At 30.0% G+C, this 72,089-nt stretch overlaps 1 non-coding gene across 1 annotated transcript; it reads right to left on the bottom strand.

Annotated features, from left to right (window-relative positions):
* Positions 1-48,068: 48,068 nt before the first annotated feature.
* On the bottom strand, positions 48,069-48,175 carry LOC139903314 (small nucleolar RNA R71). The gene has a single exon (XR_011778141.1). It is a non-coding gene; the product is annotated as a small nucleolar RNA R71 (small nucleolar RNA).
* Between the last annotated feature and the right edge of the window lie 23,914 nt (positions 48,176-72,089).

Raw genomic sequence — 72,089 nt, 5'->3', positions numbered from 1 at the left:
ATAACCCATTGTTAAAATACTTAATGAGATACTTACTTATCATAATACCATGTTAAATATATATATATATATATATATATATATATATATATATATATATATATATATATATATATATATATATATATATATATATGTCCATATATATATATCATCATGTCGTTTTTACAAGTTTTAACGTTCGTGAATCGTCGGACAAACTTGGTGGTCAAACGTTTACATAAAATCCGTTTCAATTAATCAAGTCTTAACAAGTTTGATTTTTTTAACATGTTGGAAACATTTATATATATGTAAATATCAATTTCAAATATATACATATATTTATATACATATCTTATTTACAAATAGTGGTTCGTGAATCGTCCGAAAAAGTCGAAGGTTACTTGAACACAGTTCCAAATTTTTGAATTTCAACTTAACAGACTTTGCTTATCATGTCGAGATCATATAAAGATTAAGTTTAAATTTGGTCAGAAATTTCCGGGTCGTCACAGTACCTACCCATTAAAGAAATTTCGTCCCGAAATTTGGTTAAGGAAAGTTTGATAATGGAAGTAAAATTATTCTTGTATCAAGAACTATAACTTGAATTCTTATCATGAATTCGATCGTTCATATAATCATTATCAAGGAAATAGATTAATGGAGTATTTTGAATACCTTGAATGAGTCGAGTTCCGTTTATGAATAACACGAGTTCAATAAATATAGAGTTTTTCATCTTTGCGAAAATATGAATAGAACAATTCGATTACGCGAAGAGTATGAATGAAGCTATCATAAAAGATGGAATTGAGGAAATAAAGTTTCGTCTTGATTTTTGACGTATTCACAGTTGATTTTCGGATTTCAAGGAATGTAAAGAAAATCTTCGAAATCTATAAAAGATTTGATTTTTCAGGATTTAAGGAAATTAGGATCCTATTTAATTAAATGCGGTAATCTGCCTCGATTGCTCTGTCTGTTATATCCACTATAAATTGACCTCTTCCGACTCATTATTATCACCATCCCTACTTTCTTCATCAATTCATACATCCAAAAGATTGTGAAAAATGCTCAATCCAGTTCTGGTTCTTGACTTAATATTGACGTTCGCCACCATTATCCTTCTTTTCCAGCTCCCTCCGGAGGAATCTGTTTATTTCTATTATGCTCTAGGGATTGCTGTATTTATCATTCTCCCGTGTCTTTATATTGCTATACGCATTGATATACACAGTTTGTAATTTCTGATTTGTTATCGGGCTTTATATTTTTTCCTTTATATTTCGGAGCTCCATGCTTTTGTTTTCTCTTCTCAACTTTAAGTAAAGCGATCAAGACGTCACGATTTTGTAGGTACGAAATTTGGAATGAACATACCTAATGTTTTAAGAAGAAAGCAATTATAATAGCACGATTTAATTTGGTAAATTACCGGTATCACGGAAAAGATAGAACTATCAAGAAAATATGTTCTTGATATTTTTAGAGGTTAAATAGAATGAAAGAATCGTGTAACATGGCACATGATGATGATATAATCTGTGAATCATCATGTTCCATTAGAAACTCAGCATGACTTACTGTAATATAACCACGTTGATCAGGCATCGTTATATTATACTAACTCATGCTTCGATTCCCAACACTACTTCAAAAACATTCATAATATAAACTCGAAGTTTATAGAAATTTAGAAACTAAAACAGTTTCCTTTAAGATGTAACACAGATAGCACGAAGAGATAAGTGTTTTCGGACAAGAATATTTATGAAAATATCCTCAGAAATATCGAGGTATTTATGATGATATTTTTGGAATTTCTAAGATCGAAGGTTGATGAGGAAAATTCTTTCGCAAGTATATAGAATAAGTAAGGAGCAAGATATTCGCTAAAGATTTCATCGGATACAGAATCATCTGGATTCTTTATGTATAAGTTTAGTCCTTGTGATTTGTTCACCGTCTCCTTCATAGTTTTGCTTAATCCGCTTTCTAGTATCAATTTTCTGTTGAGCGTTTCCAACACTCTATTCTTTATCGTCAAACTTTTGACTGTTAAGGTCGTTTACAGTTTTTGCTGCTTCTTCAGCATTTTCAAAACTCAAAGAACTAATTCGCATGTTGGGGTGCTTTTCAGAATTCCAGAATTGGAGTACGTAAGTCCAGGAGATAGACGTCATATGTAAGTATATAACAGTTGACGTAGAAACATTACGAAATTCGAAATAATGATTGATGCTTCCCGGTATATGGTATGACAGTTATCGTTACAAGACGTTGATGAGTATATGATGGATTTCAATGAATAATGATAGTGATATTTCGGAGGGATTTAAGTTGCAAAGTAACGGAGTCGCTGGTACGTTTACTGCTAATATGGTGGAACATAAACGGTTCCCTGGTAACAATGATAGAAAGGCAATCGTATATATATCAAGGTTTAATTAAGATTTCTCCAAATGAAACGTCGAAGTTGTCTTGCTGAAGGTGTGACAAAACTTGATACTTGAAAAGGAATTGCAAAGTTATTTTCAGTAATAATAATGCCGAAGGATTTATCACGGATTCGTGTTAAAGTCTTACTTAGGTTTAGAGAGCTTTCCAGGTGTATGACTATAAGTATAACTCCTTCTTTCTATCGATAATGTGTGGTTGGTTCATCTTCTCGAATGATCAGTAGTTGGGGGTATTTTCAAGAATCATAAAGGGTTTGAACGCAGGTTGTAATCGTCAATATACATATGATGTTCAAGATGAAATCATTCAGGATTTTGAATGAATATATTTATGAGTTTTATGAATAAGAGTGATGTTCTAGCACAGTTTTGAATTTAAATTATGGTTTTGAAAGATGTAAGGATCTAAGAGTGATGCTATCTGTTATATCTTGACTTGGATTCTGATCTGTCAAAATCAGAATATGTAATTGAATCTGAATGAAAATGGTTGTTCTGATTTCTATGGAAGAATATATATCGTTGTGAAAGTAGGGAGTATAGATAATGAATATCGAATAATTAAAGAGTGTACAGTGTAACATATTAATTGTGAACTTAAATATTTCTCGGTGGAAGATATTGGTGTTCGTAAATTTTTGTGAATTTCGCAAGGTACGAATCATATTTTCTAAAAAGTTTCAGGTACATCTGAAATGAAAGTGTAAAATCAAACCTAATTGAATAATACATTTGGTTTATTAGGGGACAGAATTCTTTGAGGTGATGCAGAGATTTAGGTTGTTAACGAAGGATGTATATCATGGCATTTTAGTAATGTGAATTAATTGAGTAGTATTTACCCTTCAAAATTCACACGTATCAGATTAGTATGAAAAGATATAATATGGTTTCAAAATTCATATATATATAAAATATATACATAAACTCTTTGGAAATAATGAGTTAATATTTCATAACTCGATAGTATAATATTCTTATTTGTGATTGATGTGTTGATATCTGCGGTGGTTATGGAACTTGTGGAGCTTGTGGTACTGCCGGTGTTGCTGATGATGGTGAGACTGCTGGTGATACATGTGCTGTTGATGGGGGTACTGGTGATGCCGGTGGTGTTGCTAGTGCTTGTAAGTTGTGCACCATATTCTCCAGATTGATTACTCGATCGCGAAGTTCGTTGACTTCTTCTATTACTCCGGGATGATGGGCGGTCGGAATGAGCGGATGAATAAGGTTTAGAATAGTAGATATGACGTAATCATTACGAGCTATTCTGGAAATGAGGGTGAAGACGATGTTCCGGACAGGTTCGCCGGTAAGTGCTTCAGGTTCTTCGCCAAGAGGGAAATTTGGTGGATGGAAGGGATCGCCTTCTTCTTGTCTCTACTGATTAAGTCGACTACGTACCTATCCCCAATTCATCCAGAATTTGTGATGGCTGATTGGTTGCTCCATTCCGGTTACACTGCTTTCGGAGCTCAGGTAGAAATCTATATCGGAATAGCTGTCGGAATCTGAGGAACTTGAACTAGTTGCAGGATTCATCGTACACGGTTAGATAAAGGATTTTTGGTATTAAATGATTTTCGGATATCGGATGATATTCTATTTGCATAGAATACCTATATAGAGTACAAAGGATTCCGCAAATTACGGAGGAATTTTCGGAAACTGTCAGACAAAGTTTACAGTAACAGATACGCTAAGATATGAATTTTGTCTATACACTAATCATGCAATCAATGCAGTAAGATGTGTCTAGACTAAGAATTTTAAGCAGGTAATTTCCGACAAGAGATGATAAGCAAAACTTTTGACATGCTGACACGGTCAAAGTCCAGACTCATTAATGCATCATAACAACTTATCAGTTAGACACACTAATGCAAGACCTGGTTCGCTAAGACCAACGCTCTGATACCAACTGAAATGGCCCGTCCAAATCCATATGGACGAATACAATAACATTTGGTCCCATTGCGAGGTATTGACCTCTATATGATACGTTTTACAGACATTGCATTCATTTTTAAAAGACAACTTTCATTACAACGATAGTTGACAAATATGCATACCATTTCACAATATAATCAGACTATAAATGACTTAATCTGTCATTTACTTTAATATAATCTTGTTGAACTCAACGACTCGAATGCAACGTCTTTTGAAATATGTCATGAATGAGTCCAAGTAATATCTTTAAATTGGGCAAATGCACAGCGGAAGATTTCTTTCATACCTGAGAATAAACATGCTTAAAAGTGTCAACCAAAAGGTTGGTGAGTTCATTAGTTTATCATAAATATTCATTTCTAACAATTTAATAGACCACAAGATTTTCGTTTTCATTTTCATTTCCATAATCATTATACAGGCATTTCGCAATCTGCATAAAGATAAAATCATTCATATGGTGAACACTTGGTAACCGAACTAACAGGATGCATATAGAATATCCCCCGCATACAGGCATTTCGCAATCTGCATGCTATATACCGGCCGTCGCAATCAGTATATATCAATCGAAGTACTAAAGCATTCGTACCCCGAATGAGACTTGTCAAGGTTCATAGATCTATCTTTAGGATTCGCGTCAATTAGGGGCCATTTTCCTAATTCTTAGGCTACCAAGCTAAAAAGGGGCGATATTCGGTGTTCATAATCCAACCATAGAATATAGTTTCAAGTACTTGTGTCTATTTTGTAAAACAGTTATAAAAACAGTGCATGTATTCTCAGCCCAAAAATATATATAAAAAGGGAGTAATGAAACTCACTTTAACAAATTTTCAATTCGTCGAAAATTATGACTTAGCCATAGATCGATTCACGAACCTATAACAAATATATACATATATATCAAAGTATGATAAATATATTCAAATCATATTTTTATTTACGTGTTGATGATTTAAGTTGTCAAGTTAGCAGTCCAACGTTAGTAGTCTAATGTTAGCAGTCCAACGTTAGTAGTCCATATATATAGTTCAATACATCACCCTGGAATAATCAAGACGTATTGTAAATATAATGTTCAATCACAACCCATTGTACAACTATTGTCTTTGAAGTTATCTCGACGTGTTGTGTACATGTGTCTTACGATTTATCTGACGTATTGTAAATATATTGTCTAAGACTCAATCACAACCCATTGTACAACTATTGTCTTTGAAGTTATCTCGACGTGTTGTGTACATGTGTCTTACGATTTATCTGGCGTATTGTATATATATTGTCTAAGGCTCAATCACAACCCATTGTACAACTATTGTCTTTGAAGTTATCTCGACGTATTGTGTACATGTGTCTTACGATTTATCTGACGTATTGTATATATATATTGTCTAAGGTTTAATCACGACCCACTGTACAAACTGTTGTCTTTGAAGTTATCTCGACGTATTGTGTACATGTGTCTTACGATTAACCAAGACTAGTATAGTACAAGAAAATATGTATAAATACATGTATAATACGAGAAAAGTTAGCTAGGACATGGTTAGTATAGATTTTTGCAAAATAATCCCGTAGCTATTTTGGTGATTTCTAACCAATCTTGTTTTGCCCATATCTTCTTCGTTATAAATCGGTTTTGAGTGATTCAAATTGCTATGGTTTCGTAACGAACTTTAGTATTTAGAACTAAACTAAAAATGTAGTGGTTTATAGTCGAAGTTACAGGTTACAAGTCCATATTTGAAAGAGGTAGTCATTTCCGTCGAAAGAACGACATCTTGATGACCATTTTGAAAAACATACTTCTACCTTGAGTTTAACCATAATTTTTGGATATTTTATCACGTTTATTTGAAATATTATTTTCCCAAAATACAAATCTTTAAATCAAAGTCTAAGATAGTTTTTTTTTTAATTATCCAACCCGAAACAGCCCCCGGTTTTACTACGACGGCGTATGTCCGGTTTTACGGTGTTCTTCGTGTTTCCAAGTTTTAACTCATTAAATTAGCATATCATATAGATATAAAATATGTGTTAAGTTATTTTTAAAAGTTAAGTTAGAAGGATTAACTTTGTTTGCGAACAAGTTTAGAATTAACTAAACTATGTTCTAGTGATTACAAGTTATTTTCTTCAAATAAGATGATTATATAAGTATGAATCGAACGATGTTATGAACATCATTACTACCTCAAGTTTAGTAGGTAAACCTACTGGAAGTGACAAGAAATGATCTAGCTTCAAAGGATCTTGGATGGCTTGAAAGTTCTTGAAGTAGAATCATGACACGAAAACAAGTTCAAGTAAGATTATCACTCGAATTAAGATAGTTATAGTTATAGGAATTGAATAAAAGTTTGTATATGAGTATTACCTTGATTTAGAATGATATATTACTGTAAACAACAAGGATTTCTTGAGGTTGGATGATCACTTTACAAGATTGGAAGTGAGCTAGTAAACTTGGAAGTATTCTTGATTTTATGAAACTAGAACTTGTAGAATTTATGAAGAACACTTAGAACTTGAAGATGAAACTTGAGAGAGATCAATTAGATGAAGAAAATTGAAGAATGAAAGTGTTTGTAGGTGTTTTTGGTCGTTGGTATATGGATTAGATATAAAGGATGTGTAATTTTGTTTTTATGTAAATAATTCATGAATGATTTATACTATTTTTGTAATTTTGTGTAATCATTCATGCTAGTTGCCAAAAGATGGTTCCCACATGTTTAATGACTCACATGGGCTGCTAAGGAGCTGATGATTGAGTGTATATACCAATAGTATATAAATCTAGAAGCTGTGTATTGTACGAGTACGAATACGGGTGCATACGAGTAAAATTGTTGATGAAAATGAACGAGAATGTAATTGTCAGAATTTTTATTAAGTATAAGTATTTTGATATATGTTCTTAAGGCTTTCAAAAGTGTATTAATACATATTAATACAATACATATATATACATTTTAATTAAGTCGTTATTTCGTCGTTAATCGTTACTTGTATATATTGTTTCGAAACCCTTAAGTTAGTAGTCTCGTTTTATGTATATAGTTCATTGTTAATACACTTAATGATATACTTAATTATCATTATATCATGTTAAACATAATGTATTAATATATCTTAATACAATACATATGTATTTATTTTAATTAAGACATTATTACGTCGATAACCGTTACATATATATCTTATTTCAAATTCCTAAATTTAGTAGTCTCATTTTATGTATATAACCCATTGTTAAAATACTTAATGAGATACTTACTTATCATAATACCATGTTAAAAAAAAATATATATATATATATATATATATATATATATATATATATATATATATATATATATATATATATATATATATATATGTCTATATATATATCATCATGTCGTTTTTACAAGTTTTAACGTTCGTGAATCATCGGACAAACTGGGTGGTCAAACGTTTACATAAAATCCGTTTCAATTAATCAAGTCTTAACAAGTTTGATTTTTTTAACATGTTGGAAACATTTATATATATGTAAATATCAATTTCAAATATATACATATATTTATATACATATCTTATTTACAAATAGTGGTTCGTGAATCGTCCGAAAAAGTCGAAGGTTACTTGAACACAGTTCCAAATTTTTGAATTTCAACTTAACAGACTTTGCTTATCATGTCGAGATCATATAAATATTAAGTTTAAATTTGGTCAGAAATTTCTGGGTCGTCACATGTACTATGGTGGTGATGGCCGATAGTAGTGGTTGTCGTTGAGATTGTATGCATATATCTCTATCTGCCCTATGTATGTGTATATATATATATATATATATATATATATATATATATATATATATATATATATATATATATATATATATATATATATATATATATATATATATATATAAAGATGGATGATTATGATATAATAATAATATAAAGTAATAATAATATAATAATAATTCTAATATGAAATTAAACGTGTGAAACATTCAGCAGCCATAGATTTGTTTTCTTTCTACCGACAAAATTTCAGGGAGTGGTATATCGTGCTCTGTCGCTAAATAGTAACAGATAAAAGTTTTCAGAAAAATTCCTTCTTTTTAAATTGAATACATTTATTTATTCTGGTCATTAACTGTGTAAAACCAAATCAAAAAGATTCGTTCGTTATTTATTTTCAGTTCCAAGTAATATGTATGGAGTATTAAAACTCAATTCAACAAAGTAAAAATATTTTTAATAAGCCTACATTTTACAGAACTTAATTATGAACCAACGTTAATTTTTATATTCTCATAAGTTCGAATTTAAACTTATTTAAATAACAATTGAATGACTAGCATGTTAATATCATCTAACAATTAAATTCAAAATACATTATATTTATATAAATATGTTTTTAATAATAGTTTTAATTATATCTTAATGTTATTTTTTCATATTAACTAAATCATAGAATAGTTTATTAATAAATTTGAAATTAATATATATACTTATTTATATATAATTATTTATATATACATATCTATTTATATATACATATCTATTTACAAATAATTGTTAGTGAATCGTCGAGAATAGTCAAAGGTTAATTGAACAGTTCAAAAATTTTGACACTCAGGATAACAGGCCTTGCTTATCGTGTCAGAAATATTAAATTAATTAGAGATTTGAGTTAAAAATATGTCAAAATTTTCCGGATCGTCACAGTACCTACCCGTTAAAGAAATTTCGTCCCGAAATTTGACAGGGGTCGTCATAGTTGAAAACAAGAATATTTTTACGACGAATACGAGTTGAAAAATAGAGTTTTATCACCGTTGAGTAATATGGATAAAACAATTCAATTACGCGAAGAGTATGAGTGAAGCTATCATAAAAGAGTGAAATGAGGAAATTGAAGGTTTGTCTTAACTTTTGACGTATTCATGGTTGATTTTTGAAATTCAAGGAATTTAAGGAAAATCTTCGTAATCTATATAAGATTTGATTCTTCAGTGATTAAGGAAATCAGGATCCTATTTAATTAAATGCGATCATCTACTTCGATTGCTATGTCTGATATTTCCACTATAAATTTACCTCTTTCGTTCCATTATTTTCACCACTCCTATACTTTCTTCTTTAATTCTTACTTCCAAAAGATTGTGGAAATGCTCTATCCAGTTCTGATCCATGATATTTTCTTGGCTATCGCATCTGTCATTCTTCTTTTTCATCTGCCACCGGAGGAATCTGTTTACTTCTAGTATTACCTTGGGGTTATAGTGTTTTTAATTCTCCCGTGTCTTTATATTGCTATACGCATTGATATACACGGTTTGTAATTTCTATGTTGTTGTCGTGCTTATATTTTCCCTTATATTTTGGATCTCCATGCTTTTATTTTCTTCCCGACTTTAAGTAAAGCGATCAAGACGTCTCGGATTTGTAGTTTAAATCTTTGAATTTCGAATGAGCATGACTAATGTTCTAAGCAGGAAAGAAATTGTAATAGCACGATTTAATTAGCAAACTGGTGGAATCACGGAAAAGATAGAACTATCAAGAAAAATACTTTCTTGATATTTTTAGAGATTAAGTAGAATGAAAGAGTTATGTAACATGGCACATGATGAGGGTATGGTCTATGAATCATTCCCATCATCACGTTCCATTAGAAATTCAGCATGATTCACTGTAATATAACCACATTGGCCAGACGTCATTATATTATACTAATTCATGCTTTCTATTCCCAACACTACTCCAAAAACATTCATAATTTAAACTCAAATTTTACAGAAATTTAGAAACTAAAACATTTTCTTTTATGATGTAACACAGATAGCGTGAAGAGACAAATAATTTCTGACAAGAACAGTTATGAAGATATCTTCAAAAATATTGAGGATATTTATACTGAAAGATACGATGATATCTTAGAATTTTAAAATATCTAAAATCAAATGATGATGAAGAAAATTTTTTCGCAAGGATTTAAAATAAGTACGGAGCAAGGTATTTGCTATAGACTTCATCAGATACTGAATCATCTGGATTCTTTACATACAGGTTTAGTCCTTGTGATTTGTCCACAGCCTCCTACATGGTTTGCTCAATCCGTTTTTCGGTACCAAATTTTCTTTTGAGGTTTTCCAACATACCATTCTTTATTATCAAACTTTTAGCCATTAAGACCATCTATAGCTTTTACTGCTTCATCAGCATTCTCATATCTGAATCATTGGTTATCAATCTGAAGTGTTTTCAAGAATTTTGAAGGGTTTGAACGCAGATTGTAATCGTTAATATACATATGATGTTTAAGATGAAATCACGTGGCAAATTTGAAGAAATGTTTAGCTGAGAAGGATGTAACTTAATAACGATATTATAACTCAATATATGTTTTAATTAATATTTCATACTTTTAATACTTTTTAATTGTCCAATGTTAGTAGTCCAAATATAGTCCAATAGTCCAATAGTCTAATATATAATCTTAGAATTTAATCAAGACTTATTGTATACGTATTATGCAAGACTCAATCACGACTCATTGCACATGTATTGTCTTAGAATTAACCCAGACGTATTGTGTACATGTGTCTTACAATTTATCTGACGTATTGCATAACTATTGTCTTAATTAATCAAGATTATATTATATTGTCTCAAAATTAACCAAGTCTAGTATATTACAAGGAAATAGTCATGACATGTATAAATACCTGTAGGATATAGGAAAAGTTAGCTAGGATTTGGTTAGTATAGATTTTTAACAAAATTTTACGTAGCTAATTAATTTATTTCTAACCAATTTTATTTTGTCCATAATTTCTTCATTATGCCACCTGTCACATCTTGACTTGGATCCTGATCTGTCAAAATCATAATATGTAATTGAATTTGAATGAAAATGGTTGTTCTTTGGTGAACGGATACATATATCTGTGGATGTAAGTAGGATAGTGTGATGACCCGGAAATTTTCGACCAAATTTAAACTTTATCTTTATATGATTTCGACAAGATAAGCAAAGTCTATAATATTGATTCTCAAAATTTTGAACTATTATTATATATTCAGTTAACCTTTGACTATTGACCGATGATTCACGAACATCTATTTGTAAATACATATATATATAAATATATATATATATATACATATATATATACAATAAGTTGGAATATTAATTATTAGAATTAATTATAAATAACATGCAACGTGAATTTAAAAACGTGTTTATGTATATTAAAAAAAGAAGATATATATATATATATATATATATATATATATATATATATATATATATATATATATATATATATATATATATATATATAATTTCAAGTTATTTAGTAAACGATAGTAACATTCGTTTATTGATTCGATTGATATTTAGATAAGTTAATGAAAACATTTAAGATGTACAAGTAAAACACTAATTTGCTACAGTGTTTTCGAATTGCTACAGTGCCCGAAAAGCTACAGTGTTTTCGAATTGCTACAGTGCCCGAAAAGCTACAGTGTTTTCGAAAACCACTATTTGCTACAGTAAAACACTATTTCCAAATGAAAATATATGTATATTTTACAATGTTATAAAACATAATATTAACTTAGTTATAAAACGTCTTGATTTAAAAATACTATTAATTATATTGTAGTAAATAACGAGAATACGATTTAAAGAAGCAAATGACCAAAATATTAAAATGTATAAGTTACATTTCAAATAAGATAATTTATTGGCAAATAAGTCTAATTATTGATAAAGGTACACATCGCGAGATGTAAAGTACAAGTTTTCTAAGTGTACGAAAGGACGTTCGAGAAACCAGAACTAGGACATAAGTGGAGCGTGAACGTACAAGTCATCGGAACTAAAATTACAAATTAACTATATACGAGAATATAATATATTATATATATAATTATATAATTTAAATATATAAATATATATAAATAATTAATAAAAACGTCGGCAGAATGAAAACAAAAGATGTTTGTGCGTGACAGTTGGCCATGCGATCGCATGGCACTTACCCACAAAACCCATGCGATCGCATGGGGTGGGATTTCAGCAAATGTGTATAAATTGAATTCGTTTTTGCTCGAACACACACCCTCTCATCTCTCTGCTCTCTCTATATATTACTGTTATTATTATTATTATTATTATTATTATTATTATTATTATTATTATTATTATTATTATTATTATTAAGATTAATATTATTATTAATCTTATAGTTAGGAGTATTATTTTTAGTATTATTATACATAAAATATTATGACGAAGTCATGAGCATGTTATTTCAAAACGGGTTTTTCGAATGGGTTATAGCTATGGAATTTATGGGTTATGGCTAAGGAGGTTATGGGTATGCTAATATTGACGAGGCTATAACGATGAGATTAGGATGGTAAAATTCCCGTCACTTTTAAAATTATTATTATTATCATCATTATTACCTTGTTGTTATTATTATTATTATTATTATCATTATGATTATGATTATGCGATTGTGATAATTGATGACTTAAAGCTATTAAATGATATGAATATAAATAATAGACATAGTTATTATGATTTAGTTAAAAATAAGGTTAAGGTTATGATTTAGATAAAATAATATTATAATTATTTTTATCATTTTAACATTTTTATTATTAAAATTATCATTTTGATAGAATTAATACTTTTATAAAATATTATTAATATTATCCTTATTATAATAATTATTAGTGAATATTATTATTAAGACAATTTATATCAAAATTCTTATTATTATTAAAAAGTATCGTTATTATTAAGAATTATCATTTTGATTAGAAAGTATCATTTTTAAGAATGTTAATTTTTAAAATTATCATTTTTATTAAAATTATCATTATTATTAATATTATTAGTATTAATAATATCATCGTTATTATTATCATGATTATTATCATTAATAAGTAGGATTATTATTATTTTTAATCATTTTTATTATTATTAAAATGATTATTATTATTACAAAATAATACAAATTTTTATTTCATTAAATAACTATTAGTTATATAAAACTATACTTAATACATATAACATAAATACTTTTAATGAAACATACAATTTATTAAAATTTCACCATTAAATAATATAATTGTTCGATTACAATTATAGGTTTTAATATATATATAATGATATAGGTTCGTGAATCCGAGGCCAACCTTGCACTTGTTCACTGCCGTCATATGCGTAATTACTACGAGATACAGTATCGTGAGTTTCATTACTCCCTTTTTACATATATTTTTGGGCTGAGAATACATGCGCTGTTTTATAAACTGTTTTACGAAATGGACACAAGTACATACTTAATTCTACACTGAGTTTAAACCAAAAATCCCTTAGCTTTGGTAACTAGTAACTGCCGGTTATAAGAACTGGTGGGCGCGAGTAGTTGTATATGGATCCATAGGGCTTGACATTCCCGTCCGTTCCAGGTATAGAGACCCTAGCCTGAACTATAAAGCGGACGTATGCTATTGAGTTTAGTACACGTTGGTTTGCGTGTATTGTACATGTTGGTTGCATGTATATTAAAACAGGGGTACTTATTATATATATGTTAAGTTTAGTTACCAAGGTGCTCAATTTCATAGAATATTTTGATAAACGTTTTGGATGAAACAACTGAAAATCTTGTGGTCCACCTTTATATATGAATTATGCGAAATATTAAAACTTATGAACTCACCAACCTTTTGGTTGACACTTTTAAGCATGTTTATTCTCAGGTATGAAAGAATCTTCCGCTGCGCATTTGCCCAATTTAAAGATATTACTTGGAGTCATTCATGGCATATTTCAAAAGACGTTGCATTCGAGTCGTTGAGTTCAACAAGATTATTATAAAATAAATGACAGACTAAGTCATTTATAGTTTGGATATATTGTGAAATGGTATGCATATTGTCAACTATCGTTGTAATGAATGTTGTCTTTTAAAAACGAATGCAATGTTTACAAAACGTATCATGTAGAGGTCAATACCTCGCAATGAAAACGATGAATGATGTACTGCGTCTAAAGGGATTTGGATGGGTCATCACAGATAGTTAATGACTGTTGAATCAGAATCGAAGAATGTACAGTGTAACATATTAATGTGAAATTTAAATATTTCTCGGGTATTACCTACCCGTTAAAATATTTTCACAATTAACAATTTGTACAAAGGAATTTCTATTACAATCATTATAAAGATATACATACATATATATCTTCTTCGGATGTAATTATGGATTTAATAATATTAATCTCATTTGATTTACGGTTAGCACTAGAATAAATAATCTCTGAAACTTTAGAGATTACATAATCGCCGCGGGATATCTCTCTAATGAAGTTATGAATCAATACTTCATCGTTTATTGTTGTTGGTACTCCTTGGTATCTATGGTGCGTATGATGTTGAGGCTCGTGATGCGGATATTGCTGTTGGTGGTACTAGTGCTGTTGGTGCTAGTGTTGGTGGTACTGTTGGTGCTGGTGATGCTGCTAATGCTTGTAAATTGTGCATCATATTCTTCAAAGCCACTACTCGAGCACGAAGCTCGTTACTTCTTCCATTACTCCGGGATGATTAGCGGTTGGAACAAGAGGATGAAAAAGCTTTAGAATTTGAGAGATTATATAGTCGTGGCGAGATATCCTGTAAATGAGGGTAAAAATGGTGTTTCGGACTGGTTCGCCAGTAAGTGCTTCAGGTTCTTCGCCAAGAGTGCAGGTTGGTGGGTGGAAGGGATCACCTTCTTCTTGTCTCCAATGATTAAGTCAACTACGAACCCATCCCCAATTCATCCATAATTGAATATGACTAATTGGTTGATCCATTCCGGTTACACTGCCTTCGGAGCTCAAATGGATATCCATATCGGAATAGCTGTCAGAATCCGAGGAAATTGAACTAGTTGCAGGATCCATCTTGTACAATCAGGGAAATGATTTTTGATATGAAGTGGATTATAGGACTTAGATTGGTATTCTTCAATACATAATTTACATATGTATATATAATACCAAAATCTCATAAGTTACGGAGGAATTTTCGGAAGATGTCAGGCAGAGTTTACTGTAATAGATATGCTAAGATATGAATTTGTCTATACAGTATCTATGCAATAAATGCAGTAAGACGTGTCAAGACTAAGAATGATAAGCAGCTAATTTCCGACAAGGAATGATAAGCAAAACTTTTAACATGCAGACAAGGTCAAAGTCCAGACTCACTAATGCATCCTAACAATATCCGGTTAGACACACTAATGCAATTTTTAGTTCGCTACTGACCAACGCTCTGATACCAACTATGACGACCCGCCCAAATCCATATGGACGAAGTCATCAACATTTGGTCCTATTGCGAGGTACTGACCTCTATATGATACATTTTACAAACATTGCATTCTTTTAAAAGACACATCGTATATAAAACCAAGGTTTTTGACAACTGATGACTTCTACGTATAAACAATCATCATAAATAATATTTTACAACCTAACAACTGTGATGATTTCCAAATCTGATACTCGATGATAAATTTGAATGCAACGTCTTTTGAAATATGCCATGAACGACTCCATGTATTATCTTTAAACTGAGCAAATGCACAACGGAAGATTCCTTTAATACCTGAGAATAAACATGCTTAAAAGTGTCAACCAAAAGGTTGGTGAGTTCATAGGTTTATCATAAACAATGATTTCAATAATTTTAATAGACCACAAGATTTCATTTTCATAAACATCATGCAGGAACACTCATCTACAAAAGTCATTCATACTATTGAACACCTGGTAACCGACAATAACAAAATACATATAGAATATCCCCAAGCATACAAGAATATCTTATCTGTATAAAAATCGAAGTACTAAAGCATCCATAACCTGGATGGGGTTGTTAGGCCCAATAGATCTATCTTTAGGATTCGCTTCAATTAGTGGCCAGTTCACTAATTCTTAGGTTACCAAGCAAAAGTGGTGATATTCGGTATAATAATTCAGTCGTAGAATGTTTTTAAGTATAACAACCCGTCCAAATCCATATGGATGAATACATCAATATTTGGTCCCATTGCGAGGTACCGACCTCTATATGATACGTTTTACAAACATTGCATTCTTTTAAAAGACAAACTCATTTCAAAATATAACCTTTCGATAAAAATGATATATGATTCCCATAATATGAATGCCAAATCTGTCATAACAGTCTTTTTGAACTCAAACGACTTGAATGCAACGTCTTTAGAAATATGCATGAATGACTCCATGTAACATCTTTAAAATGAACAATTGTACAGCGGAAGATTTCTTTCATACCTGAGAATAAACATGTTTAAAAGTGTCAACCAAAAGGTTGGTGAGTTCATAAGTTTATCATAAACAATAAAATTCAGTAATTTTAATAGACCACAAAGTTTAAATGCTTGGCACAAATGGGTCCGTATCCTATAACTACCTGTAAGTTACCATGTGATCTTTAAATACAGTACACTTATCACATGTACGAAATCATTTTTCATAAATGCTTAGCAGAGGCGGGACGTACCTTTTTCTCCACTGTAGGTTGCCTCGCGAATTTTAATAACCATACACATATCTCGTGTACAAAAACATATATGCAGGAATACACATATGCAAAAGCATTCTCTCTATAACATTGCCTGGTAACCGACCTTAACATAAAGCGCATATAGAATATCCCCAAAATAAACAGAACTCGTCTGTAATACAGTTAATCTCATCTGTATATATATAAATCTCGAAGTAGTAAAGCATTCCATTTTTCCAGAATGGGGGGTGTTAGTGCCCGTAGATCTACCTTTAGGATTCGCGTCAATTAGGGTGTCGTTCCCTAATTCTTAGGTTACCAAGCTATAATAAGCAGGGGTGATATTCGGTATAACAATTTCATTCGAGGAATGTTTTTCTTGTGTCTATCGCGTCAAACATTTATAAAAGTATTTCATGTATTCTCGGCCCAAAAATACATATTGCAAAAGTATTAAAAAAAAGGGAGCATATGAAACTCACGATACGATATTTTGTAGTAAAATATGCAAACGACGGAACTGGATAATGCAGGGTTGGCCTCGGATTCACGAACCTATATCAGTTTTATATATCAAATAATATTATAAACATGTAATGGCAATAAATCAAATATTAATTATACAATATATATATATATATATATATATATATATATATATATATATATATATATATATATATATATATATATATATATATATATATATATATATATATATATTAATTTTTATAGTTATAAAATATTTATAGAAGTCTTATACTTGTAATATATTTATTAATATCATTTATTAAATTTTTAAAGACAAGTTTTAATATTAATACTTATTAATGTATTTTAACTATTATATTTCATAATATATCTTTTATTATAATATATTAATATTATGACTACGTTATAATTATTATATATTAATGTTTTATATAATATATATATATATATATATATATATATATATATTTATTTATTTTGATATTCATGATAATTTTAATAATAATAATAATGATAATATTAAAAAATGATTACAAATAATAATACTAATAATGTTAATACTAATAATAATAAATTTAAAAATAATGATAATACTAATAATAATATTATTTCTAATAATGATAATAATAATAATAATAATAATAATAATAATAATAATAATAATAATAATAATAATAATAATAATAATAATAATAATAATAATAATAATAATAATATGTTTATAATAACCATACTTAAATCATAATTATATTCATACTTATAATTATAACTATAAGTATATTCCTTATTATTATCATTAAGCTCATGATCGAGATCGTGATCAAAATCATATTATCTTTATAACCTTATTTATGTCCGTAAACATATCTATACTTATTATTTTCATTCTTTAGCCACCTTCATAATTATTACTCTCATAGTGTATATAATTTTACTTAAATCAAAAACACAACAAGTTTATATCATTTTATTATTCTCCTTATTATTTCTGTATTAATATAATAATAATAATAATAAAAATAATAATAAAAATAATAATAATAATAATAATAATAATAGTAATAATAATAATTGATATAAATAGAAATTATACCATCATGTATCATTATCATTATCATGGTTCGTATATCGTCATCATCATCATCGAGCTCGCATCATCATCATCAATATCTATCATGATTATCATCATCTATCATTAATCTCATTCCACCACAATATCATCATGATCATCATATTACTTATATCATCATCATCATAGCCTAGTTGTCATTATCATCTTCCTAATACATCCTCATCATCTTGATCTAACCTCATCATCATATCGTTATCAACTTATCATCATAAATTATTATCACATAATCATATTTCGGTTATCATTGAATTATTATGATATCAACCACCATCTTTTATCATCATAAATTATCATTCACTTTATCACCATTGTGATGGCCTGTCCAAATCCATTTGGACGAACACTTCAACATCTGGTTCCATTGCGAGGTACTGACCTCTATATGATATGTTTTACAAACATTGCATTCGTTTAAAAGACAAACTCATTTCAAAATATAACCTTTTGATACAAATGATATATGAATCCCATAATATGAATGACTAATCTGTTATTGAGTTAATAAATGTCTTTTTGAACTCGAATGACTTGAATGCAACATCTTTTGAAATATGCTATGAATGACTCCAAGTAATGTCTTTAAAATGAGCAAATGCACAGCGGAAGATTTCTTTCATACCTGAGAATAAACATGCTAAAAGTGTCAACCAAAAGGTTGGTGAGTTCACAGGTTTATCGTAACAATCATTTCAATAATTTTTAATAGACCACAAGATTTCATTTTCATAAACAACATACAGGCATTTCGTAATCTGCATAAAAATATCATTCATATGATGAACGTCTGGTAACCGACATTAACAAGATGCATATAAAATATCCCTCATCATAACAGGAACTCTCATCTGTATGATATAAAGTCGAAGTACTAAAGCATCCGTAACCCGGATGGGACTTGTTAGGTCCAATAGATCTATCTTTAGGATTCGTGTCAATTAGGGGCCATTTCCCTAATTCTTAGGCTACCAAGCTAAACAGAGGTGATATTCGGTATTCGTAATCCAATCGTAGAATATTTTTAAGTACTTATGTCTATTTCGTCAAACATTTATAAAAGCATTTCATGTATTCTCAGTCCCAAAAATATATATTGCAAAAGCATTTAAAAAGGGATCAAATGAACTCACGATACGATATTTTGTAGTAAAAATATGCATACGACTGAACTGAATAATTGCAGGGTTGGCCTCGGATTCACAAACCCATATCAATTGTATAAATTAAAACATATAATGATAATTAACCAGTTTATATATTAATATTATTAATATACTTCTTATATTAATAATTTATTTCTTAATTAACTATATACATTTTATATATTTTAAATAAATACTTAATATATGTATATATATCATATTTAAAGAATATGATATGTCATTTATTATAAATATCATATATCGATGTTTAGAAATATCATATAATGTATTCAAACTTAATATATATTTATTTTCAATATTTGAAATAAGTACTTAATATTAATTTAAAAAGGTAAATTATCAATGTTAATATATTAAATTAAAATTTTTTTGTATTAGTAATAGCAATCATAAAAATAATGATATTAGTATTACTATTAATAACTTTAATAATAATTGTAGTGATAATATTGTTACTAAAAATAATAGTGATAATGATAATTCTAATAATAATAATGATAGTTTTTAATGATAACAAAATGATAATTTTAGTAAAATGTTACTTTAAATGATAAAACTAATTTTTAAATAAAATGATAGATTTAAAATAATGATACTTTTAGTAATAATGATAACAATAAAAATACTGTTAATAATAATAACTATAAAAATAACACTTTTACTACTAATGATAATAATGATAATAAGTTTAATAATAACAATACTAATAAACATATTAATAATAATAATGATAATAATAATAATAATACTTATTTTAATAATAATAATAATAATACTATAAAATGATACTAATACTAATATTAATGAAAAAAAAAATAAATTATATTATTTTCATAATAATAATAATAATAATAATAATCATAATAATAATAATAATAATAATAATAATGATAATAATGATAATAATAATAATAATAATAATAATAATAATAATAATAATAATAATAATAATAATAATAATAATAATTGATCATTAATACTTATATTAGTAATAATAATAATAATAATAATTATTATTATTATTATTATATTACTAATAATAATAACAATAATAATAATAATAATAATAATAATTAATAATAATAATAATAATAATAATAATAATAATAATAATAATAATAATAATAATAATAATAATAATAATAATAATAATAATAATAATAATAATAATAATAATGAAAACTACCTTTAAAAGCTTTTCTAAAAAAAATTACCACGAACCGGGCTCGAACCTGCGACCTCACGCTAACCCGAAAACTCCTTAGACCATGGCTCCATCCATGCTTTTTCTGATTTATACCCCAAACAAATAAATATAAACTATATCTATTTGTCATCTTCTTCATTAAATTAGTCGACCAGGGATGGAGTCGATCACTCAATATAACGAGTTAAAGTTTTAATTAAGATTTGAAAATTTAAATTAGAAATGATTTGTATTTGATACATTTGTTCAACATACAACAAACAACAACAAAAAAAATAAAAGACCTGCTGTATCGCGAATAAAAAATGACAACTCAATATTTAATTTTGATCTCTAGATGTTATTAGACTATGATTCTTCATGAAAAAGGTTCTAAATCATACCTATAAACTTTTTGAAACCGCAATTGATCCAAAAACTTCAACACGATTACGAATTTCTTGATGAATAATATTGTTGACTTTTTGAAAATTAACTTTGACTCCAAAATTTGGATTCGTTATGAGGAATTGGAACTTCAACTTTTGCAGATAGTTTGAATATAAGATTCCAAACACAACTGCATTTATACATTTTGCAATTTGTTTCGAATTCGAGATTTAGCTAAAAAGTTCAAGAACAGGGGATAAATAGTTTCAGCTTTTTAATTTTCTACTTTAATTCAATAAATTGAATTAGTTGTAATTGATATTTGATAATGATGATAGAAAATCAAATATTTCTTGTCTGATAACATAAGTCAAGTGATTGTTATATATACAATTTTGATCGACAGGCATTGTTCAATTAGGCAGAGAAAAATAAAAAAAAATAAAAAGCAGATGGAGACCTACAACTGAATTTGTTTGATTGCTGAATTGATTTTGACATGTAATCCATTTAGAGACAAGAAACAACAATTAACTATAGATTGATAGATACTTGAAACTGAATCCGATCCCTTTTTCTGATTTTTATAAATTATATAATTAATATTAATATTAATAAATATATTAGTAATAATAATACTAATTAAAAATTATTATATTAATAATAATAATATTATTATTATTGATAAGATACTAATAATAATAAATTTAAATTTAAAAATAATGATAATAATAATAATATGATGATACTAAAAATAACAAAAATGATAATTTTAATAAGTTTAATAATAATTAATAATAATAATAATAATAAATGATAATAATAATATTATTAGTGATACTAATAATACTAATTATAATAATATTGATATTATTAATGATAATAATAATATTAATAATAATAACAATATAACAATTTATACATCTCAAATTTCATATCTATATGTTATATATTTAAAATAATATTATTAGTAACACTAACATTGATATTAATAGTAATAGTAATAATGAAAGTAACTATAACAACTATATTTTTAACCTGTAATCAAACTTATTATATTAATATTACATATTATTAATTATGTAATATATATCATAGAATATATTTAATATTTAATATTCATACATTACAATATATATTGAAATCATATATATCTTCATATTAATTATAACTTATTTATTTTATATTTTATTTTTACAGATTTAACTCAAATGATTAGATTGTGTTTTATTATTTCAAATTATTATATATACTTATATATATATATATATATATATATATATATATATATATATATAAATATATATATATATATATATATATATATATATATATATATATATATATATATATATATATATATAGATATATACATACTTATTTACAACCATTTGTTATTGAATCGTCGGAATTAGTCAAATGGTAAATGAATATATTAGAACAGTTCAAAAATTTTGAGACTCAACATTACAGACTTTGCTTATCGTGTCGAAATCATATAAAGATTAAGTTTAAATTTGGTTGGAAATTTCCAGGTCGTCACAGTACCTACCCGTTAAAGAAATTTCATCCCGAAATTTGACAGAGGTCATCATAGCTAACAATAAAGATGTTTTCATGACGAATATGAGTTAAAAAAATAGAGTTTTATCACCATTGAATAATATGGATAAAACAATTCGATTACTCGAAGCGTACGAGTGAAGATATCACAAAAGATTGTAATAAAGAAATAGAGATTCGTCTTAACTTTTGTAGTAGTCACGGTTGAATTCCGGAATTCAAGGGATTTAAAAGAAAATCTTCGTGATCTATATAAGATTTAATTCATCGGTAATTAAGGAAATTAGGATCTCTTTAATTAAATGCGATCATCTGCTTCGATTGCTCTGTCTGATATTTCGCTATAAATTAACCTCTTCCGTTCCATTATTTTTCACCATTTCTATTTTCTTCCCCAATTCATATTTCTAAAAGATTTTGAAAATGCTAAATCCAATTCTGATCCTTGATATTTTCCTGATTATCGTATCTGTCATTCTTCTTTTTCATCTGCCACCGGAGGAATATGTTTACTTCTACTATTACCTTGGGGTTATAGTATTTTTAATCCTCCCATGTCTTTATATTGCAATTCACATTGATATACACGGTCTATAATTTCTGTGTTATTATTGGGCTTTATATTTTCCCATATATTTTGGAGCTCTATACTTTTGTTTTCTCTTTCCGACCTTAAGTAAAGCGATCAAGATGTCTCGGTTCATAGGTATGAAGTTCGAAAGAACATAACTAAAATTCTAAGCAAAAAGGAAAGGTAATAGCACGATTTGATTTGTTAAATTACCATAATCACGGAGGATAGAACTATCAAGAATATATTTTCTTGATATGTTCAGAGGTTAACTAGAATGAAAGAGTTTTGTAACATGGCACATGATGAGGGTATAAGATCTGTGAATCATCACGTTCCATTAGAAATTCAGCATGACTTACTGTAATATATAACCACGTTGGTCAGGCGTCATTATATTATTCTAACTCATGCTTTCCATTCCCAACACGACTCCAGGAATTCATTCATAATTTAAACTCGAATTTTTACAGAAAGATAGAAACTAAAACAGTTTCCTTTATGATGTATCACAGATAGCACGAAGAGATAGATAATTTCGGACAAGAATATTTATGAAGATATCCTCAGAAATATCTAGGATATTTATGATGATATCTTAGAATTTTAAAATATCTAGGATTAGAAGATGATGAAGAAATTTGTCCGCAATGATTTAGAATAAGTAAGGAGTAAGGTATTCACTAAAGATTTCATCATATACAGAATCATCTGGATTCTGTAAGTACAGGTTTAGTCCTTGTGATTTGTTCACAGTCTCCTTCATAGTTTTGCTTAATCCGCTTTCCAGTATCAAATATTCTATCGAGCGTTTCCAACACTCCATTCTTTATCATCAACTTTTGGCCATTAAGACCATCTACAACTTTTGCTGCTTCATCAGCATTTAATGTTACCATAACTGAATCATTGGTTATCAATCCGAGGTGTTTCAAGAATTCTGAAGGGTTTGAACGCAGATTATAATCGTCAAGATAAAAGTGATATTTAAGATGAAATCAAGTGGCAAACTTGAAGAAATGTTTAGTTTCATATGTTATAATCAATATTTTAATACCTTTTAATTGTCCAATGTTAGTAGTCCACTGTTAGTAGTCCAAATATAGTCCAATAGTTCAATATATAATCTTGGATTTAATCAAGACGTATTGTATACGTATTGCCTAAGACTAAATCGTGACCCATTGTACAACTATTGTCTTAGAATTAATCTAAATATATTGTGTACATGTGTCTTACAATTTATCCGACGTATTGTATAAGTATTGTCTTAACTTATCAAGATTATATTATATTGTCTCAGGTTTAACCAAGACTAGTATATTACAAGGGAATAGTCATAACGGATATAGGAACAGTTAACTAGGATATTGTTAGCGTGGATTCTTAGAAAAATTTCACATACATAATTAGTTTATTTCTAACAAGTTTTATTGTGTCCATTATATCTTCATTATGCCACCTGTTGGATTCTGATCTGTCAAAATCCGAATATGAAATTGAATTTGAATGAAAATGGTTATTCTTCGATGAACGGATATGTATGTCTCTGGATGTAGGTAGGATAGTAGATGACTGTTGAATCCGAATTGTGGAATGTACAGTGCAATATATTAATGTGAAATCTAAATGTTCCTCAGGTATTACCTACCCGTTAAAATATTCTCATCATTAATAGTTTGTACAAAAGAATTTTTAATTAAAATCTTTATGAAAATATATTTACATATATATTTTCTTCCGATGTAATCATGGATTTAATGAGTCAATATGATATTAATCTCATCAGATTTACGGTTAGAACTAGAACACATAATCTCTAAAACTTTAGAGATTACATAATCGCCATGTAGAACGAAAATATATGATGTAGAACGATACGAAGAACAATGATAATCGATGTAGAATGATAATTATGCTCGAGGTATAGATTGTGATGTTAAGGCGTGTGATGTTGGTGGTACAGGTGCTATTGGTGCAGATGTTGGTGGTACTGTTAGTGCCGGTGATGCTGCTGGTGTTTGTAAGTTTTGCACCATATTCTCCAAAGCTATTATTCGGGCACGAAGCTTGTTGAGTTCTTCTATTACTCCAGGATGACTTGCGGTTGGAATGAGCAGATGAATATAGTCTAGAATATGAAATATTAGATAATCGTGGTGAGATACCCTGGAAATGAGAGTGAAGATGGTGTTTTGAGCTGGTTCGCCGGTAAGTGCTTCAGGTTCATCGCCCAGAGGTGAATTTGGTTGGTGAAAAGGATCACCTTCTTCTTGTCTCCATTGATTAAGTCGACTGCGAACCCATCCCCAATTTATCCAGAACTGATGATGGCTGATTGGTGGATACATTCCGGTTATACTGCTTTCGGAGCTCGTGTGGAGATCCATATCGGAATAGCTGTCGGAATCCGAGGAACTTGAACTGGTTGCAGCATTCATCTTACACGGTTAGATAAAGGATTTTTTGATATGAAATGATTTTCGGATATTGGATGATATTCTAATTATATAGAATACCTGTATATAGTACAGAAGATCCCGTAGATTACAGAGGAACTTTCGAAAGCTGTCAGACAGAGTATACTGTAATAGATATGCTAAGATATGAATTCATCTATACACTATCTATGCAATAAATGCAATAGGACGTATCTAGACTTAAGAATGATAATCAGGTTATTTTCGACAAAAGTGATAAGTAAAACTTTTGACATGCAGACAGGGTCGAAGTCCAGACTCACTAATGCATCTTAACAACTATCAGTTAGACACATTAATGCAAATTCTGGTTCGCTAAGACCTACGCTCTGATACTAACTGTGATGGCCCGTCCTAATCCATCTGGATGAACACTTCAACATCTGGTTCCATTGCGAGGTACTGACCTCTATATGATACGTTTTACAAATATTGCATTCGTTTAAAAGACAAACTCATTTCAAAATATAACCTTTTGATACAGATGATATATGAATCCCATAATATGAATGACTAATCTGTTATTGACTTAATAAACGTCTTTTTGAACTCGAATGACTTGAATGCAACGTCTTTTGAAATATGCCATGAATGACTCCAAGTAATGTCTTTAAAATGAGCAAATGCACAGCGGAAAATTTCTTTCATACCTGAGAATAAACATGTTAAAAGTGTCAACCAAAAGGTTGGTGAGTTCACAGGTTTCTCATAACAATCATTTCAATAATTTTTAATAGACCACAAGATTTCATTTTCATAAACAACATACAGGCATTTCGCAATCTACATAAAAATATCATTCATATGATGAACGCCTGGTAACAGACATTAATAAGATGCATATAGAATATCCCCCATCATAACAGGAATTCTCATATGTATGATATAAAGTCGAAGTACTAAAGCATCCGTAACCTGGATGGGACTTGTTAGGTCCAATAGATCTATCTTTAGGATTCGCGTCAATTAGAGGTCATTTCCCTAATTCTTAGGCTACCAAGCTAAAAAGAGGTGATATTCGGTATTCGTAATCCAATCGTAGAATGTTTTTAAGTACTTGTGTCTATTAAGTCAAACATTTATAAAAGCATTTCATGTATTCTCAGTCCCAAAAATATATATTGCAAAAGCATTTAAAAAGGGATCAAATGAACTCACGATACGATATTTTGTAGTAAAAATATGCATACGACTGAACTGAATAATTGCAGGGTTGGCCTCGGATTCACGAACCTATATCAATTATATATATTAAAATATATAATGACAATTAACCAGTTTATATATTAATATTATTAATATACTTCTTATATTAATAATTTATTTCTTAATTAACTATATTCATTTTATATATTTTAAATAAATACTTAATATATGTATATATCATATTTAAAGTATATGATATGTCATTTATTATAAATATCATATATTGATGTTTAGAAATATCATATCATGTATTAAAACTTAAAATATATTTATTTTCAATATTTAAAATAAGTACTTAATATTAATTTAAAAAGGTAAATTATCAATGTTAATATATTAAATTAAAATATTTTTGTATTAGTAATAACAATCAATAAAATAATGATATTAGTATTACTATTAATAACTTTAATAATAATTGTAGTGATAATATTGTTACTAAAAATGATAGTGATAATGATAATTCTAATAATAATAATGATAGTTTTTAATGATAACAAAATGATAATTTTACTAAAATGTTACTTTAAATGATAATACTAATTTTTAAATAAAATGATAGATTTAAAATAATGATACTTTTAGTAATAATGATAACAATAATAATACTGATAATAATAATAATGACTATAAAAATAACACTTTTACTACTAATGATAATAATGATAATAAGTTTAATAATAACAATACTAATAATCATATTAATAATAATAATGATAAAATTAATAATAATACTTATTTTATTAATAATAATAATAATACTATAAAATGAAACTAATACTAATATTAATGAAAATAATAATAAATTGTATTATTTTCATAATAATAATAATAATAATAATAATAATAATAATAATAATCATAATCATAATAATAATAATAATAATAATAATAGATCATTAATACTTATATTAGTAATAATAATAATAATAATAATAATAATTATATTACTAATAATAATAACAATAATAATAATAATAATAATAATTTTAATAATGAAAACTACCTTTAAAAGCTTTTCTAAAAAAATTGCCACGAACCGGGCTCGAACCCGCGATCTCACGCTAACCCGAAAACTCCATATACCATGGCTCCATCCATGCTTTTTCTGATTTATACCCCAAACAAATAAATATAAACTATATCTATTTGTCATCTTCTTCATCAAATTAGTCGACCAGGGATGGAGTTTATCACTCAATATAACGAGTTAAAGTTTGAATTAAGATTTGAAAATTTAAATTAGAAATGATCTATATTTGATACATTTGTTCAACAGACAACAAACAACAACAAAAAAAATAAAAGACCTGCTGTATCGTGAAAAAAAAAATGATAACTCAATATTTAATTTTGATCTCTAGATGTTTTTAGACTATGGTTTCTTCATGAAAAAGGTTCTAAATCATACCTATAAACTTTCTGAATCCTCAATTGATCCAAAAACTTCAACACGATTATGAAGTTCTTGATGAACAATATTGTTGACTTTTTGAAAATTAACTTTGACTCCAAAATTTGGATTCGTTATGAGGAATTGGAACTTCAACTTTTGCAGATAGTTTGAATATAAGATTCTAAACACAACTGCATTTATACATTTTGCAATTTGTTTCAAATTCGAGATTTAGCTAAAAAGTTCAAGAACAGGTGATAAATGGTTTCATCTTTTTAATTTTCTGCTTTAATTCAACAAATTGAATTAGTTGTAATTGATATTTGATAATGGTGATAGAAAATTAAATAATTCTTGTCTGATAACATAAGTCATGTGATTGTTATATATACAATTTTGATCGACAGGCATTGTTCAATTAGGCAGAGAAAAAAAAGCAGATGGAGACCTACAACTGAATTTGTTTGATTGTTGAATTGATTTTGACATGTAATCCGTTTAGAGACAAGAAACAACAATTAACTACAGATTGATAGATACTTGAAACTGAATCCGATCCCTTTTTCTAATTTTTATAAATTATATAATTAATATTAATATTAATAAATATATTAGTAATAATAATACTATTTAATAATTATTATATTAATAATATTAATATTATTATTGATAAGATGCTAATAATAATAAATTTAAAAATAATGATAATAATAATAATAATATGATGATACTAAAAATAACAAAAATGATAATTTTAATAAGTTTAATAATAATTAATAATAATGATAATAATAAAAAAATGATAATAATAATAATATTATTAGTGATACTAATAATACTAATTATAATAATATTGGTATTATTAATGATAATAATAATAATATTAATAATAATAACAATATAACAATTTATACATCTGAAATTTCATATCTATATGTTATATATTTAAAATAATAATATTAATAATACTAACATTGATATTAATATTAATAGTAATAATGAAAGTAACTATAACAACTGTATTTTTAACCTGTAATCAAACTTATTATATTAATATTACAAATTATTAATTATGTATATATATCATAGCATATATTGAATATTTAATATTCATACATTATAATATATATTGAAATCATATATATATTCATTTTAATTACAACTTATTTATTTTATATTTTATTTTTACAGATTTAACTCAAATGATTAGATTGTGTTTTATTATTTCAAATTATTATATATACTTATATATATATATATATATATATATATATATATATATATATATATATATATATATATATATATATATATATACAACCATTTGTTCGTAAATCGTCGGAATTAGTCAAAAGGTAAAAGAATATATTAGAACATTTCAAAATTTTTGAGACTCAACATTACAGACTTTGCTTATCGTATCAAAATCATATAAAGATTAAGTTTAAATTTGGTCAGAAATTTTCGGGTCGTCACAACCATCATCATAATCTTAATCATATTATCATCTTTATCATAATCGCGTACATCATCATCAAATTCGCTATCACCTACCGTTATTATTATCAAATTATCTCATCATCATCGTAATCATCATCACGACTTAATCATCATGATTATCATGATCATCACTCGCGTATCATAAATATTATGTGGGCTACGGTTAGCAACATCCAACAGTAGCGGCAACAGAAAGTAAAATAAAGGTTTTGATGGTGTGATTGTCAACTGAAAAGTAGTTTGCAGGAACGAGGATAACGAGTAGTAGTGTGGCAGTAAAAAAATCGACAAGTAGGGATGTTTTTGGGTCATCAAAAGAGATAACAATATTAGCCCAAATTTCAGATTTTTGGCCTGTTAGTTGTCGGACGAAAAAAGAATATAGTACATAGCAATTACAGAAAGAGCCCACGAATCAATAAATTCTCGGTTGGGCTTCAAACGGCCTATTAATGGACACTACTAATTGTCCAAGAATTTAGAAGTCCAATATGCAGTCCACAAGAATAATAGCAATAACCCCAGTTCGAAAAGCAAAACTAGGAAGCTGTCATCATCATATAACGTCTCACCCATCATCCATTGTATTCATCATAAAAAAAACAAAGCATCATTTTATGTGACCCATTTTGGTCGGCTATAAAGATCCACTTTGTTCCCCATGCCTTTTTGAACGCTACAAACATATATTCTATATATCCAAGTTGGCAAACTTTATTGTGAAAATATTCTCTTCCATTTCTTTTCATTAATTTGCACGACAGAAGAAAAAAAAAATATAGTTAATTAGCAGCAGGTACATAAAAATAGCTGTAGCAGAATTTTAATTAGTGTTGCAGGTGTTTGGTTTCGTTTGGCTCGTACAGCAACAGAATAGCAAATAACAGTGAGCAGATGTTTGTGTCTTGTTGATTACAAAATAGAAAAACTTGAGTATTAGCAGCAGATTGTGGTGTGTTTCGAAGCAGAAAAAATAGATAGCAGGTGCCTTGTATGCCTGAAACAGTAACTTAAACAAGATCTTACAGCGGCAGTAGCAGTTGTTTTGGTGGCCAGAATTAGCGACAGCAGCAGTAATAATTCGAAAACAAAAATGGCAGGTGGCGGTTCAAGAACTAAACAGAATAAAATATAGTCGATGGTGAGGTGGTCGATGGCGGTTCAAGGTAGAGAGGTGAGTGGCGGTTGTATTGAAGAAGAGGGAGTTATGTTAATAGGTGTGGGGTGGTTATGTGGTAAGCATATGTATATATATATATATATATATATATATATATATATATATATATATATATATATATATATATATATATATATATATATAATAGAAGATAGATAATATATAATAGAAGATAGATAGATATTGAATCAAATGGAAACTGTACTATAATTAAAATAATAATAATTAGACTTCTTTAATAATGCAGATTGCAAAAGACACAGAATTATCATGGTGTGCTATCAAGGAAACAGTAACTTAATTGATTATTTCAAATTCACGGATATGATTAAGAAGACAGGAAATATCGATTGAAAGTGATGCATAACAGATTAACTATGCGAAATTATTTATTTTTACATATTATATTTAATATTAATAATTACTAAATGTATTAATAATAATAATAATATTGTTAATATTAATAATAATAATTATAATTATCATAATAATAATAATATTAATAACAATGATAATAATAATAATTATTAATAATAATTATTAATAATAGTGTTAATAATGATGTTAATAATAATAATAATAATAATAATAATAATAATAATAATAATAATAATAATAATAATAATAATAATAATAATAATAATAATATTACTATAACAAATTAATATTAATATATAATTTATTTACATAAAATGAAGTATTATAAATTTATATATTTTGGTCTTAATCCTTGTAAAACTATTTATAAAAAGTTTGTCACTCACTTATTTGTATTCCCAAATAAGATATACAGAGTATTAAAATCTAAACTATCAGAGTAATACTTTTTAAATAAACTTATAATTTACGTAATCTTTTTTTACAGACCAATGATTACAATCATTATATTCGAAACCATTTATTCAATATAACATATATAAATATGTTTCAATAATATTTCTTATTATGACGATAAATATATATATATATTCACATTGAATATTAATAAGTTTATAAAATTGTTCGTGTAATTATACTTGATATACTTTATATATAACAAGTTTTATTATATCATATAATATTTTACATAATTAGTTTTAACAACTAAATCACATAATATTTTATTAATGTATTTCAAGTGATCATATACTATTTTAAATTATATTTCAATTTATTATTTATATATATATATATATATATTTATAATATATACATACTTATTTCCAAGCAATTGTTAGTGAATCGTCGAAAATGGTCGAGGGTTAAATGAATTTATGAAAACAGTTCAAAAATTTTGAGACTCAACGTTACAGACTTTGCTTATGGTGTCGGGAATATGAAATCATTTATAAATTTAAGTTAAAAATAAGTCAAAATTTTCTGGGTCATTACAGTACCTACTCGTTAAAGAAATTTCGTCCTAAAATTTAGCTGGTGATAGTTGGAATTGAAAACAAGAATATTTTAGTACCAGATATGAACTCAGATTCTTAATAGAAAGATTTTAGTCGTCTAAGAATGTTTCATCGAAGAAGAAAATGATAAGATTAGAGATTTTTTTCGAGATTAATACGCAGATAGTTTTATGAATGCCCTTCTCGGGTTGAGTTCGGTTTCATGATGATTACGAGTCAAGTAACATGGTTCATGATGATAGTAATGTTGATCAAGCATTATCATCATCACAATCCATTAAAACTTCCGCATGACTTACTATAATATAACCACATTGATCAGACGTCATTATATTACATTAACTCATCTTTTCATTCCAATATTACTTCAGGATATCAATAGATTTAAAACTTTCGGGTTTCACTGAGATTTAGAGTCAAAGCAGTTTTCGATCCGGTGTACTAAGGATAAAACGAAGGTAAAGGTAATTACGAATGTGAATGATATAAGGATATCTTTAGAATGTTGAGGATATTTGCAATACAGGAAGATATAACGATATCATAGAATTATTGAAGATACTAATAATGAGGAAAGAAGATTTTGATCTTTTTCCGAGCTTTTCCAACGTACCATTCTTTTATTATCAAACTTCTATCTTCTAAGACCTTCAATCGTTTATACTGCTTCATCAGTATTCTCAAAGCTAATTAATTCAAAGCACTAGCTCGTAGTTCGGAGTATTTTAAAATTTAATCCAGTTATATTTATATAATATTTTCAATTACGTGTGGTGATTTAAGTTGTCCAGTTAGTAGTCCAATGTTAGTAGTCTAATATTTTCCAATAGTCCAACAGTCCAATAGTTCAATAGTTCAATAGTCCAATATATAATCTTAGAATTAATTAAGACGTATTGTATACGTATTGTGCAAGACTCAATCACGACCCATTGTACGTGTAATGTCTTAGAATTAACCCAGACGTATTGTATACATGTGAATTATGATTTATCTGACGTATTTCATAACTATTATCTTAACTAATCAAGATTATATTATATTGTCTCAGGTTTAACCAAGACTAGTATATTACAAGAAAATAGTCATAACGGATATAGGAACAGTTAGCTAGGATATGGTTAGCGTAGATTCTTAACAAAATTTTTACGTAGCTAATCAGTTTGTTTCTAATCAATTTTATTTTGTCCATAATTACAAATCGATTTTAGTGATTACCAGTTATATACTTCGAATAAGATTGCTATTGTAGAACTATCGTGGACTTCGATCGGCACGAACAAGATTTCCTGGTTTGCATGAATAGATGTATCTTCTAAAAAGTTTCGGGTACTTCAAAATGGAAATGTAAAAATCATGAAGTATTATAATAGTAACCTTGAAAGATTTATAACATGACGAAGGTAGAGATTGAAGATAACGATTGTTAAATCGTTGATGAAAGATGTATAGGATAGCATATGTGAATTTAATATGATAAAAGCCTTTTAAAGCTTCTTTTATCTTTCTCGGGTATTACCTACCCGTTAAAAATTCACACGTCACAGTTAATATGAAAAGAATTTTATTATGATTTTGAATTATCACTAACCTCTATGTATTCGTTCTTCGAGACGGAATATTCTTGGCAAAGAGTGTGAAAACGGTGTTGCGAACAGGTTCGCCGGTAAGTGCATCAAGTTCTCCGATGTCGGGAGATAAATTTGGTTCGCGGTAGGGTTCTCCCTCTTCGTTTCTCCAGTGAGTGAGTATGTCTCGAATCCATCCCCATTTCCTCCAAAAAGAAGTGTGTTAACTAGTTGAGGTATTTCGGTCACACTACCATTAGAGTCTTAAGAATCGCTTTCGGAACTAAAGGAACTCGAACTTTATGCAGGATCCATATTACACGGTCAGATAAAGGATTTTTGATATGAAATGATTTTCAGATATCGGATGATATTCTAATTACATAGAATACCTATTTATAGTACAAAAGATGTTGTAGATTACGGAGGGAATTACGGAAAGCACCAAATAAGATCCACTGTAACAGATATGATAGGATATGATTCATCTATACACCGTGTATGCATTAAATGCAAAAACACGTGTCAAGACTTAAGATGATAAACATGAAATTTTTCCGACAAAAATGATAAGCAAAACTTTTGACATGCAGACATGGTCGAAGTCCAGACTCACTAATGCATCTTAACAACTATCAGTTAAACACACTAATACAAGACCTGGTTCGTTAAGACCAACGCTCTGATACCAACTATAACGACCCGTCCAAATCCATATGGACGAATACATCAATATTTGGTCTCATTGCGAGGTACTGACCTCTGTATGACACATTTTACAAACATTGCATTCTTTTAAAAGACAAACTCATTTCAAAATATAACCTTTCGATACAAATGATATATGATTCCCATAATATGAATGTCTAATCTGTCATAACAGTCTTTTTAAACTCAAACAACTTGAATGCAACGTCTTTAGAAATATGCATGAACGACTCCATGTAACATCTTTAAAATGAGCAAATGCACAGCGGAAGATTTCTTTCATACCTGAGAATAAACATGTTTAAAAGTGTCAATCAAAAGGTTGGTGAGTTCATAAGTTTATCATAAACAATAAAATTCAGTAATTTTGATAGACCACAAGGTTTAAATGCTTGGCACAAATGGGTCCGTATCCTATACCCACCTGTAAGTTACCATGCAATATTTAAATACAGTACACCTATCTCGTGTACAAAATCATTTTTCATAAATGCTTAGCAGAGGAGGGACGTACCATTTTCTCCCCCGTAGGTTGCCTTGCGAATTTTAATAACCATACACATATCTCGTGTACAAAAACATATATGCAGGAACACACATCTGCAAAATCATTCTCTCTATAACATTGCCTGGTAACCGACCTTAACATAAAGTGCATATAGAATATCCCCAAAATAAACAGAACTCGTCTGTAATACAGTTAATCTCATATGTATATATATAAACCTCGAAGTACTAAAGCATTCCATTTTTCTAGAATGGGGGTGTTAGTGCCCGTAGATCTACCTTTAGGATTCGCGTCAATTAGGGTGTCGTTCCTTAATTCTTAGGTTACCAAGCTATAATAAGCAGGGGTGATATTCAGTATAACAATTTCATTCGAGGAATGTTTTACTTGTGTCTATTGCATCAAACATTTATAAAAGTATTTCATGTATTCTCAACCCAAAAATATATATTGCAAAAGTATTAAAAAAAAGGGAGCATATGAAACTCACGATACGATATTTTGTAGTAAAATATGCATACGACGGAATTGGACAATGCAGGATTGGCCTCGGATTCACGAACCTATATCAGTTTTATATATCAAATAATATTATAAACATGTAATGGCAATAAATCAAATATTAATTATACAATATATATATATATATATATATATATATATATATATATATATATATATATATATATATATATATATATATTAATTTTTATAGTTATAAAATAGTTATAGAATTCTTATACATGTTATATATTTATTAATATCATTTATTAAATTTTTAAAGACAAGTTTTAATATTAATACTTATTAATGTATTTTAACTATTATATTTCATAATATATCATTTATTATAATATATTTTTTTTTTTTGAAAAGCAAGAAAACTTATATTAATCATCGCGAATAGTACATGGTTGGAAATACAACCTTAAACAACACGAAATGCTCGAAAAAGAAAAGGTAATTACAATGCCAAACGCTAATATTAATATTATTATAATATATTAATATTATGACTACGTTATAATTATTATATATTACTGTTTTATATAATATATAATGTATTAAATTTATATATATATATATATATATATATATATATATATATATATATATATATATATATATATATATTTTTGATATTCATGATAATTTTAATAATAATAATATTAAAAAAATGATTAAAAATAATAATACTAATAATGTTAATACTAATAATAATGATTTTAAAAATAATGACAATACTAATAATAATATTAATTCTAATAATGATAATAATAATAATAATAATAATAATAATAATAATAATAATAATAATAATAATAATAATAATAATAATAATAATAATAATAATAATAATAATTATAATAATAATAATAATAATTATAATAATAATAATATTATTATTATTATGTTTATAATAACCATACTTAAATCATAATTATATTCATACTTATAATTATAACTATAATTATATTCCTTATTATTATCATTAAGCTCATGATCGAGATCGTGATCATAATCATATTATCTTTATAACCCTATTTATGTCCGTAAACATATCTATACTTATTATTTTCATTCTTTAATCGCATTCATAATTATTACTCTCATAGTGTATATAATTTTACTTAAATCAAAAACACAACAAGTTTATATCATTTTATTATTCTCCTTATTATTTTTGTAATAATATAATAAAAATAATAATAATAATAATAATAATAATAATAATAATAATAATAATAATAATAATAATAATAATAATAATAATAATAATAATTGATATAAATAGAAATTATACCATCATGTATCATTATCATTATCATTATAATGGTTCGTATATCGTCATCATCATCATCGAGCTCGCATCATCATCATCAATATCTATCATGATTAACATTATCTATCATTAATCTCATTCCACCACGATATCATCATGATCATCATATTACTTATATCATCATCATCATAGCCTAGTTATCATTATCATCTTCCTAATACATTCTCATCATCTTTATCTAACCTCATCATCATATCGTTATCTACTTATCATCATAAATAATTATCACAGAATCATATTTCGGTTATCATCGAGTTATTATGATATCAACACCATCTTTTATCATCATAAATTATCATTCACTTTATCACCATCATCATAATCTTAATCATATTATCATCTTTATCATAATCGCATACATCATCATCAAATTTGCTATCACCTACAGTTATTATTATCAACTTATCTCATCATCATCTTAATCATCATCACGACTTAATCATCATGATTATCATGATCATCACTCGCGTATCATAAATATTATGTGGGTTACGGTTAGCAACATCCAATAGTAGCGGCAACAGAAAGTAAAATAAGTGTTTTGATGGTGTGATTGTCAACTGAAAAGTAGTTTGCAGGAATGAGGATAATGAGTAGTAGTGTGGCAGTAAAAAAAATCGACAAGTAGGGATGTTTTTGGGTCATCAAAAGAGATAACAATATTAGCCCAAATTTCAGATTTTAAGCCTGTTAGTTGTCGGACCAGAAAAGAATATAGTACAAAGCAGTTACAGAAGGAGCCCACGAATCAATAAATTCTCGGTTGGGCTTTAAACTGCCTATTAACGGACACTACTAATTGTCCGAGAATTTAGAAGTCCAATATGCAGTCCACAAGAATAATAGCAATAACCCTAGTTCGAAAAGCAAAACAAGGAAGTTGTCATCATCATATAACATCTCACCCATCATCCATTGTATTCATCAAAAAAAAAAAAAACAAAGCATCATTTTATGTGACCCATTTTGGTCGGCCATAAAGATCCACTTTGTTCCCCATGCCTTTTTGAACGCTGCAAACATATATTCTATATATCCAAGTTGGTAAACTTTATTGTGAACATATTCTCTTCCGTTTCTTTTCGTTAATTTGCACAACAGAAGAAAAAAATATATAGTTAATCAGCAGCAGGTACATAAAAATAGTTGTACCAGAAGTTTAATTGGTGTTGCAGGTGTTTGGTTTCATTTGGCTCGTACAACAATAGAATAGCGAATAACAGTGAGCAGTTGTTGGTGTATTGTTGATTACAAAACAGAAAAACTCGAGATGTAGCAGCAGGTTGTGGTGTGTTTCGAAACAGAAAAAAAATAGATAGCAGGTGCCTTGTGCCCAAAACAGTAACTTAAACAAGATCTTACAGCAGCAGTAACAGTTGTTTTGGTGGCCAGAATTAGCGACAATAGCAGTAATAATTCGAAAACAAAAATGGCAGGTGGCGATTCAAGAACTAAACAGAATAAAATATAGTCGATGGTGAGGTGGTCGATGGTGGTTCAAGGTAGATAGGTGAGTGGCAGTTGTATTGAAGAAGAGGGAGTTATGTTAATGGGTGTGGGGTGGTTATGTGGTAAGTGTATATATATATATATATATATATATATATATATATATATATATATATATATATATATATATATATATATATATATATATATATATATTAGAAGATAGATAATATATAATAGAAGATAGATAGATATTGAATCAAATGGAAACTGTACTATAATTAAAATAATAATAATTAGTCTTCTTTAATAATGCAGATTGCAAAAGACACAGAATTATCATGGTGTGCTATCAAGGAAACACAGTAAGTTGGTTGATTATTTCAAATTCACGGATATGATTAAGAAGACAGGAAATATCGATTGAAAGTGATGCATAACAGATTAACTATGCGAAATTATTTATTTTTACATATTATATTTAATATTAATAATTACTAAATGTATTAATAATAATAATATTGTTAATATTAATAATAATAATTATAATTATCATAATAATAATAAATATTAATAACAATGATAATAATAATAAATATTAATAATAATCATTATTAATAATAGTGTTAATAATGATGTTAATAATAATAATAATATTACTATAACAAATTAATATTAATATATAATTTATTTACATAAAATGAAGTATTATAAATTTATATATTTTGGTCTTAATCCTTGTAAAACTATTTATAAAAAGTTTGTCACTCACTTATTTTTATTCCCAAATAAGATATACAGAGTTTAAAAATCTAAACTATCAGAGTAATACTTTTTTAAATAAACTTATAATTTACGTAATCTTTTTTACAGACCAATGATTACAATCATTATATTCGAAACCATTTATTCAATATACCATATATAAATATGTTTCAATAATATTTCTTATTATGACGATAAATATATATATTCACATTGAATATTAATAAGTTCATAAAATTGTTCGTGTAATTATACTTGATATACTTTATATATAACAAGTTTTATTATATCGTATAATATTTTACATAATTAGTTTTAACAACTAAATCACATAATATTTTATTAATGTATTTCAAGTTATCATATACTATTTTAAATTATATTTCAATTTATTATATATATATATATATTTATATATATATATATATATATATATATATATATATATATATATATATATATATATATATATATATATATATATATATATATATATATATATATATATATAAAATATATACATATTTATTTAAAATATATACATATTTATTTCCAAGCAATTGTTAGTGAATCGTCGAAAATGGTCGAGGGTTAAATGAATTTATGAAAACAGTTCAAAAATTTTGAGACTCAACGTTATGGACTTTGCTTATCGTGTCGAGAATATGAAATCATTTATAAATTTAAGTTAAAAATAAGTCAGAATTTTCCGGGTCGTTACATTAACTACTTGTGTGTATTTCGCCAAACATTTATAAAAGCAGCGCATGTATTCTCAGTCCAAAAATATATATTGCAAAAGAATTTAGTAAAAAGGGAGCAAATAAACTCACAATACGATATTTTGTAGAAAAATATGCATACGACGGTACTGAACAAATGCAGGGTTGGCCACGAATTCACGAACATATATCAATTATCAATTATATATATTAAAACATATAATTGTAATCGAACAAATTTATATATTATTATTAGTGATATAATTGTTATATTAATAAATTATATGTTTTATTAATAAATTGATTAAGTATATTTATTTTATATATTTTAAATACATAATTAACATTTATTATAAAAATTTTAGTATAGTTATTAAATATATTTTTATATGACTAATATTTACTTGTTATAATATTAATAATAGGAACAGTATTAATAATAATGATACTTAATAATAATAATAATAATAATGATAATAGTAATAATAATAATGATAAAAATAATAATAAGAATGATAATAATAATAATAATAATAATAATGATAATAAAAATAATAATAATGATAAAAGTAATAATAATAATGATAAAAATAATAATAATGATAAAAATAATAATAATAATAATAATAATGATAAAAATAATAAGAATTATATTTAATAATGATAATAATAATTTTGATAATAATAATAGTCATTTTATTTGTAGTAATAATAATACCATAATTATAAAAATAATAATAATAATATTAATAACAATGATAATAATAATATTAATAATTCATTTAAATTGTAACTTAATTGTTTTCATAATAGTATTTGTATCTATAATCTTTATATTTATAATCAGAATAATAATAATAATGTTAATAATAATAATAATGATAATAAAAATAATTATAATAATAATAATACTAATAATGATAATAATAATAATAATGATAATAAAATAATAATAATAATAATAATAATAATAATAATAATAATAATAATAATAATAATAATAATAATAATAATAATAATAATAATAATGATGATAATTTTAATAATAATGATAAATTTAATAAAAATGATAATTTTAATAATAATGATACTTTTAATAATAATGATAATTTTAATAAAAATGATAATACTAATAATCTTAATGATATTACTAATAATAATATTAATAATGATAATAATAGTAATAATAATCTTAATAATCATATTAATGATAATAATAATAATTATAATATTAATATTAGTATTAGTATAATAATAATAATAATAATAATAATAATAATAATAATAATAATAATTATTTTAATAAAAAATGACAATTTTAATAATAATAATATTATTATTAATAATGATAATAAATTGTAATAATAATGATAAAAATCATAATAATATTACTAAAATTAGTTTTTACCATAATCATCTTTTATCCATCATCATCATCATGTATTATCATCATCATACGTAGCATCATGATCGATATTGTAACGACCCGTATTCTTCCATGATTATATTTATTTGAGATTGATATTTACATGAATAAATGTTTCCAACATGTTAAGAAATCAAATTTGTTAAGACTTGATTAATTGAAACAGATTTTATGTAAACGTTTGACCACCCAGTTTGTCCGACGATTCACGAACGTTAAAACTTGTAAAACTGACATGATATATATATATATATATATATATATATATACATATATATATTTAACATGATAGAATGATAATTAAGTATCTAATTAAGTATATTAACAATGGGTTAGATACATAAAATGAGACTACTAAATTAAGGATTTCGAAACGATATATATATGTAATGATTATTGACGTAATAACGTCTTAACTAAAATAAATACATATGTATCATATTAAGATATATTAATACACTATGTTTAACATAATAAAATGATAATTAAGTATATCATTAAGTGTATTAACAACGAACTATATACATAAAACGAGACTACTAACTTAAGGGTTTCGAAACAATATATACATGTAACGATTAACGACGAAATAACGACTTAATTAAAATGTATATATAAGTAATGTATTAAGAAGTATTAATACACTTTTAAAAGACTTAAATACATATATCAAAATACTTATACTTATCAAAGATAGCTATAATCGTATTCCCATTCGTTTTCATCAAGAATTCTACTCGTATTCGTATGGTATTTGTACCCGTATAATACCCAGCTTCTAGATGTATATAACATTGGTATGTACACTTAATGATCAGCTCTTAGTAGCCCTAGATAGTCAAAAAATATGTGGAACCAACCACTAGACAACTAGCATGACTTATGAGCAAGAAAACAAAACAAGAACTCCTTTTAACCCCACTCACCACTCACTTCATTTCATTTCCAATTTCTTTCTAATTCTCTCTCAAAACACAAACACACCCTCAAGAACGAAATTTCCAGTAAACTAATCATCATCTTCATCAAAAACTTCTTCAATAATCAAGCTATAATCATCATAGGAAGAACACTTCAAGAACACTTCGAAAATCCTTTCAAGTTTGCAAGATTACTTTCCATCTTTCTAGTTCATTCCAAGTAATCATATAAGATCAAGAAACTCTTGTTATTTATAGTAGGTTATCATTATAAATCAAGGTAATATTCATATTCAAGCTTTGATTCGATTTCTATAAATATAACTATCTTTAATCAAGTAGTAATCTTACTTGAACTTGTTTTCATTCCATGATTCTACTTCAAGAACTTCCAAGCCATCACAGATCCTTTGAAGCTCAAGATTATTTCTTGTCATTTATAGTAGGTTTACCTACTAAACTTGAGGTAGTAACGATGTTCATAGCCTTGCTCGATTCTTACTTATATAACTATCTTATTCGAAGAATATAACTTGTAATCACTAGAACATAGTTTAGTTAATTCTAAACTTGTTCGCAAACAAACTTAATCCTTCTAACTTGACTTTAAAAACAACTTCACACATGTACTATATCTATATGATATGCTAACATAAGGATTTAAAACTGGAAAACACGAAGAACACCGTAAAACTGGACATACGCCGTCGTAGTAAAACCGGGGGCTGTTTTGGGTTGAATAATTAAAAACTATCTTAAAATTTGAATTTAAAGTTTATGTTATGGAAAAATGATAAATCATATGAACATGATAACATATCTAAAAATGGTGGTTAAACTCAAAGTAGAAGTATGTTTTTCAAAATGGTCATCAAGGTGTCGTTCTTTCGACAAATATGACTACTCTTTATAAATAGACTTGTAACCTGTAACTCCGACTATAACCACCACTTTTTCAGTTTAGTTTTAGAAAATAGAGTTCATTACAAAACCATAGTAATTTGATTCACTCAAAACCGATTTATAACGAAGAAGATATGCGCAAAACAATATTGGTTAAAAATGGCTAAAATGACTACGGGATTGTTTCTACAAAATCTATACTAACCATATCCTAGCTAACTTTTCCTATATTATACATGTATTTAAACATGTTATGACTATTTCCTTGTAATATACTAGTCTTGGTTAAGTCCGAGATAATATAATATAATCTTGATTAATTAAGATAATAGTTATACAATACGTCAGATAAATCGAAAGACACCATTTACACAATACGTCTAGATTAATTCTAAGACAATAGTTGTACCTTGGGTCATGATTGAGTCTTGTACAATACATATACAATACGTCTTGATTATTCCAGGGTGATATATTGGACTATATATATGGACTACTAACATTGGACTGCTAACATTGGACTACTAACGTTGGACTGCTAACTTGACAACTTAAATCATCAACACGTAAATGAAAATATTATATGAATGTAATTGAATTACATTTTGATATATATATATATATATATATATATATATATATATATATATATATATATATATATATATATAATTGTTACAGGTTCGTGAATCGATTCGAGACCACGTCTGATTTTCGACGAATTGAAAATTTGTGAAAGTGAGTTATAGTCCCATTTTTACTATCTAATATTTTTGGGATGAGAATACATGCAGCTTTGTAAATGTTTTACAAAATAGACAAAAGTACTTGAACTACATTCTATGGTTGGATTACTATACTGAATATCGCCCCTTTAACTTGGTAACCTTAGAATTAAGGAAATGGCCCCTAATTGACGCGAATCCTAAAGATATATCTATGGGCTTTGACATGCCCCAGTCAGAGATATGAACTAATTTAATACTTCGATTTATATATATACTGATAATGCTACAAACGAACATATATTTCATAGCATTATCCCTCCAGAAAGACAAGCTTTTAGTTGCAATTGTTCTATTTACAAGTGATATTCGTTTAAATAATAAAAGGTGAAGACAAAAGGCAGAATTGACGATTTGAAGACGCAAATGACCAAAAAGCTCAAATGTACAAGATACAATTCAAGTGGTTCAATTTATTGATGATTAACTTCCAAAAATGACAAAAAGTACAAGTCGCGAAACGCAAAGTACAAGATATCTCAGTGTACAAAAAGCCGTTCGAAAATCCAGAAACGACACATGAATCAACTATCAACGTACGACTCAACGGGGCTGAAAGTACAAGTCAACTATGCACAAGAATATAATATAATATATAATTAATTATTTATATATTATATTATATAATAATATGTCGACAACCTAGGATCCAAATCTGGAAAAGGGACCTCCGCGATGGCGAAGCCCCAAGGCACAAAAGTGCCTCGATCACGGAGCTTCAAAATTCAGAAATGCCTATAAATGCAGTCGAGTTCTGCTGAATCCACACACCATTTTTTTTATACAAAATATCCATTTTTCTTTCTCTCTATTTCCATATCTATATTTGTGTTAAAATTTTAAGTTAAGATTATTTCAATAATAAGGTTATTGTAACAAATGTTTTAAGGTTTTGTAAGTCAAAACTCTGTCCGTGTAACACTATGCGATTTTTAATCACTGTAAGTTATGTTCAACCTTTTTACTTTAATGTCTCGTAACTAAGTTATTATTATGCTTATTTGAGCCGAAGTAATTGTGATGTTAGACTAAATATTAAGACGGGGTTATTGGACTTTGGACCATAATTAGGGTTTGGGCAAAAGACCGACACTTGTGGACACTGGACTATTGACTATTAATTGACTTTATATTTGTTTAACTGAATGATAGTTCGTTAATTTAATATAGAGATTTATAATTTGACGTACCTATAAATAGCCCCATATGCCTTATTAGACACGATGGGCGGGATATTTATATTTACTAATAATTGTCCATTTGACTGGATACGGGTATGGATTAATAATCAATGGGCCTATTGAAACAGGGGTGAATTATATACAGTGATAACTAGTATAATTGTTAACATAGTATTAAAACCTTGGACTACATACAGTCGATATCCTGGTGTAGTTATTAACAATGTATTAAGACCTTGTTACAGTTTGAATCACTAATTAGTTGGAATATTTGACTTCGGGTATAAGGGTAATTTGACGAGGACACTCGCAATTTATATTTATGACCGATGGACTATTATGGGCAAAAGCCAGATAGACGTATCAAATAAACCTGGCCAAATGACAATTAACCCGGGATAATAATATATAAAACCAAAACGTCAAACATCATGATTACGAAAATTTAAATAAGCATAATTCTTTTATTTCATATTTTATCGCTATTTTATTTACCGTCATTTATTTTACGCACTTTAATTATTGTCATAAAACATAAAAATTGACAAACCGGTCGCTAAACGGTAAAAACCCCCTTTTATAATAATAATATTACTACTTATATATATATATATATTTATATAAAAATATATAGTACGTTTTCAAATTTCGTAGCTCCCTGTGGAACGAAATGGACTTACTAAAAACTACACTACTTTACGATTAGGTACACTGCCTATAAGTGTGTAGCAAGGTTTAGGTATATCCATTCAATAAATAATAAAATAACTTGTGTATATTGTAGCGTAATTAATAATATTTTTTTATAACATTTTTATACCCCTCTAGACACACATCAAGTATTTTTGGCGCCGCTGCCGGGAAATCCTCGAAACTAATCGAAAGCAGAACGCTATAATATTTTTGTAAAAATATAATTATATATAAGTTTATTGTATTTTATATAAATATTTTATAAATTAAAAATCAAAAATAAAATAAAATCCTGGAAAATTGATCTCCGCGATCGCGGAGCCTCAAAGGTAGAAACATCCGCGAACGCGGAGCCGCCTCTGACTGGTACGTATTAATTGCAAATTAGGGTTTTTAGTTTTTAATATATAATTATTATTATTAATTAATTTAATTAGGTTTATTTATTTTATTATTTAGTTTTAATTTTAGTTTTAATTTTCAATATTTAAAATTTAATTAGTTTTAATTATATAAAAATTAATACTTTTATAAAATTATAATATAAAAATAATATTTTTATAAAAATTGTATTTTTAGCATTTTAGTTATAATTTGTATTTTTATCGTTTATTCGTAATTTTTAATAATTATCGGTCGTAATTAGTTTTAAGTTAGTATTTGCCATAGTTATTTTTATTTCTAGAATTATAAGTTTTGCCGTAAAATCCCTTAAGTGCTTTTTCCTTAGAATTAAGATTTAGGCGCTTTAGAATTTTACGACACCACTTTAAATTTATAGATTTTAGTGCCTTTTTAATTAATTGTCATTTTTCGTATAAATTTGCATTTTTAAATTTTAATACCTTTAGGCGTAAACTTTTTAGATTTAGTTTTTAGACTTTTAAGTTTCGACGTTTTTCTTTCTTATTTTTTTCTTTCGACGTTTTTCAACGCGCTTTTTCTTTTTCCTTTTTCACGCTCTAGTTTTTAGGACCTAGAATTTTGTTTATTTTCTTTAAAATTTCGACGAAAAATTATTGTAAGCAATTAAATTGATAGACATCCAAATTTTCTGGTTCGTAGTAATAGTTGGATTTGTTAGTGGCGAGTTGTGGACTTCCGATTTAAAGGGTCCTGGCTACCTGCTGCATCTTTTAGCTATTCGAAACGTGGGCAAAATCAGAAAAGTCTATTAATTTGATAACTTATATAATTTTTATTTTTATAACTAATAGGATATTCAGTGAATGCACCGAGCAAAACGTTCACTACCTTTTATACGTTCACCACCTGTAACTCGATCAAGACATCTAGCCAATATTGTCGCCGTTGATTTTTCTTTAGAATCGTCATCCAGTCGACCAAGTACTCCAATTCAAATTTCCGATAATCCATTTTTTGAACCCGACCTCACAATTGAGAATCCGGAGGATATTCAGGGACAATTTAGAGATCCTGAACCATTAATCTTTCCTTCGGAACCACCAATCATTCAAACAGAGATTGTCGAGGAACAAACTGTTAAATCAGAATCTTCTAGTGATTCGGATTCAACAAATTCAAATATGGAAAATCTAGAACCTCAAACTATGGAAGACCGAATGAGAGCCACACGTACAGGTCAAGGTCATGCCATTACTCAACCAGAAGTTAGACCCTCAAATTTTAAAATCAAAGGACAAATCCTACACATGGTTACTAATCAATGCCAATTCGGTGGTACAGAAAAAGAAGATCCAAACGAACATCTTCGAACCTTTAATAGAATTTGTACCCTATTTAAAATCGGAGAAATTGAGGATGAAACAATCTATCTTATGTTGTTCCCTTGGACTTTAACCGGGGAAGCTAAAGATTGGTTAGAATCATTACCCGAAGGAGCAATTGATACATGGGATGTCTTAGTAGAGAAATTTCTTCAAAGATTCTTTCCGGCATCTAAAGCCGTGAGACTTCAAGGAGAAATTGCCACGTTCGCTCAAAAGCTAAATGAAACGTTATTTGAGGCGTGGACAAGATTCAGAAAGATGTTGAGAGGATGTCCTCAACACGGTTTAGACACTTTCCAAATAGTTCAAATATTCTATAAAGGCGTCGATGTCGCTACAAGAAAAGACATCGACACAGCTGCTGGTGGTTCCATTATGAAGAATACCGCTACCGAAGCTCACACGATTATTGATAAAACAGCCTCCCACTCACATGAGTGGCACCAAGGGAAAGATATCTTACAGTCATCTAAAGCGGCAAGAGCCGATTCTAGCCATGACTTTGATTCTATTTCCGTGAAGCTAGATTCTTTCGAAAGAAAATTGGAAAAGATGACTAAATATATTCACACAATAAGAATCAGTTGTGAGCAGTGTGGAGGACCACATTTAACAAAAGATTGTCTCAGTGTTGAACAAACAATGGAACAAAGAGAGAATATTTCATACCTTAACCAAAGGCCGGGAAATAATTATCAAAATAATTATCAACTGCCAAGACCAAACTACAATCGAAATGTTCCTTACAATCAAAATACCCAACACAATAACCAAGGTCCTAGCAATCAGCAAAGACCTGGTTATATTAAATCACCACAAACTGAAGAGAAAAAGACAAATTTAGAAGACTTGGTTCTAAAGCTAGTTGAATCTCAAACGCAGTTTGTTACATCTCAGAAACAAACTAATGAACAAAATGCTCAAGCATTTAGAAATCAACAAGCTTCAATCCAAAATCTGGAACAAGAAGTAAGTAACCTAGCAAGGTTAATTGGTGAAAGAAAAATAGGGAGTCTACCTAGTGATACAAATGCTAACTCCCGAAATGAAACAGCTAAAGCTATTACCACAATAAGTGGTATAACACTTAAACCACCTGAAATGCCAATAATTTTCGATAATTCTATTCCTACTTCACAGGCACCACAACCTGAAAAAGAGAAGGAAACTGAACCGGTAGTTGACAAGGTTAATGAAGATAACACAATTAAGACAAAACCTTATGTTAAACCATATCAACCACCACTTCCATACCCGAGTAAATTGAGAAAAGAAAGACTTGAAGTCGAGCAATCCAAATTCTTGGATATGTTTAAACAGATAAATGTCAATCTTCCTTTCATTGATGTAATTTCAGGAATGCCAAGATATGCTAAATTTATGAAAGATCTAATCACAAATAGAAGGAAAATGGAAGAACTCTCGGCTATCACAATGAATGCTAATTGTTCTGCAGTGTTGTTGAATAAGATACCAGAAAAACTATCAGATCCAGGAAGTTTCACAATTCCATGTTTTTTAGTAAGTCTTAGTTCAATAGAAGCATTGGCAGACTTAGGTGCTAGTATAAATTTAATGCCGTATTCATTATACGCTAAACTAGATCTTGGAGATTTAAAACAAACACGAATAAGTATACAACTAGCCGATCGATCAGTAAAATATCCTAGAGGGATAATGGAAAACATGCTAGTTAAAGTTGGTAATCTAGTATTCCCAGTAGACTTTGTTATTTTGGACATGGAAGAAGATTCTCGAGTTCCTCTTATATTAGGAAGACCATTCTTAAACACGGCTAAAGCAATAATAGACGTGTTTGGTAAGAAATTGACCCTAAGTATAGAGTATGAGAGTGTTACCTTTTCTGTTGATATAGCAATGCAACAACCACAATCTGCTGATGATACATGTTATTATGTTCAAACTATAGATTCACATGCAGAATTGTTACAAGAATTTCCTGAATTACAAGGAACAGGAGAATGTTCTTTAGGAGAAGGAGATGAACCAATTGATGAAGCTGAAATGTTAGCTACACTTATAGCTAATGACTACGAACCAACAACAGAAGAACTTCAAGTACTAAAAGAGGAAGACAGATATCGATACAAATCATCGATAGAAGAACCACCGACCTTAGAGTTAAAGCCACTTCCAAAACATTTGGAATACGCTTATTTACATGGTAAATCTGAATTACCTGTAATAATCTCGTCTTCTCTTACTGAAAATGAAAAATCTTAACTCATTTCTGTGCTAAAAGCTCATAAATCAGCAATTGCATGGAAAATTCATGATATTAAAGGTATAAGTCCTTCGTATTGCACACATAAAATCCTTATGGAAGAAAATCATAAAACATATGTGCAACGCCAACGAAGACTAAATCCAAATATGCAAGATGTTGTTAAAAAAGAAATTATTAAACTGCTCTATGTAGGTTTAATTTATCCAATCTCTGATAGTCCATGGGTAAGCCCAATTCAATGTGTGCCTAAAAAAGGTGGCATCACTATCATCACAAATGATGATGATGAGCTTATTCCTACTAGAACTGTAATAGGATGGTGTCTTTGTATTGACTATAGAAAATTAAATGACGCCACAAGAAAAGATCACTTTCCATTACCTTTCATTGATCAAATGATAGAAAGGTTAGCCGAAAATGGTTTCTATTGTTTTCTTGACGGTTTCTCCGGATACTTTCAAATTCCTATCGCACCCGAGGACCAAGAGAAAACAACTTTCACATGCCCTAATGGTACTTTTGCTTATAAACGCATGCCATTTGGACTTTGCAACGCCTCTGCAACATTTCAAAGATGCATGATGGCTATTTTTCACGACATGATAGAAGAATGCATGGAAGTTTTCATGGATGACTTTTCAGTCTTCGGTGATACTTTTGAAACATGTCTAATTAATCTTGAACGAATGCTTATTAGATGCGAGAAATCAAATCTAGTACTTAATTGGGAGAAATGTCATTTCATGGTTAAAGAAGGCATCGTTCTTGGTCATAAAATTTCAAGTAAAGGAATTGAAGTGGATAAAGCTAAAGTAGATGTAATCGCTAAACTTCCACATCCCACCAATGTTAGAGGAGTTAGGAGTTTCCTAGGACATACAGTTTTTACCGACGTTTCATAAAGGATTTTTCTAAAATCGCCACTCCAATGAATAAACTCCTTGAAAAAGATGCTCCATTCATCTTTTCGGATGAATGCATCAAATCTTTTAATATTCTTAAAAAACAACTTACTAATGCACCGATCATGATAACTTCAAACTGGAAGTTACCATTCGAACTTATGTGCGATGCAAGTGATTTTGCAATGGGAGCCGTTTTAGGTCAAAGAATTGACAAACGATTCAAACCTATATACTATGCTAGTAAGACGTTACAAGGAGCACAGACGAATTATACAACTACTGAAAAAGAACTCCTTGCTATTGTCTTTGCTTTTGACAAATTTCGTTCATATCTCGTTCTAGCTAAAACGGTGGTCTATACTGACCATTCAGCCCTTAAATATTTGTTTTCAAAACAAGATGCCAAACCACTATTGATCCGTTGGATCTTACTCTTACAAGAATTTGATATTGAAATCCGAGATAAAAAAGGAGCAGAAAATATCGCCGCTGATCATCTTTCTCGTCTTGAAAATCCTGAATTAGAAGTTCTAAATGAATCAGTCATACAAGATAACTTTCCTGATGAATACCTTTTGAAAATCGATTCTAGTAAAATTCCCTGGTTTGCAGACTATGCGAACTACTTAGTAAGTGGATTCCTTGAAAAAGGGTTGTCGTACCAAAAACGAAAGAAATTCTTTAGTGATATAAATCACTATTTCTGGGAAGATCAACATCTGTTTAAAAGTTGTCCCGATGAAATAATACGCCGATGTGTATTTGGGAATGAAGCTATACAAATCTTAAACCATTGTCACACAGGACCAACAGGAGAGCATTATGGGCCTCAACAAACTGGTAGAAAGGTCTACGAAGCTGGATTCTACTGGCCTTCAATTTTCAAAGATGCACACCTTCTTTGTAAATCCTGTGATGCATGTCAAAGGGCCGGAAAAATAAGTCAACGTGATTAAATGCCACAAAATGTCATTCAAGTATGTGAAGTTTTTGACATTTGGGGTATTGACTTTATGGGTCCGTTTCCAAAATCTCATAATAATCTCTACATTCTCGTTGCCATTGATTATGTATCTAAATGGGCGGAAGCGCAAGCTCTCCCAACTAATGATGCACGAGCTGTAGTCAACTTCTTAAAACGTCTTTTTGCAAGGTTCGAAACACCGAATGCTTTAATAAGTGATCGGGGTACTCATTTTTGTAATAATCAACTTGAGAAAGTTCTCGAAAGATATGGAGTAACTCATAAACTCTCAACCGCTTATCATCCACAAACAAGTGGACAAGTTGAAAATACCAACCGAGCATTAAAACGTATTCTAGAGAAAACTGTAGGAGCAAATCCGAAGGAATGGTCCATGAAACTGGAGGATGCACTTTGGGCTTTTAGAACAGCCTACAAAACTCCAATTGGCACCACACCTTTTAAAATTGTTTATGGAAAAGCATGTCACCTTCCAGTAGAAATTGAGCACAAAGCATTTTGGGCTTTGAAGACATGTAATCTTGATTTGCATGAAGCTGGACGCCTACGGTTAAGTCAACTAAACGAATTAGAAGAATTAAGACATGACGCATATCAAAATTCGTTAATCTATAAGGAAAGAACGAAGAAATGGCATGATAAAAGAATCCGAAGATCAAAAGAATTTAAAGGAGACAGAGTTCTTCTTTTCAATTCAAGATTCAGATTATTTCCTGGGAAGTTGAAATCTAGATGGTCTGGACCATTTATAGTCGCAAGAGTTTTCCCGTACGGAACAATAGAATTGATAAATTCAAACGGGATTAAATTTAAAGTTATTGGTCACAGAGTTAAACACTATATTGATGGTCCGATGGAAGTTGACGATGAAGTAAATCACAATTTCAATACCACAACTAACTAAGTGTGGGGAGATTCAAAAGTTTTAAAGATAATTCTTATGCTTTTTAATTTTAGATATTCTGTTTTCGTGTAGTTCCGAGAATGGAATCCGATTGGTCTTTTCTACTAGCAGACCCTAAAGAACTAGTCTTCTCCCCCCATTCTGAATTTTTTGTTTTATAGGTTATACAAGATGAAGGATTCTTTTGATTTGAACCATGGTCTTTTGCTACATGCTCTGATTGCTAAACGCAATAACAACATCCTCCCGAGTGATATGGTATGCGTGATAAGAAGCAAATGTGACGAAGTAAGAAAAGAGCTCAGAAACAATCATAATAATATACACTTCGGTAAAGGAAAATCATCATCCACAACAAAAAGAAGAGCACGACACCTTGAAAGATGTCATAAATGCAGAAAATGGTCACACGAAGGAAAATGTCCGAACAATCAGACATACTCCAATAATGAGTTCGTTACTCTATGCAGAGTAGGACCATTCACGTGCTTACAGGAAAAGTTATTAAATAAACGAGGTTACGCTTATGTAGCAATGATAAACCAAATCGAACGACTCTCCTATGAATCGTTCAGAGCAGGTCACTGAGAATTCTATCTAACAGGTAAGTATGTACAGTTTTTGTTTTTTATTGTTATTTTTATTCCTTTTAACCTTTTATCTTTAAACGCTGAACTTTCGCTATAAAGCGTTAAATTGATATTCAGTAGCAATAGGTATAATAAACCGAAATTATTGATATCATATAAAAATTTAATCCGTCAAAGCGAAATTTACCGTTTATTCATAAGGTATAAATATCTTTAATCAATCAACTCAAAGTATTCCAAAAATTCGTCAGGAGTAAAACTAGGTAATATAGCCGAAATTACTTTACCCAAAAGAGGGACGTATATTTTTGTTAATATTTGATTAATTAAAGTGGGATAAAAGACCAAAAAGATTTTTTTTATTTTTATTTTTCCTTCTTTTTATAAATTAATATATACCTATTTTACTAATATATATATATTACTATATAATTTTTATAATTTAATATTTATTATCTTTATGTTTAAAAAATTAAATTTTATGCATTTTAAATTTAAGTTTTGTGTGATTTAAAAGCCAAAATTTACTTTATTTCATTAAGTTAAAAAAATTGATTTCTAAAATTCGTCATGAGTTAAACACTAGGTCTTGAACCGAAATTGCTTTACCCGAGGGCGGGGCGACATATTTTGTTATCATTATTTTTAATTTTATCAACATAAAGTATGTTAAAAAATAAAAACCAAAAATATTTTTTGTGTTTGTTTGTTTGTTTGTATGTAAATTAGGGTAAAACCGCGCACTTTCAAAGACTGCCAGTAAGTTTAGCAGAGTAACCAATTTTTGACGAAAAATGTGAAAAAAGAGGTTTTAACTTCTTTTCTATACTATTTGCCCTCATGAATTCTAATTTATTGTCTGATTTCATTGCAAATGAGGGCATTGCATGATCTCAAGTGTGGGGAGGGGTCATAATTCTCTCGGGTTTACACTTAGTTTAATTGCCAAAATTTTGTAAAATTTGAAAAATTTTCAGCAAAATGAATTCAAAACCATGTTTATATATATTTATGAACGATAAAACTAGGTGATAAAACCAAAATTATCGTTGCCTCAAAAAGGATATAAATTGAGAAATAACCTTAAATGCTAGAATTCATTTAAAATGAAATGGAGGAGAATAAAAAGGCAAAGAAAAACATAAATAAAAGCTAAGTGTGGGAAGAATTCGCCAAGTTCTTTAAAAACTATCTATCACATATTTCTGTAAAGTTATTGCAGGTACTTTTGCTTTGGACGATATTAATCAATTTTACCCGGTTTACTATAATATAAATATATGAGAAAGATGGATCTACACGATGAATCAATTCCATCATTATAGAAAGTAAAGTCTTCCGAAAAAGACACGTGCTTCTTGATTTAGGTCAAGAAGTTGTCATCCAGACCAGCTGTAGGTTGACGAAAAATCTAGAAAAGTCATCTCTAAAATCAGCAGGAAATCCACGGACCTCAACATCAAAAAGGGTCGCCATGTAGTCAGACTTATCCTAACCATGAGAGGATCTGTCTCGTAAAATGGGGAGGGCACCGTGCAAATTAGCTGGATAAGACTAATGAACCAGACCCCCAGAAAGGATAATCTCCTTAAAGATTAAAAATCAGCTTTTAAGCCTGATATTACTCAATCCTTGAGATTGACCTTAAAGATTGAGAATTCAAACTCATGGAATTCAATGATATCTAAACTCGAGCTTGAACGAGAAAATATTTTGATCAAAACTAAAATCGATTTGTTTTCTTAAAAACCCATTTTCAATGCGTTCATTACCATTGAACGTAAAATCCTAAGATTTCATCAGAATTCATTAGGTCACCTGAACCAAATCGGTTGTCAACCGTAAGAACGGTGGTTGCATAGCATGGTCAAAGACAGGACCTTGTGCCAGACTGAAAAACTATAGGGTGATCTTTACTATTGCTCCTACCAAGGATAGTAATTGCATCCGACACATTGTGGACCATAATCATACGCATGTCATTAGACATCGCTTTAACAGTTCCTTGTTCATCGCTTTCCTTTACAACCGGACGGTCATTTTCCGAAAGGTAATATACGGGACAAGTAGACTGGATGTGTGCTTTTCTAATACAAGGTTAGCAAGTGGGTGACACAAAACCGCAAGTTTTGAGCCAAAATTTTAAAAATCTGAAACCCACAACCCACAAAAACAATTTTGCAAACACCGGTGAAGGGTTATTCTGGAAAACCTGTCTAGGGTAAAATCTAGCTTGAATTTCCAAAAGATCAAATGTTTTCATAAAGATCCTATTTCCTAAAGGATCTAAATTTTTATAGTCATGTGGGACTGTAAACCACAATGTTACTATCATTGTTTATACCGCCGTATCAAAATCACTGATGTATAAAGTGTGAAGAATAAAGAAGTGATTAGTGTGATTCAAGTTCTATATTGATTGACGATAAGCAACGCTCAAGTGTGGGAATATTTGATAATGCTACAAACGAACATATATTTCATAGAATTATCCCTCCAGAAAGACAAGCTTTTAGTTGCAATTGTTCTATTTACAATTGATATTCGTTTAAATAATAAAAAGTGAAGACAAAAGGCAGAATTAACGATTTGAAGATGCAAATGACCAAAAAGCTCAAATGTACAAGATACAATTCAAGTGGTTCAATTTATTGATGATTAACTTCCAAAAATGACAAAAAGTACAAGTCACGAAACGCAAAGTACAAGATATCTCAGCGCACAAAAAGACGTTCGAAAATCCGAAAACGACACATGAATCAACTATCAACGTACGACTCAACGGAGCTGAAAGTACAAGTCAACTATGTACAAGAATATAATATAATATATAATTAATTATTTATATATTATATTATATAATAATATGTCGACAAGCTAGGATCCAAATCTGGAAAAGGGACCTCCGCGATCGCGGAGCCCCAAAGCACAAAAGTGCCGCGATCGCGGAGCTTCAAAATTCAGAAATGCCTATAAATGCAGCCGAGTTCTGCTGAATCCACACACCATTTTTTTATACAAAATATCCATTTTTCTTTATCTCTATTTCCATATCTATATTTGTGTTATAATTTTAAGTTAAGATAATTTCAATAATAAGGTTATTGTAACAAATGTTTTTAAGGTTTTGTAAGTCAAAACTCTGTCCGTGTAACACTACGCGATTTTTAATCACTGTAAGTTATGTTCAACCTTTTTACTTTAATGTCTCGTAACTAAGTTATTATTATGCTTATTTGAGCCGAAGTAATTGTGATGTTAGACTAAATATTAAGACTGGGTTATTGGACTTTGGACCATAATTAGGGTTTGGGCAAAAGACAGACACTTGTGGACACTGGACTATTGACTATTAATGGACTTTATATTTGTTTAACTGAATGATAGTTCTTTAATTTAATATAGAGATTTATAATTTGACCTACCTATAAATAGCCCCATATGCCTTATTGGACACGATGGGCGGGATATTTATATTTACTAATAATTGTCCATTTGACTGGATACGGGTATGGATTAATAATCAATGGGCCTATTGAAACAGGGGTGAATTATATACAGTGCTAACTGGTATAATTGTTTACATAGTATTAAAACCTTGGACTACATACAGTCGATATCCTGGTGTAGTTATTAACAATGTATTAAGACCTTGTTACAGTTTGAATCCCTAATTAGTTGGAATATTTGACTTCGGGTATAAGGGTAATTTGACGAGGACACTCGCACTTTATATTTATGACCGATGGACTATTATGGGCAAAAGCTAGATAAACGTATCAAATAAACCAGGCCAAATAACAATTAACCCGGGATAATAATATATAAAACCAAAATGTCAAACATCATGATTACGGAAATTTAAATAAGCATAATTCTTTTATTTCATATTTTATCGCTATTTTATTTACCGTCATTTATTTTACGCACTTTAATTATTGTCATAAAACATAAAAATTGACAAACCGGTATTTAAACGGTAAAAACCCCCTTTTATAATAATAATATTACTACTTATATATTTATATTTATATAAAAATATATAGTACGTTTTCAAATTTCGTAGCTCCCTGTGGAACGAACCGGACTTACTAAAAACTACACTACTCTACGATTAGGTACACTGCCTATAAGTGTGTAGCAAGGTTTAGGTATATCCATTAAATAAATAATAAAATAACTTGTGTATATTGTAGCGTAATTAATAATATTTTTTTATAACATTTTTATACCCCTCTAGACACACATCATATACTGATTGCGATTGTTGGTATATGGCATACTGATTGCGAAGTGTCGATATGCGGGGGATATTCTATATGCATTTTGTTAATGTCGGTTACCAGGTGTTCATCATACGAATGATTTTTATACAGATTTTTTATGCATGTATGCTATTTATGAAAATGAAATCTTATGGTCTATTATTACAAATTGATATATAGGTTAAACCTATGACTCACCAACATTTTTGTTGACGTTTTAAGCATGTTTATTCTCTGGTGATTATTAAAGACTTCCGCTGTTGCATGCTATTTAAAAGACAAGATTTAGAGTCAGCATGCTTGTATAATATTGTTTAAAACTGCTTCGAAGTTAACTTTTGTTGTAACATATATTTAACCATTATGTAATGGTTGTGTAAAAACATGTATTTGTAGATTATCATTGATTGATAATCTATATTATGTCATTTAAACCTTTATCAAATAAATAATGGTTATGGTTTGTTTTAAAAATGAATGCAGGTTTTGAAAAACGTCTCATATAGAGGTCAAAACTTTGCAATGACACCAATTAATATGAAACATTTATAATCGATATGAACGGGGCATTTCAGTTAGTATCAGAGCATTGGTCTTAGAGAACCAGAAAATTTACATTAGTGTGTCTAACCGAGTTTGTTAGGATGCATTAGTGAGTCTGTACTTCGACCGTGTCTGTTTTAAAAATGACTGCTTAACATTTTTGTTGGAAACTATATATACTTAACATGTAAATATTATGTGATATATTAATCTCTTAACATGCTTGCTATTATGTGTTAGATGACTTCATCCGATCATGCTAGGCTATCAAACGACTCCGATTACAGTAGTCACTCAAGCGACTCAGATATTGAGTCAAAATCTTCAACCAATGTACCAAAGTTAAAAATGGTTGATGGTGTCTATGCTGAGAAAGAAAAATACTGTGAAGATTCCCAATTCCCTGAGGAACCGGAAGAGAATCCCGATGAGGATTCCGATGAAATGATAGAAATTACACTGGCTTAGTTTAATAAAAAGAAAAAGGGGAAACCTCCATCTATCAAGATAGAGAAATCCGATCCCAAGCCCGATGGACCATTAGTTATCAGGAATAACCCTGACCGTTCATACCATGAACACTCGTATCACTTAAACTTTGATTATCGACTGGGAACATCTATAAGACTAGGTCCTTTCAAAAAGGGTGTGAAAATGACTGCTCGTATTAGGGGCGGTATGGGTATTGGTAAGAAATTAGCTGAACGAACTAAGTCAGAAGAGGAAGAAACAAGTGAGTTCGATTGAAGAGTTCGTAGTAATGAGTTTTACCATGCCTTGTAATATATGTATGATAACGTGCTGGTGCTTTTATGCTATATGTAAAAATTGCTTGTTATGGCTTGGTATTTATCATCATCTTCTTTTATAAATCTAAGTATAACTTTCGTCTCTTTTACAGTATAAAACGAAATACAAAATAGACGTTAGGGATAGTCAACTAAATATTTTAGAGGATCTACCACAGGATATGATTGTTGAAATCTTGTCTAAAGTTGGTCAGGATTCATCGGCCCAATTATTTATGGTGAAGTCGGTTTGCAAAGCATTTGAAACGCATTCTGAGCATGCTTTGGTTTATGAAAGGCTTTCCTTTGACAGGTGGTGTATCTCACCTTGGGGAGACCATAAGTTGGCCCATATTTTCTTTATGGCTACATATTATAGAAACCCTAATGCGATTTTTCGCTATGGTTTAAGGCCTTATTTCGATTCTATATACCCCGATATAGGACTTCATTATTTAGAAAAAGCTTCAAATATGCAACTAAAAGAAGCATGTTATGTTTATGGGTTAATTATGTTTGCTTCTCACCAAACTAAGAAAAAGAACATCGGGATACAACTTCTTAATAGAACATTTCCACTAGTAACGGATTTAGTGGTTGAGGTGAGGACTAAGGTTTTTGATTTGTTACGACGCTGTTGGGTATTATCTAACCACCATCCTTTTGACGACATCACAACGTGTTGTACTATCAAGGGCCATAACGGTTATTTTCCACTGGACATGGGTTGGGAAACAATACTAATTAAACCGGAATGCATGTCTTGTTTTTGGTCCTATGAGTTACGTGTTTTTATTGAACGGTTTGAGTTTAACCAGAATTGTCTTAACAGCTGCTGTATATTATAGTTATCGTGTACTATGTAATATAGTAGTATTTTATGATTGTAAGATATTGTACTAAAAGTTTAAGCGTGAAGTATTAATGTATTTAGTTTTTCATGATAGAATTGTAGTAGTTAATTTATGTATTAGCTATTAAGTATGAACTTTAACGGGTAGGTATTACCAGAATTATAAAACGCTAAAATGAAGAAAAGGCTTTTATAAGAATAAGTTCATATTATGCTACAAAATACTAATGACTACACCTAATATTCTATATGATTAACTTAACTCTTTTGGCTATCTTTGAAGGAAATGGCACCGACTACCAGACAAACCCTAAACATGAATGAGGAATAATTCCGTACCTTTCTTGCTATGAGAATAGCCGCAGTGCAGGATGCATTGCACAACAACAATCACTCAGGGTCTAGCAGTGAAGTTAACTCCATAGGAAATCTCGTAGGATCCTCCTACAAGGCTTTCACAGCCTGTAAATCCCTTGAGTACGATGGAACTGAAGGACCAGTCAGGTTGAAACGGTGGACTGAGAATGTCGAATCTGTATTTTCTATAAGCAAATGTACTGAAGAGGATAGGGTGAAGTACGCCACGCATACTTTCACAGGTACTGCGTTAACATGGTGGAACACCTATCTCGAGCAGGTGGGACAAGATACTGCTTACGCACTACCATGGTCAGCATTCAAACACATGTTGAATGAGTAGTACTATCCCAGGAATGAGGTCAATGAGCTCAATACAGAGCTTAGGAAACTACGAACGCAAGGAAACGATATGACCACATACGAGTGATGATTCACAGAGTTGTCTCTAATGTGTCCTGGTATGTTTGAGGATGAGGAAGAACAGATCGACGCATTTGTGAAGGGGCTGCCAGTGAGAATTCAGGAGAATGTAAGTGCATCCGCACCTACCTCAATGCATAACGCGAGTCGAATGGCACACAAACTCATGGGCCAAATTGTGGGAAGAAATAAAGAACAGGTGGCCAGAGAGGCGAAAATAAAAGAAGGCAAGAGGAAGTGGGAAGAAGCCAGTGACAAGGGTCACCATTACAACAACAACAATAATCACAACAACAATCACACTATTTATTGCAACAACAATCGTAACCCCAACAACAACAACTACAACAAATATCCCAACAACAATATCAACCGCAACAACAACAATCCCAACAACAACAACAACAAAAACAACTATAACAACAATAGGCAGAAAATTCTGTGCCAAAGGTGTGAAGGATACCATCCGACCGGGTACTGTACGGCATCATGTACCAAGTGTAATAGAAAGTGTCATGGTATAATGAAGTGTGAGGTTTACGGACCATCGGCTGACAAGACTAGAGGAACAAATAATGTCAGAACAAATAATGCCGTCGTTATTTGTTATGGATGCGGAAATCCGAGTCATTTCAGAAGCACCTGCCCAGACTAAGGGAACAATAATGGGCGAGGCCATGGAAGAGTTTTCAACATTAATGCGACAGAAGTGCAGGAAGACCCGGAGCTTGTTACGGGTACGTTTCTTATTGATGAAAAACCTGCTTATGTTTTATTTGATTCGGGTGCGGATACAAGCTATATGAGTAGAGATTTTTGTGCCAAATTATATTGTCCATTGACGCCGTTGGATAATAAGTGTTTACTAGAATTAGCAAACGGTAAACTAGTTAAAGTCAATAAAATATGCCGGAACCGAAAAAATTAAACTGATTGGTGAAACATTTAAAATTAATTTAATACCGGTAGAATTGGGGAGTTTTGATGTAATAATTGGCATGGACTGGATGATCAAGGAGAAAGTAGAGATCATTTGTTACAAGAATGCGATTCGCATTCTGCGCAAAAAGGGAAACCCCTTAATGATGTACGGAGAAAAGGATAACACGAAGTTAAATCTTATTAGTAGCTTGAAGGCGCAAAAGCTAATAAGGAAAGGTTGCTATGCAATTTTAGCACACGTCGAGAAGGTCAAACCCGAAGAAAAGAACATCAATGATGTTCCCGTCGCAAAGGAATTTCCCGATGTATTTTCGTTACACCGATCCGTTGAATTTCAAATAGATCTTGTACCAGGAGCTGCACCGATAGCTCGTGCTCCTTACCAACTTGCACCCAGTGAAATGAAAGAATTATAAAGCCAGTTACAAGAGCTTTTGGAGCGTGGTTTCATCTGACCAAGCACATCACCGTGGGGAGCTCCTGTGTTGTTTGTCAAGAAGAATGATGGTACGTTCAGGTTGTGCATCGACTACCGAGAGTTGAACAAGCTTACCATCAAGAACCGTTATCCACTACCAAGAATCGACGATTTATTTGACCAACTACAAGGTTCGTCAGTTTATTCGAAGATTGATTTACGTTTCGGTTATCATCAAATGCGGGTGAAGGAGGATGATATCCCAAAAACTGCTTTCAGAACGCTTTACAGTCATTATGAGTTTATGGTGATGCCGTTTGGATTGACTAACGCACCAGCTATGTTTATGGACCTCATGAACCAAGTGTATGCGCCATATCTAGACAAATTTGTCATTATTTTCATCGATGACATACTTATTTACTCTAAGAATGACCAAGAGCACGAAGAACATTTAAGAATGGTGCTAGAATTGTTGCGGAAGGAAGAATTGTACGCTAAGTTTTCTAAGTGTGCATTTTGGTTAAAAGAAGTACAATTCCTCGGTCATGTAGTGAGCAAGGAAGGCATTCAAGTTGATCCGGCAAAGATTGATGAAACGACCCATCCATATTACCATAAACGAGGTACGTCATTCATTGGTCCCATAGCGAGGTATTTAACCTCTATATGATACGTTTTAGAAATTATTGCATTCGTTTCATAAAAAGCACACCATTATTATACGTAATACATGTTTTAAATGAGTTGGCAATTACTTAAGGAATAATCCCCATATTACATCAATTTCCAAATACTACGTACGTGACATAATAGTCGAATATAATACATGACAAAGGTTTTATTGAATGCAATACTTCATTTAAACAAAAGCATGAGACTCCATGCACAGCTTGCTCAGATAATGCAATAGCAGAAGACTTTTAAAGACCTGAGAATAAACATGCTTAAACTGTCAACACAAAAGTTGGTGAGATATAGGTTTTAAAGCTAGCATAAGATATAATAATAGACCACAAGATTTCATGTTATAAACGTTTTTGCAAAGATATTCTATATGTTGTTGAGCGCCCAGTAACTATACTTAACAGATGTTTTCTGTGCATATTCCCTTTTCAAAGTTATCTCTACACCATACCAAGTGTAGCAAAATGAAGTACTAAACACCCGTTATGAACTAGTGCTAACTAGCCCGAGTGGGGTTGTCAAACCCAATAGATCTATCAATAGGATTCGCGCTTACATATTAACCACATGTAATAAATAGTTACCAGACTATTAGGGATATATACAAAGGTACAACTCAACATAGAATATATATTTAAGTACTTGTGTCTATTTCGAAAAACAAAAGCTGCATGTATTCTCATCCCAAAATATTTGTAGAGTTTAAAAATGTGATTGTATACTCAATGTCGTAAAAGTATAGTTTTAACAAGTTTTCAACTTATTAAAATATAGCCGACGTCCTTGGATTCACAAACCTATAACAATAATAACGATTCAGATAATAATACATGTGAACAAAATTAATATAGCAAGTTCATAGAATACTTATATAATAATTTTTAACATTTTATGTTAGTAGTCCTTTGTTAGTAGTCCAAAATAGTCCGAAAAGTCCAAAATAGTCCGAAAAGTCCAACAGTCCAATAATCGGTATATATATATATATAATCTTAGAATTACCCCATGACGTATTATGTACGTATTGTCTTGCATCAATCCAGAGACATGTGGACTTAGAATTTATCAAAACGTATTGTATACGTGTTGTCATGGAACGTACCAAGATTATTATATATATATATACAATCTCGGAATTAACCAAGATTATAATATTTTGTTATACTAATGATAACATGTCCAAATACATATAGGATATAGGAAAAGTTAGCAAGGATATGGTTACTATAGTTTTTATAAGATGAATTTCGTCCATACAACGTTAATTTTAGCAGATATTGTTTTGCTCGCCAAATATTCATTACAACTCCGTTTAAAGTGAACCAAATTGCTATGGATTCATTAAGAAGTAAATTTTTCAAAAACAATTCGAAAAGTTCAGCCCATGTGTTAATTTTTCTAGTTTTACCCTCTTTTTGTGCCGGTAGACAGATTTGGAAGAATCCCGGCATCCACCCAATATATGATTTTTGATAAAATACTTCCACTTTGTCTAAAATCATGAAAAAAATTACTGGAAGTCTTAATTACATATATTAACATATTTCCAAAGTCTTAGCCTCGAACTCAAAGTCTAAGATAGGTTTTTAATTCCCAACACAAAACATTCCGCTTTTACCGAATGGAGACATGTTGATGTATGTTAAGTTTTTAAGGTGTTCTTCATATGTACAAGTTATAAGTTCTTATAATATCTTAATATAACCTCATAATACATATAAATAAGTGTTATTAGAGTTAAGTTAGAAAGATTAGATTATTTTTTCAAACAAGTTTAGAATCATCCAAACTATGTTCTAGTTGTTATTAGTTATGATCTCTTATATAGATAGCTATAATCATATGAATTGAACAAGAGTTTTAGTAAGGCTAATACCTTGATTTAAGAAAGGGAACTTGCTAAATTTGAAGAGAATTTCTTGAGCTTAAAATACTTCTTCAAAGAGTGCTTAAAGAAGACCAACTTGAAGGCAAAACTTGAATTAAAGGAGGTGTTCTTGATTACTACTTCTATGATGTTTATGGATTGTTTTTGTAACTAGTTTTTGTTGTAGATGATGAAGGATTATTAGAACTTGAAAAGAGGATATTAGAGAGTGTTTTTAGAGAGAAATAATAAGAGAATACTTGAAAGAGAATTGAAAGTAGAATGGATGTAAATGTATGTAAAAAATATACCATGTAAGGTCTTTATATATACTAGTTGTAATTTGTTATTTTATGACAAATATCTAGGATAAGTTAAATACCATGAGGTCGTGCATGACATAATACTCCACTAATACAGATTTTTATTAGTATATATCAATAGTAAATACTTTTAGAAGCTTCGTATAATATGTGTATATATACTGTATAAATACGAGTAGGATTCTTGAGAAAAATGAACGAAAATACGAGTATAGCTATCCTTTATCTGTATTTGTATATTATAAAGTGTATTCCATACTTTTAAGGATGTATTTATACTCATAATACATTCTATGTAAATACATTTTAACATAAGTTAATTACGTCGTTTAAATAGTAATATTTATATTGTTCGAAAACTCTTTAAATTAGTAGTATGAAAATGTATATATAATACCTTGTTAATATACTTAATGATATATTTAATTATCATATTTTCATGTTAAATGTATATACATATATATAATTAATACAAGTTATGACGATCGTGAATCGTAGGAATAAAAGGGTGACCAAAAGCTTGTGTAAAACTCTTTCCAGAGGTTCAAGACTTATTAAAATTCATTGCTTATCAAGTCAGAATTATTAAATCATGTAGAAAGTATAATCAAGTAGTCAAAAAAATCCGGGTCGTAACAGTACCTACCCGTTAAAAAAAATTTCGTCCCGAAATTTAGAGTAGTACCTATTCAACGTATGATATCAGTAAACAGATGTGGGTACTTCTGCTTCATCTGATCTTCTCATTCCCAAGTGAACTCGGGTCCTCTCTGAGCATTCCATCGGACTCTAAGCGATCGGTATTTTGCTTTGCTTGAGTCGCTTGACTTCCCGGTCCATAATTTCGACGGGTTCTTCGATAAAATGTAACTTTTCATCGATTTGGACTTCTTTGAGCGGAATAGTGAGGTCTTCTTTTGCAAGGCATTTCTTCAAGTTTGAAACATGAAAGTTGTAATGTACTCCGGCAAGTTGTTGAGGTAATTCAAGTCGATAGGCCACCGGTCCAATGCGTTCTATGATTTTAAATGGCCCTACGTACCTTGGGTTAAGTTTACCCCTCTTGCCAAAGCGTATCACACCTTTCCAAGGTGACACCTTTAACATAACCATGTCGCCAACCTAAAATTCCAATGGCTTTCTTCGAACATCAGCGTAGCTCTTTTGACGACTTTGAGCGGTTCTCAATCTCTCTTTGATTTGCACAATCTTTTCGGTAGTCTCCTGTATGATCTCAGGACCAGTAAGTTGTCTGTCACCTACATCGTTCCAATAGATAGGGGATCTACACTTTATTTCATAAAGTTCTTCGAATGGTGCAGCATTAATGCTCGTATGATAACTGTTGTTATACGAGAATTCTGCCAATGGTAAATATTTATCCCATCCGTTTCCAAAATCGATCACACATGCTCTAAGCATGTCTTTAAGAGTCTGAATGGTCCTTTCACTTTGCCCATCGGTTTGAGGATGATATGCAGTGCTCATATCCAGACGAGTTCCTAGAGCTTCATGTAGTGATTGCCAGAACCTTGACGTAAACCTACTGTCGTGATCGGATATAATGGAGATAGGTACTTCATGTCTTGAAACGAATTCCTTCATGTATAATCGTACCAATTTCTCCATCTTATCCATTTCTTTCATAGGCAGGAAATGTGCAGATTTGGTGAGATGATCGATAATTACCCAAATGGTGTCATAACCCCATGCAGTCTTTGGTAGCTTCGTGATGAAATTCATGGTAATACATTCCCATTTCCATTCTGGGATTTCTGGTTGTTGAAGCCACCCAGACGGTTTCTGGTGTTCCGCCTTAACTTTGGAGTAAGTTGAGCACTCCCCTATATATGTTGCAATATATGCCTTTAAATTAGGCCACCAAAAATGTGCCTTAAGATCTTGATACATCTTTCCAGCTCCGGTATGTGTCGAGTATCTCGTGTTATGCGCCTCGTCCAAAACCAATTTTCTTAACCCTTTAAACCTTGGTACCAAAATGTGTCCATTAAAATATCGGGTTCCGTCTTCTCGTATATTAAGTTGCTTGTCTAAACTCTTGAGCATCTCATTTCCAAAGTTTTCTTCAGTAAGAGCTCCTCGTTGAGCCTCCTTTATTTGTGAGGTGAGGTTCGTACGAATTTTCATATTCATTGCTCGTACTCGAATCGGTTCTCTTTCTTTCCTGCTTAAAGCGTCAGCTACTACATTTGCTTTCCCAGGATGATAACGAATTTCACAATAATAGTCATTTATTAGCTCAACCCACCATCATTGCCTCATATTCAATTGTTTTTGATCGAATATGTGTTGAAGACTTTTGTGATCAGTGTACACTGTACATTTGACCCCATATAAGTAGTGTCTCCACATTTTCAATGCAAAACCAACCGCTCCTAACTCCAAATCATGTGTCATATAATTCCGTTCATGAGTTTTCAACTGTCCAGAGGCGTAAGCAATAACCTTTGTGCGTTGCATGAGGACACAACCAAAACCTTATCGCGATGTGTCACAATAAATTATGAAGTCTTCGTTTCCTTCAGGTAATGATAGAATAGGTGCCAAAGTTAATTTCTTTTTCAACAGCTGAAATGCAGTTTCCTGCTCGGAGGTCCATTCATACTTCTTCCCTTTGTGTGTTAATGCGGTTAATGGTTTGGCTATTCGAGAAAAATCTTGAATAAACCCTCTGTAATAACCAGCTTAACCCAAAAATTGGCGTATCTGTGTCGGAGTCTTTGGGGTTTCCCATTTTTCAATGGCTTCGACCTTCGTGAGATCAACTTGAATTCCTTGAATGCTAATGATGTGACCAAGGAATTGTACTACCTTCAACCAAAATGCGCACTTAGAAAATTTGGCATATAATTGTTCTTTTCTTAATAGTTTCAGCACCAACCTTAAATGGTACTCATGTTCTGGCTCATTCTTGGAGTAAATAAGGATGTCATCATGATAACAAATTTATCTAAATACGGACTACATACTCGATTCATGAGGTCCATGAATACAGCGGGTGCGTTTGTCAACCCGAACGGCATGACCAAAAATTCGTAGTGACCATAGCGTGTTCTAAATGCGGTCTTCAGAATATCTTCTTCTTTTACTCGCAACTGATGGTAACCCGATCTTAGGTCAATTTTGGAGTAAACACGTGATCCTTGCAGCTGATTAAACAAGTCATCAATTCTCGACAATGGGTACCGATTCTTGATAGTTAGCTTGTTTAACTCGCGGTAGTCTATACACATTCAGAAGGATCTGTCTTTCTTCTTAACGAATAGGATCGGAGCTCCCCAGGGTGAAGTAGTCGGTCGAATAAATCCATGATCTAGCAATTCCTGCAACTGACTTTGTAGTTCTTTCATTTTAGACGGTGCGAGTCTATACGGAGCACGAGCCACCGGTGCAGCTCCTGGTGCTAGGTCTATTCGAAATTCTACAGATCTATGCGGAGGTAATACCGGTAATTCTTCCGAGAATACTTTGGGAAATTCTCTTACCACGAGCATGTCACAAATGCTATTCTCCTTCGTGTCGATCTTCTTCACATGTACTAAGATAGCATAGCATCCCTTATTTATGCACTTTTGGGCCTTCAAACAGCTAATAAAGTTTATCTTATGATTACCCTTTTCTCCGAACATCATCAATGGTTTCCCGTTCACGCAGGGAAAACGAATCGCCTTTTTATAACAAACAACTTCCGCTCTCATCATAGACATCCAATCCATACCAATAATTACATCAAAACTCCCTAACTCGACAGGTATCAAATCAATTACAAATGTCTCACTAGTTAATTTAAGCTTACGTTTACGACAGATTTTATCAGCTTTAACTAGTTTACTATTTGCTAATTCTACAATACATTTATCCTCCTGGGGCACTAAGGGGCAATTTAGTTTAGAACAAAATTCTTTAATTGCATAACTTCTATCGGCACCAGTATTAAATAAAATATAGGCAGGTAATTCATCGATAATAAATGTACTCGTAATAAGCTCCGGGTCTTCTCGTGCATTATTAGCATTTATATTAAATGCCCTTCCACGGGCTGGACTATTTTCTTTCTTTTGGTTCGGGCACTGGTTCTTGTAATGGCCCTTTTTCCCGCACCCATAACAAACAACAGCTTCAAGAGTGGCTTTATTAACATCTGTGAGAGGAAACCTACAATTTTGAATATGATGCCCTACTTTGTTACAATTTTTACACACCACCGTGCAATTCCTAAAGTGGTGTCTCTTGCATTTCTAGCATTGGGGTTGTTTCTCCTGGTAGGTATTTTGGTTCCTCCCGTTACTCACACCCTGCGAGACTTCCTACTTCTTGTTGTGGTGTTGATAGTTGTGATTCCTATCACGATTTTCGTTCCCCTTCCTCTTGTGGTCATTTATTTTGGCCTCGGCAGCCGCCTTTTCCTTGTTTCTTTCTTTGATTTGGTCCATTAACTTATGGGCCATCTTGCTTGCTTCGTACATTATTGTTGGATTGGATGCACTTACGTTTTCTTGGATTATCTCGGGTAATCCTTTCACAAACTGTTCAACTTTTGCTTCATCATCTTCAAATACTCCAGGGCACATTAATGCTAGCTCTGTGAACCGTTTGCTCATAGGCAGTGATGTTATCACCCTTGGTGAGCAATTCCCTCGACTCTGTTTTCAATTTATTCATCTCGTTCCTGGGTCGATAATGCTCACACAGCAAGTGTTTAAATGATGCCCAAGGTAGGGCGTAAGCAGTATTCTCCCCCGCGTTTGCTAGGTAGGTATTCCACCATGTTAAAGCATTATTTTTGAAAGTATGAGAAATGTATTTTACGCGGTCTTCTTCTGCACAATTACTTATAGCAAAAACAGCTTCTACTTTTTCAATCCAATGCTTTAGTCCAACTGGACCTTCCGTTCCTTCAAATTCATGGGGTTTACAACCTATGAAAGTTTTGTAGGAACATCCTACACAGTTTTCTGTTGTACCATGATGAGTTCCACTGCTAGACCCTGAATGGTTGTTTTTGTTAATTGCAGCCAATACTGCGGTTACATTTTCAGTAAGAAAAGTACGGAAATCTTCCTCGCTCATGTTCATGTGCTGTTTGGTAACAGGAGCCATTTCCTTCAAAAATAGCCAAATGATATAAATTAATCATATATAGAATATTATGAGTAGTTAATAGTACTTTGTAGCATACTAATAATATGAACTAATTTTTATAAAAGCCTTTTTTCTTCTTATTGGCATTTTATAATTACAGTTCAGGTAGTACCTACCCGTTAAAGTTCATACTTAATAGCTAGTACACAAATTAACTACTACAATCAAGATAATATTCTATCATGAAAAACTTAATACATTAGTACTTCACGCCAAAACTTTTGGTACAATATTTTACAATAATACAATACCACTATTTTACATAAAACATAGGTAAGATAAAATATAGCACACGATAACTATTATACAAGGTGTGAAGTATGGTAGCTGCTGCGACAGATTAGAAATCACGAGACTTCTTATTGTTTGGGGACAATTCTGGAAAATCTACGGGATCTGGGAAACCAAAGAGTTTTCGCGTCTCAGATACTGACATCGTTCTCATTCTAGCGGTATGTTTGTATCTTGATCGGGATGGTGCCTCAATAGAGTTAATAACAGGAGGATGACTAGGGGTAGAAGTGTCAGGTTCACTTTGTGCAAAAAATCTTTTATTATACTCCGGATCAGGAAATTCTAATGGGCGGACCACAAGTTCCTTTCCCTTATTAAATTCTGCCTCTGTAATTTCTTTTACTTAGTTCTCCTCAGGTTCCTCCTTCGGTTCCTCTGGGAATTGTGAATCTTCCAAAAATGCATCCGACTCCAGGTCATCATCCTCATCAGTTATATAGATGATTGATACACCTCCTTTCGGGTCATCGGCGTTATCAGATAAGTCGATGACTGGTACTTTTGCTGGAGATTCAACTTCGGAGTCGCTAATTGTGATAATGAGATTGGTGCTAGAAGTAGACATCTATCACACATTAACTACCACATTAGAAATATATCACATAATATTTACATGTTATAGTATTCAATTTCCGACCAAAAATGATAAGCAATGGTTTTCAAAAACAAGTTCGATCAAAGTCCAGACTCACTAATGCATCGTAACAAATACCAGTCAGGCACATTAATGCAATTTCTGGTTCGCTAAGACCTCTGCTCTGATACCAACTGAAACGACCCATCCTGTAACAACCCGAACAACGTTAACCCAAAAACACGTCATAAAAAAAATTTGAACAGGAGCATTTAATACATCTGGACGGCGTCCAGAATTGGGACGGCGTCCAGCTCTGAAGGCCTGGACGGCATCCAGATGAACTATCAGGGTCTGTCCCCGAAAGTCCATTTCACAGAACGAAAATCCTGCTTCCCAACACTTTTAGATGAAACGATTTATTATAACACTTCATATTAAGTAAAACTCGGAACTTTCCACAATATAAACGACTTTTACAATGCCGACCCGATTTACCATTTTCGTACAATAATACAAGTTTCGACTCAAAAGAGTTTAGTTTCCAAACAAAACGACGAGCATGGTGTTTGGGATTAAACTACCCAAACCTAAGTCGAAATCCAAAAGCTATCGACCACCAACAACAATAGGGAGTCCTCTAGTCCCCTAGCTTACCATTGCCCTTCTCCGCACCTGAAACTAAAAAGGTAAACAATGAGAGGGTAAGCATAACGCTTAGTGAATGCAATAATTATACACATACATATATAATATACCTACTTGCATACACTTACTCACATATCGCATACATGCTAGCAATACAATTAGCATACCATCTCAAGTATAACGCTAACAACCTCCAATACCGCAACTAGCATACTCAAAGGCATATATTCGAACAATATAATATGCTACACTACAACAAAACACAAAATCACATGGTTAACCATAAACGCTATGGTGCTACCGGCCCATGGTTCACACCATACGAAATGCTATGACGCTACCGACTTCTTGGTTCACGTCACTACGCATTTGAGTCATACTCTTTTATAGTGCTACCAGCTCATTGGTTCACATTTTGGCGTTA

The sequence above is a fragment of the Rutidosis leptorrhynchoides genome, chromosome 3 (genome assembly GCF_046630445.1).
Source record: "Rutidosis leptorrhynchoides isolate AG116_Rl617_1_P2 chromosome 3, CSIRO_AGI_Rlap_v1, whole genome shotgun sequence".
NCBI lineage: Eukaryota > Viridiplantae > Streptophyta > Magnoliopsida > Asterales > Asteraceae > Rutidosis > Rutidosis leptorrhynchoides.
This window is presented reverse-complemented; position numbering and strand designations above follow the sequence as displayed.